Raw genomic sequence first — 72,089 nt, 5'->3', positions numbered from 1 at the left:
CAATCTACCTTGCTGTTGCTGCTGCTGCTTCTTCTTTTTCAGTCAGGGTGGGGGAGGTGGGAGCGAGGCAATGTAAACAGCCATCAGTCCTTCTGGAAGTGGGAAGAATTTCATAGAGACAAGGAGACAAAGTTTATGATTTGTTGGAAATACGGGTTTGGCTGCATATCTGTCACTCACCTCTTTAGCACCACTGGCTTTGCAAGTTGTTTTCTTGAGTCAGAAATCACTAAACCTTATCCATTCTCATGATAAGGGGTCTATAAACAGCATATAAATACCATTGTTAAATAAGTGATGGATTCAACAGGGGGAAGGCATGTGAAAGCCAAAAGATCACACAAAATGGATCACTATATATTGAAATAATCAGCCTTGTTTGTATTAATGATTTATTTCATAAATGATAAAAGATACTTGCAGTAGATCAGAAAATCAAAATGTATTTCTAGGCATGCCAAATGAAAGCATTCATGATTTCTTTGCAGCACACCAAGAAGGCAATGTTGGATTATTGAAAGTTATAACCCATTAACCTACCATCTGGTCTGGGTTTTTTGGGGGGTAAGCTAAGACTTTATAGTTTGTGTATGTACCTGTGTGCATCAGTAACATGCAGTGAGATTTATGGTTGGTGAGGCACTGACACAGGAGTTTCAAATTTTTTTAGACTTGTGTACTTCAACTCCCAGAATTCCACAGCCGGGCATGCTCAGTTCCGATTTAAAGCGACAGCATTTGTTTTTCTCCTTTGCAAAAACGTTTTCCTTCATTCTTTTTCTTCTCCCTCCCCCTCCTTCCTCCCTCTCTCCCTCCCTCCCTCCTCTCTCAAACAGACACACAGACACAGAGAAATTGGATCCCTCTCTCACTCACTCACAAACACAAACACAGAAGTTGGATTGGATATATTTTCCAATGGCTTGAAAGCAGCTTCTCTGCCATACCCCCCCCCATTCCCCTGCTGCCTTCCGATCTGAGCCTTTGATTGCAGGTGGAGCCACATTGCTTTTTCAAACTTGTAATCAGTGAAGCTGGGCTTATATACTTTTATCCAGCTCTGTGTGTGTGTGTGTTCGTGTGTGTGTGTTTGAAAAGGCAACGTGGCTCTGCATGCAATCAAACTTTTTGAATTCCTCTCCTTCCCTTCGACCCACACACATACATTTTCCAGCTGTTTCAGAGAGGATTTCAACTCTGCTCTTGCCTGCCATCATGAAAAGAAAAAAAATGTAAAAGGAAAAAGGCAAGAACTGAGGTCAGGCTGGGCTAGTTGCTGCCAGAGCCTCTAAAAAGCCTCTAAAAAGATGCCTTCTACAGGAGGCAGGAGAACAACGTGCCTCATCTACATCAGGAATTTTTCAGCTTTTAACCCTTGCTTAGCTCTGCTCAAGTGATCATAAAGTCAGACTAGATGAGGCACCTCGTTCTCCTGCCACCTCCTGTAGAGGGTGCTTTTTAAGAGGCTTTTTTAAACAGTTAAGCACTAAGCAGAGTCATCCATGGTGACTCTGGCAGCAACTAGCTCAGCCTGATCTCAGCTCTTGCCTTTTTCCTTTTACATTTTTTTTCTTTTCATGATGACAGTGGTGAGGCTCTGTCTCCCCTGCCTCCCCTGACTGCACGTCCCTGGTGTGCATCCATGCCTGTGTGTACAGACACACATACATGTTACTGACTTTATCATCTTATTATAATAATTCTGGCCTTATTGTACAATGGATTATTTGTGGCAGGGGTAAAATAAAAAAAAGAGTGGGGAAATTGTAATGTAGTTATGATGGAAGAAGATGATAGATGTGGTCCCCTCTCCTAAAATGTTATGAGGCAGAAAGAGAATTAAATAAAAAAATTCCTAATCTGTAAATAGACTTTTGAATAAACTGATCTAACACCTAACATTATTATTTCATCTATGGCAAATATATATTTATTAATTGATTGATTTATCGGAAAATTTGTCGCTTTCAAGAAGTATGCAAAAAGAATAAAGAAAATGAGAATAGGTATTAGAACAGTAAGACCTTGAGTTGTGCACAACTAATTGCTGCAATTTATTAAAGAAACAAAACAGAAGAGATCTTTCCTGGCTTTAGCCATATCCAAGGGGATTAATTTGTCACTCTTCAAAAACAACTCATTGGAGGAATAACCTCTGATTCTTTATTCTCACATTAATTAGGAGTAATACGAACACTAGATACACTTGGCTTTTAAAAATTAAGAGCAATAAATCTAAAATAATCTCAAGAGGGGAGAAAACAGCAAAGATATAAATGAAATATATGTATTTACACATATCAGCATAAACAAGCATGGATGTGTACATACAGCCATATATATATATATATATATATATATATATATATATATATATATATATATATATATATATATATATATATATATATATATATATATATAATGATTATGTAATAGTGGTTGTTAATAATTGATATGTGTGTTTATGTGTGGGTATGCACAAAAATGTATGTAGGTATGTATATGACATCTGACCATTACTAATTTTAAAAATTCTAATACTTGGAGAGAGGAGAAAGATTTTGATCAGTATTCTTCAACCAAATCTTTCTATTTTCCAGTGGTCATATTTACCAGCAATTTAGGGATATATGTATACCAAATATATACTTATACCAAAGGATGGATGGATAGCTGGATGGATGGATGGATGGATAGATGGATGGATGGATGGATGGATGGATGGCTGGATGGATATATATTCAGTTCGACTCCTTATCAGCCAAGCCAGGGTGAAAGGTATCTATTTAGAGTTACAACCCCCAGTATGCTGAACTCTGTGGCTTAGTGGTTAACACATCTGCCTAAGATGCAATACAGCACAGGTTCGAATCCCAGTAAGGGTATGGCTAGCTGATGAGAGCTAAATAGCTTGAAATAGATCTATACTATCTCCCTTTATTTATCAGCACAAATACAACACTATATACACACACACACACTTCCAAAATGCCTACTAAAATTGCTGAATTCTATTCATTTGTTAGAAAATTCTGGGTTGGAAGTAAATTTAGGCTTGGTTAGCTAAATTAGGCACTGAAGGTTAGTTAAATTAGATGAAGATGGTTGGTTCTTTTTGAACATTTGCAGGATTCTCCCTAATGAGTTCATTTTCATTCATATATATATATATATATATATATATATATATATATATATGTATATGTATATGTATATGTATATGTATATGTATATGTATATGTATACGTATACGTATACATATGTATATGTATATGTATACGTATACGTATACGTATACATATACATATACATATATATATATATATATATATCTCCCTTAAAACACACACACACACACACACAGATATATATATCCCTTAAAACACAGTGATAAAATAATGCTAATCTTAATCCAGTGCAAATAACTGTATGATTATTATAGCACCTGTATAGAAATGCCACTACGGAGGAATAGTTTTCATCAGCCTCCCTTTGAAATTTATTAATTTATGATAAACATTTTAAATCAAGCCAAAATGAGCCTAAATCACTTCAGGAAATGGTTGTAATATATCTTTATCATCCGTTGGAGTTGGTTGTGGGAGAGGGCTGAATATAAATATAATAAACCTTATATGTGGCCACTGTCGAATAATTTTATTCTTGTGCGGTTCTTTCTCATTGTATTATTTTAAAATCTAGGACTGTTGCAGCTGAATGAATGCTTTGATCAGTGCCTGCTGGGGAGATTCTGGGAATTGAAGTCCATACATCGTAAAGTTGCCAAAATTGAGGAAAACTGGCCTTGATTTTAGGAAGGTATCTTATACAAACTCGGACCATTAGTTTATTTTGTTCAAAATATTGTGGCAATTACTCTCCAAGATTAGAGACAGAAGCTATTCCCTTTCTCTGGCTCAGTGATTATTTCATACTTGATCACATATTCTCTGAGCAACATTCTATACTATGTCCTTGGAAATGGAGGGCTAGTTTAAATGTGAAAATGTGATTTTAAAGCAGCACATGACATACATCACAAATTAACAGGGTTTGATCCAATCTGTGATTATGAGGTTATACTGCAGTCAAGAGAGAACTCCCCGGTAAAATCTAAATAATCTGGAAGCATATCTCAGGTATTATTCTTTGTGCTCCCAGATCAATTTATAAACAGGGGAAACGGCTGGTCTGAGATGCTTCTTTCACTGGTGCCACTCTGTTAGTAGCAGGAGAAAAGTTTTCCTTTTATCAAAGCTGAGTTAGCTAGGAGGAGCCCAAGGAGACTTTCCTTAGGCCTAAAGAACTACCTTAGACATTATATTCTTAAAAATATAAGAATACAGATTCGTGATATTTCCAGAACCACATGACTTTAGTTTGAATAGTCTTTGAGGCCTGAACTGATCACCTTGGATATCCTGATTATTTCTAGCCCCTTCAACTATTTGTAATACTTACCTTACCAGGAACTTTCCATACAGAATTCATAGTTTTCTTTCTGTTGCATCTTCATCCATTTCAGATCTTGATGATCCCAGAATTGTTAGCGCATTCAAAATATCACAAGAAGAAACAGATTGTGGAATGCCCATTTTGGATCATACAGGTTGAGGAAGACATGATATCGGCATGATGAGAGCTCCCCCTCGTGTTTGACAATAAAATGGTGCTACTGGAAACTGCAATTTTATCCTATAATCAGGGCAGCATTGTGAATAACTTTGTCTATGATAAGGGATCCCAGATTTCGTTGAAGGCAGGCTTTTTATGTAGATTACAGAAATACCCAATGAAATTTTAGAGGTCTGTGTTTGCTGGGATTAGCTGCTCTGAAAGCACTCACTTTAAATATTGGCTGCAGAGTTTTTTCTTACTGCCATGTAAGTAATTTTTAATGGCTGATTGTATTTTAGTAAAATACAGTTTAGAAGTTTACTCCTGCTTAAGGTTTACATGCTTCTTTTTTTATTAATCTCACATTCTTTGCCTACTGATTTATTTATCACATTTGCACAGCTACTAACCCACAAGAGAAGGACTCTGGGAGGCATAGAACACTTAATTAGAAAAGGAAAACAATAAATACGTGTAAAAACAATTGTCAAAAATATTTAAAAAGCTAGTTTGAAAGGCACACAAACAAGAGAGGATGTTAACCATAGCAAAGGAGCTATCATAAAATGGAGGGACTTGCAAAATATTCAGAGAGATGAGCTAATCTGGACTGAGATGATTTCACAAAATTGGCACTATAGCAGAGAAGGTCCACCTCCTGGGATCCCAGCAATTGCAATTCCTAACACTTTCTGTCAAGTCTGATGGGACAGGCAGATGTAAGAAGGAGAGATGGTTCCTCAGATAACCCACCACCCCATGCCATGAAAGGCTTTGTAGGTCAAAACCAGCAGTGAGCAAAAATGTCATAATAGACTACGGAATATGAAGGCCTCTTTCTCTATGTGAAAAAATTAAATTGCTACCTAATGTTTCTTTACATCCTGCTTGCTAAAGGTAATTGCAAAGATGATGGAAATCATGCTTTCCATGCTTGTGACTAAAACCATCTTTTAATTTTACTCTTCAGAATGTAAAGGGAAAAGAATGCATAGCATTTTCAATATGAACACCCCCCCCCTATTTTTAAGGGCAGATGGTATTGTGGCGCCTGGTGGCAACATTAATTTGCCAATTTCGCAATTGGTTGAAGAGAAAATCTCATTTGAGTGGTTAAGTTTAAAAGACTTCCTTACTTCTCTATTGATAAAAGTTCTTTATTTGAAATTATGCCTGGCTTTTCTGAGAAATTTAAAATAAAATACAATTTCATTTATTCAATAATGAAATGAAGAGAATCTAAAAATGAGATTTAATGTTAATTAAATTTGTACTGCTAAAAGAGATATCAAAAACTGGGCCACTGAGTTTCAAAGGGAAATAGAATTGATCTGATTAACAAACTACTTAACATGGAAACATACAGCTTTTATTTGGGGAGGAGGAGGGAAACAGGTATATTCATTTATAAAAAAGGAAAATGCCTTCAAATTGATACTTTAGAAGAACTTTTCTATCTATCCACTACCTACCCATCCACCCACCTACCTACCTGGCTAGCTAGAAATGAATACTGAAATGCTTCATTTGCGGACTACCGGATCTGATTAAAATATGTTGACTTTCTATTTTTTCCTTCCTTCACTAATAAAGAACTGCATCCAATTTGTATGTTACTCTGATGTAACAGTTTAAACCAGAGAAAACGAGGAGTTTGAAAAATAAAAGAACCTTCCAAAGAAAAATGAAGTGCTATCACTGAAATCTTTATTTATCTGGAAAGAAAGGACTAAAACATTACCTCAGAATTCAAGATTACAACTTCAGTGGGGCATAATGTTAAACCATTCTAGTGGTGAAACATCAGAAGACATAATCCTTTTTCAAAGACCTTTTGTTATTTTAATGTCTGACAAATTATACTTTTAAAGAAAGAGTGAGAGAAACAGAAAGAGGGAGAAGGAAAACACTTACATTTAAGAGGTTTCTTTCACTTCAGAAAAGATATTTCCCTGTTTAAGTTTTAATTCTACTCTACCAATGGTATCTACTAGGCTGGATATGTATTAACATAAAAGTGGAGTTATTTACTTTCAATAGGATTCAATACAAAGTTACCACCAAAGATTTTTTGCATCAAGTTGTTATGGCAACTCCACTTCTGAAAAGCACTTAAAATTTAGCAAAGGCTTTTGTTTTGTCCATGATAATTGATAGTTGGTCCTTAGACTTAAGTTGTTTCTTTAAAAACTGTATCCATAAACATTGTTGATATTTGTCTACGAGAGAAAAAGACATTAAAGTGCACTAGAATTTTGCATTTTTTATTAAAAATAATATGATGGAATTAATGTACATGAGCTACTCTTACATAACATTGGAATATAAACTTCATTTGATTATTTTTGAAATTAAAAATACAATTTATAAAATAAAAGTTGAAGTAGTTTTATCTGAGTGAATCTAAACGCAAGCAAAATGGGCTTGATTTGAAAGTGGTTATTTATGTATAAATCACATTTGGAAGCCAACCATTCAAAGCAACCCTGGGCAGGATGAAGATTAAAAATGTAAAAAAAAAAAAAAAAAAAAAGGATGGGAAGAAAAGTTAAAAAAAAAAGATTGCCAATTAGGAGCAGCAAGAAAACATACCAAAACTAGCATCCAATAAACTGACACTATTTATTAGCCTAATGTCTGCCTAAGATCGAATGTCATCAACCAATGTGATCAAACATAATTTCTGGACAAGCAGGGGTTCATCCAGATTTAGCAGAAGAGGGTGAAAAGTGAGATTAATCTATCATATATATCGAAATGTCTATTCCAGTGTTTCTCAAACTTGGGAAATTTCACATATGTGGACCTCGGCTCCCAGAATTTCCCAGCTAGCATTGACTTCTAAACTAACAATTGAACTACATAGTAACATTACAGAACATTACAAATATTATAAGAATGGACCCACAAAGGTCTTTTTTCAGACACTATTTCATTGAAGAGAGGAGTTAAACAGTTAAACAGTAGTTTACTAGCTCCTCCTTATGTAACTTTTATATAACAATATTGTAGTGGCCATGAAGTCACTTTTCTCCCTATTTAGTGAGTAGAAAATTTCAATGCTAATGTAGGGATGCCAATGGCTTGGGTCTTATTTCCTGCCCTGAGTTTGTCCTTAGAAATTGTTGGCCAAAGTAGCTGCTGAGTGTGAAAGAGAAAAACAGAGGATAAAATATAATAAAACAAAGGTAGTTTGGGCAGAAGTAATATTAAAGAAAGATGGGCCATTAATGCCCAACAAATACAGCAATGACTTTCTTTTAAGCATCACCTTTTATAAGTTCCTTTTATGGAAAGCCCTTTTTAAGTAGTGTTTTAGCAACCACTGAAGATACAATCAGTATTATTCTGAAATTTCACCATTCCAACAATTGATAGTTCATGCAGTTAGAATACTTCAAGGCAACTTTATAACCCTTATGTTGTATGAGGATACAGGTAAGGTTACCTTCTATCACCATTAGAATACATCTGGTATTGTTGGGACACTATCTGTATACTACTAAAGCTATAATTAACGATGTAGCTTGAATTTGTACCCTTGCAGCCTCTCAAATTCCTATTAATTCTTGGACCAGAGAAAGCTACATTAGATATCAGAAAAAGAATATTATGAAGAGATCCTGTATACACTTTTAATTGCTCTTAATAATTTTTACAGCATTTTTCCTGTCTCATATAGATGGGCATTTAACACTAGTATTAAATCTCAGTACTGAAGAGAGGGCTAGTAATATCCTACAAACTTCCTCTCCGAAGTGTCTTGAAGGTAAATTTTTAATATTTACTACTGTAAATGTGTAAATTTTTGTGTGCACTGAACCAGCAATAATGTTGGGAGCAACCCACCCCTGTATTCTTTCAAAGATCATTCTTCCAAAATGCCTACTAAAATTGCTGAATTCTATTCATTTGTTAGAAAATTCTGGGTTGGAAGTAAATTTAGGCTTGGTTAGCTAAATTAAGCACTGAAGGTTAGTTAAATTAGATGCAGATGGTTGGTTCTTTTTGAACATTTGCAGGATTCTCCCTAATGAGTTCATTTTCATTCATATATATATGTATGTATGTGTATGTATGTGTATGTATATATCCCATTGGCAATAATAAACCTCAATGGAGTAGCATCATGTTGATAGCATAACAAATATTTCATTGAAGGGATCAACCAAATCAAGTTAAGGAAACTGTACCACCGTCATTTTCATCAAGGTTTTAGATAGGAGTTAGAGCAGGAATGCACAACTTCTGCCAGCTTGAACGTAATATCAGGTTTTGCACAGGTTAAAGGTCACATTCCAAAACATTTCCAGCAAAATAATCAAGAATAGCTAACGGGCATTGCATACTTTTCTGAAAGTAATTTTTATGACAATAAATAATACACAATCAATTATGTTTATTTTCAGTCTGAGATCAGAAAACAAAATAGATAAATGTACATTGAAGGTAATGACAGTTTTTGGACATGGAATGTTAATGGTGTATTGATGCAGAATGATATGATTCATTTTGAAAAGGTGGAGTTTTAGGCAAGTCTCCTTGTAAACTCTGTTGCATGGTTTCTGAAGTCACTTTTATATCATCAGATAGTTAGGACTGCAGAAAAAACAACAACAACCAATTGCAAACAGCCAGAAAAGAGGGCTGAGAAAGTATCTAGAAAGTATCTGTCACATACTGGACATAAATTGTTTCAATTCCTTGCTCTCCGGATGCTGCTATAGAGAATTGCATTCCAAAACAACTAGACAGAGTTTTCCCCCCTCAAGCCATCACTAAGTACTAAACACTTAATTACCACAGCACTGTCTTATGCCTAAGGATGTAGTAAGGCTGAAGCCCATGTAGTAGGGAGTGGTGGGTTCCAGATCCCATTGCAACTGGTACGGTTGCAACAGGGCCCGGCGTGCACATGAACACGTGCATGCATACTTACCTCTTGTGACCCCTCCGCGACGCTCCAACTGCTCGGTGGAGCGTCGCACAGACGCCGTGCACCTGCGTGTAAGCACTGAAGAGCTCAAATACAGGTAAGGAGCTCGGGCGGATAGGTGGGCCCCCCCGGAGCACCATACCGAAATGGTACCCGGTGCTCCAGGCAGGAACTGTACGCTGGTACTGAGGCATACTGCCTGCAACCCACCACTGTAGTACGGTTGTATTGCTGTTAGTGTCAGCCTCTTCTTTGCTTGCTTGCTATCGGCTGCCATAGCAACAGGGAGGGTGGGGGCTTGTGGTATTTGGGGGGGGAATTACTAGGTACTGGAGGAGTTATCATGAAGGGAGTTTTGTTCTCACCATCTTGTGTGCATGCTGATGGCTCATGTTTGGGCTTGGTCAAGGTGAACCGTCTCTGCATACCAGCTGAATGAGGCACACTTAAAGATGCATCCCACATGACACCTTTGGGAGTTGCAGAATGGACTTTAGATTGGGGTAACTGGGGAGAGGGTCTTGGGCAAACGTTTGATATGTACACGTTTGTACTTTTTGCTTCAGATCTTGCTTCACTTTAGCGGTTTTCATTTCATGTCCAGTAAAAATACCTTTATCTCTACACAAATTTAGTTGGGGCTTTTCTTTCTTGGATACTGAATGAAGCACGCCTGACAGTTAGCCTTATCCTTTTTTTAACCTCTCCTATTGGTATCTTATGACTTATCACTTGGTTGTTTGTATCTTATGATTATTGCATTTTATGATCTATTCTAAAGAATATTCTATTCTATATTCTAGTCCCCTTCTTGAAAGTGCTGGAAGAAGCTTGAGCAGAGTGAAGTAGATCAACAAATTATCTGCCTTTGAAGACATCTTGAAACAAGATTGAAATGAAACATCTCTTCATGCCTTGTTACCAGGGTCGTGCAGTCAGGGGAGGCAGGGCCTCACCACTGTCATCATGAAAAGAAAATGTAAAAGGAAAAAGGCTGAGGTAGTTGCTGCCAGAGTCACAGTGGATGACTCTGCTTAGTGCTTAACTGTTTAAAAAAGCCTCTTAAAAAGTGCCCTCTACAGGAGGAGGCGGGAGAACCACATGCCTCATTTAGTCTATTTTTATGATCACTCGAGCAGAGCTAAGCAAGGGTTAAAAGCCGAAAAATTCCTTATGTAGATGAGGCACGTGGTTCTCTCACCTCCTCCTGTAGAGGGCACTTTTTTAAGAGGCTTTTTTAAACAGTTAAGCAGAGTCATCCATTGGAGATTCTGGCAGCTAACCCAGCCTGACTTCAGCAGCTCTTGCCTTTTTCCTTTTACATTTTTGCATTTTCATCATGGCAGACAAGAACAGAGTTGAAATCCTCTGTGAAACAGCTGGAAAAGGTATGTAGGTCGGAAGGAGGGGGAGGAATTCAAAATTAATGTAATTTGTAAGTAATTGTATTATTGTAAGTAATTTGTGTGTGTGTGTGTTTTACCTGCCTCTGCTGGCGTGCGGGCTGACAGTTTTTTTTAATGTTTTGGAACCATTCCCATAAATAAACGCATTTATTGGGCAGTAGGAAATCCCTCAGCTGGGAAGTGTCTGAGTTGAATTTGGCAACCCAAAACTGTTAAAGCGAGGAGGCTGACCATTCAGCAGGCATGTTTATAATCATTTTCCGTTTCCTGTCTAAGGGGAACCACTTTAAGTGTGGAGTGTCTTCATTAATATAATCTGCCCCTTTCTCCTTCTGATGCTGTTTTGTAGGAGAGGGGAGAAAATGGGTTCTTCCTTGGTGTGGTAGAGCCCTTCGGAAAGCCCTGCCGCTGTGTTCAACATAGATGCGGGACGCCTCTATGTCAGACACAGCAGCAGGGCATCCAAATGCCCCGCTGCTGTGTCCAACATAAGGCGGCTTTTGCACGCTTGCCTCACCAGCCATAAATCTCACCGCACGTCACTGCTTGTTACAGTCCTTGTACTTTTTTCATTTGGACCAACACATTTGTCAAGCAATAAGACATTATTTAAAATAATTTTCCAGTAGTTCATATTTTATCTGTATAATTGTACCTTCTGTAGTTCTAGTACCCATCCACTTTTTCATAGTGGGGCCCTGTTTTTAAATACTTCATTGGATCTAAGGCATGTCAAACTGGTGGCCTGCAGGCCAGATGCATCGCACGCAGGCCACACCCACCTCAGTTCTGCAAAGGCAAAAAATGCCATGATACATCACATGACACGATCAAGTTTGACACCTGTGATCTAAAGCCTGAAAACATCACATAATGTGCACAGCAGACTTCATTTTGGCTTGTCAGTGTCAGTGGTCAAAGGAGATAATTTCCCCTGGACTCAACTAAACCATGCCAATGTGGTAAAATAAATAGGAACATTCTGTGAAAGTACCTGTATTTTAATATAGGTACTTTTAATATGGAGCAGTCAAAGATTAAGAAGAAACTTCAGAATTGTCTACCTGTTTTCCCTTGTGGCAGATAATAACTGTTAATTGATTTGCTTATAAAGTTTATTTAAAGAGATATTAAACTGTATCATTTTTCATGGAGGTGTGAACATTGCTAAGCTTCTTAAATCTTCATCAGATAGGTTCTTTATGATGCTAATATGTGTTAATATGAAATTTAAAAATAGGTTTGTAGTGGTATTACCTATACAATACTAATACTGCAAGAGTTGGAGGTGTGTGCATATCTGATGTGTGTGTATGTTTGTGCATGTATCTAAATACATAGATGGACAGATTCCTTCAAGCATATTTATAACCCTTAGTATATTCTATTGTGTAATCCTCACAACAGTGCATAGTTAATATTTACCATCTTTGTAGGTGGATTTTACTAAATCTATCTTTTGCTAGCAAAATCTTGAGATTTTTGGATGTAGAACATTTTTTAATCATTATTTTTAAGACAAATTTATTTTTGTGGCTGTACTGTGTATGTTATTTAACTCCTAATACAATCCTCTTGCTTTCTGCTGCTTCTTTCAAAATTCCCTTTGATCTTACTGTTATATATTGCCTATAAAATGCACCTTGCATAATAGGACTATTCAATCAGAGATCAATAGACCAAATAAAATATGCTTTTTGTAATCTAAAAAGATGTAATTTTTTTAAATGTATGATCTGTACCTTACAAATGCTATCTTTAAACAAAGGATGGATGGACAGGTTTTTTTAAAAAAAATACATACATCTTCAATGAAACAAGTACAATTGAAGAAATATTTAAGCATTCATAACTTATTATTTTGTTATGTTTTAAGTGACTGTACTTCACATGGAAGTGAATAATAAAATACTCCAATATGAGCCAAACCTAACATACTATAACTGCATGTGAACCAAATATCTATATATTAAGGATTCTTAAAATCATATATTGCTAAATTTATTGAGCAAAATAATACACAACCTAACTAGTTTAGCAGCTGATATTCTACAAATACAACCAAAAAACGCTGTAGATAAGAAAAAAATCAGATTTTTTTTAGATCAACACAAGGGATTTCATTCTGTATCCAGCATGGCAAAATGCTTAATTAGACGCTCTGCAAACTTCACAAGAGTATGAAAGCAATTGTCTTCTTATTATATGAGATTGCCTAACAAATAGGCATGAATTATGATGAACAGTGTTGTATGTCTGAGTTGCTGCAAACTGTGAGACACCAGTACTAAGAATCTAAAGCTCTTTCTCCCTTCCCAACCGTTAGCAGATTTGTTCTTAGCGCAAGTGTTTCTGCTGGAGAAAATATGCCGAGCTCAGATACATTTATATTTCCCCACTACACTGTAATTTAACTAATTCAAATGAAGAACATAATACACTACCACTGAGATGGAAGGACAGAAACATTATTTTATTCAATGTCTAGAGATGAGCAAAAAATAATATGTCATGCCCTTAACAACTTGTCCATAAATAGGTATGACATTATGATGGTACTTAGCTTTAGATTTCATGCAATCATATATTAGTGGCATTTATTCATGAATTATGTTCCTAAATGACAAATTGCAAGGGAAGTATGTACATCCCTCAAACACTACTGACGATCTTAAGGATATGTTTAAGATTTATCTCCAAATGAAGAACACTTTCATATATACGTATGACTTTTGCTGATTAGGTTTTATGTAGTTATATGGAGTCTTTGGTACTAGATAGGACACCAATGACTATTTGAAAGTGCACCCATCTTTTCTTATAGCAAGAACGTCATGATATAGGGCAAACTATGATCCATTAACCAGGAAATGAAGGTGTAAATACTCTTTGAATTAGTTATTTTGCCAGTTTTTCATTTCTCTGACATTTTTTAGTACCTTTTGTACTATATTTGGCAGAATATGAATGTCTAGACAAGGACTGCCATTTTAATTTTTGTGCAGAACTAAGGAAGTATTGCCTTTGTGCATGTGTGTGTATAATTTCCTGATGTGCTGATGTTCTAGTGTTCTAAAAAATCTTATTAGCATGGGGTTTAAAAGCAGTTTTAATACCTGTCACAGATTTCATCAAGTTTTCTTATGTTAGCCTTAACATTTGATTGCAGTTGACATCCCAACTGCTGTCATTCATTGACTGAAACATGATAAAGAATGTTACTGCTGTATACCTTCTGCATGCAACTTCCCTATTGATCAAATGCAGGATTTTTAAAACCAAATTTTAAATTGCAATAAAAGACTTGGTATCCAATAGAATCAAAGATCTAATATCCACTTACGTTGATTTCTAGTTGTAGGAAAACTACATCACAGCGTTACACAACTAGTCAGGATTAATCATGTAGGCCATCTTTCCCATTTGATTGTTTCCCTGCTCAAAATCAGTAATTGTGAAAAGATACATAAAACTATATCCACATGATTTTGGCATCCAAATTCAGAGCACAGTTTAGGAGGACTATATTGTAAAATATTATCTGCTCAGCAACTTAACCGATATCTTCCCATGATAAAGATATAGACAAGGCACTGGCAGACAAAATAATTATTTTAAGATATTGAAGAAAATAAATGGGTTTTAGTCTTATGTACAGGAAATTATTATCACTTCTGTCTATAATTTTAATGAACTGTTTGACAAAACCAGCGGAAAGTAAAGAAACAGAAATTTTTATTTTGACATGGATTGCAATAAATGTTAGTGATGTGCAGAAATATATTTGACTACTCAAATTTAAAGTATTGGCTAAAATGCCTCTTTTATTGTTGACATTCTGGTTACAGCTGAATTAAGGCTTCAGAAATTACTTCCTATCATCACTGAAAAATGTTGGAAAGTGTCACAGAGAAGAAAAAAACCTGAAACTTTGAATGCTGTTTTGCCAGTTCAACCACACAAGTAAAAAAAATTGTTTGGAATGCTGGAAGCCTAGGATTCACACCAGCAATTTATGCTTTATCAATGAAAGGTTCCCATTACTTGTTAAGGAAACTAACATCAAGTCAAATCATGCCAATTTTTATAACTAATAGTATTAAAATATTAGGTATTAAGTATTCAGATAGGCATCCAATGGACTCTAAAAACTGCCATTGTCCTTCACACATATATCAAATATATACAAATAGAGTTGTATGTGTGTATAATTTTATTGATATTAATCAAATTTATATGGAAAATTACTCTGGGTAATATACAGCAAGCCAATAAAACAGTAAATAATTACCTAAAAGCATTAGAAAATAATTATTAAAAGGACATTCAAAACTATAAAAGCAGAACTAAAGTAAGATAACAACAAAGCCACCACACAAGTTCTCCTGTCCTCTGAAGTCCTCAGGCCTGCTGACATTACCAGGTCTTGAGGAAGCTTTGAAAGTTCAGGAATGTTGAGGCCAACCTCAACTGTTGGGAGAGAAGATTCCACAATGTGGGCACCACAAAAGAAAAAGATTGCCACCTAGGTCCCAGCAAATGTAGCTCTTTAGATGATTACATTTATAATGTATCTATTCTGTTGGACCTGGTGAGATAGACAGATGAAATTGGGAAGAGGCAATCCCTCAAATAAACTAATTTCATACCATGTAGGGCTTTAAAGGGAGCCGAGGTGGTGCAGTGGTTAGGGTGCGGCACTGAAGGCCACTACAGCTGACTGTTATCTGCAGTTCAGCGGTTCTAATCTCACCGGCTCAAGGTTAACTCAGCCTGCCATCCTTCCGAGGTAGGTGAAATGAGGACCCAGACTGTGGGGGCGATATGCTGACTCTGTAAACCGCTTAGAGAGGGCTGAAAGCCCTATGAAGCGGTATATAAGTCTAACTGCTATAAAGGTGATAATCTGTAATGGAATGTATGAATGACTTTGGGGAAATAAATGCTATTTAGAAAACAACCAGATTAGAGACATGACCAATCTTTTAATGTTCGGAAAAAGAAACAAGAAATACCTACCCTAAAGGATCAAGCAATTAAAACTAGAAGCATTGTGCATTTAGACTTGCAAGATGGATGTAAGCCTTTCAGGGCAAATTAGACAGAAATACAAATGAACTAATTCTATTTTATTATAAGGCTATATTAATAGACTATTAAGGGGGTGCAATGGCTCAGCAGTTAAAGACGCTGATCTTGTCAGCTGGAAACCTAACTTCCTGGATTCGAGATCCGAGCGCTGTGGGATGGAGTGAGCTCCCATTACTTGCTCCAGCTCTTAACCAGCTAGCAGTTCAAAAGCATGAAAATGAAAGTAGATAAATACTTTGGTGGGAAGGTAACAGTGTTCCGTGTGCCTTGACATACAGTCGTACTGGTCAGAGAGAAGGAGATACGTTTTCAGGTTTCCTGATGAGGACTATTTTTTTAATATGTGGGAGACCATCTCCCTAATTGTCCCTAGGTGATGATGGCAATTCTCTCATGAGTTGCATTTAGCCCTAATATTCTCATCATTAATGGATTCAGTTTTCATGCAAGACATTTGTTAATTAATATTAATACTAATTTTGTTTTCAACTCTTCAGCTTATACCTTTAGTTTTTATTAAAAATATATATATCTTGAATATTTGCTAGAGAAGCAGGATGAGGTATAAACTGACTAAATAAATTCCATCATTAAATTCAATAAGATTTATCTACAATTTTTCTGTCATATTTTTCTTTTCAAAGAAGAAAATAAGGCAACTCATTTGGGAAGCAAGGAAAAATAATCATTATTTCCTCTAGACATACATTTTCCTTAGGCTATATTGTATTGTCAGCTATGAACTAATGAAAATATTCGTTAATGTTTCAAGAAAACTGAAATTGCCCCACTGCATGCATGCTTTGTTAGTTAGTTTGTTGATTTGTTTATTCTGCCATCCATTTCATTGTCCGACTAGGAATGCCAAATCAACACAAAGCTGTTATTTCTTTATTCAAAGTTTGAAAGAGAACAAAAAGCATTGTCCTCATTTTGATTTAGCTTCTAACATTATTCGTCATCATCCTGTAAACAATTCAGAATTACAGGAATGCTTTCTGCACTTACTCTGATGCTCAGCTGAATAAAACAAATTAGGATAAAAAAACTTAGTTCTAAAGTAGAAACAGCCATCTTGTATGTATAGCCATCTTGTTCTTCAGCAATGTTGATGTTTCTGAATTGTCATTACTCTAAGGAAAGGTATATTAAGTACTGCTTTAGGTTAAGTATTTTTCCATTGGCATTCATCATAGAACTTCACTGACAGAGTCTACTGAAATAAAGAAAGGGACGAGACAAGACTGCCCATTATCACCAAAGACTGCCCATTATCACCATTACTTTTTGTCTTAACGTTAGAAGTTTTAAATAGAAAGGTCAGAGAAGGAAAAGAAATAAAAGGAATGAAAATCAAAAAGGAAGAATATAAACTACAAGCATTTGCAGATGACTTGGTCTTCATTCTAGAGGATCCATTAGAAACGGCACCTAAATTGATAGAAAGAATAGAAAAATATGGAAAAGTAGCAGGATTAAAAATAAATAAAGACAAAATGAAGATCTTGACAACAAGACAAAAAGAAGAGTTGGCGGAAACCTTCGAGATGCAAGTTACGAACAAGGTTAAATATTTGGGGATATATTTAACAGCAAGATGCAGCACTCTTAAAGACAATAATGACTATAAACTTAAACAACAGATCGCGATGGAACTGAAAAAAATGGAAAATCTACAACTTTCGATGATAGGGAGAATATCTACAATTAAAATGAATATTCTACCTAGAATTTTATATCTGTTCCAGACGATTCCAATTAGACTAGGGAAGGAATATTTTGATGACTTAAATAAAATAGTGTTGAAGTAGATATGACGGGGGGGAAAGCAAGAATAAAACTAAAATTGTTACAAGATGCAAGAACAAGAGGAGGATTTTGGCCTTCATTTTCGAATGTTTTTTGCCCGAAAAATGTTTTTCGCGGCGAAAAACAACCCAACATGCAAATCGGATGTTCAGGAATAAACTTCCGGGTTGCCCGTTGGGCCATTTTTCGCCCTCCAGAAACTTCCAGTCACTTTCAGGAAAACCTCCTGAGGGTAAAAAAATGGTCCGACGGACACCCCAGAAGTAAAAAAACGGGCCTGCGGGGGGGGGGCATTTTCACCCTCCCCAGGCTCCTAGAAAGCCTCAGGAGCCTGGGGAGGGCAAAAAACAGGTCCACTGTGCCATCACGTGCTGAAAGCGGGGGCGGGGAGGGTCGCACAGGCATGCATGGGGGGGTATCACATGACCTGCACGAGGGGAGGATACATGCTCATCCAATCCCCCTGCACTCCCCCCGCTTTTGGCACACGATTGCAAAAAAGTTAGCATCACTGCCATAAACCTTGAAATTACTATTTATTCATAAAATATTTTAACCCAAGTTCTCAAAAACAATCCGTTATTGTTAGATTAAAAGTTCTTATCTTTGAATATATCATTTTACTTAATAAGAACCAAGAGCCTTGTTTTCTCAGTGGCAGCCCCTGACTTTTCAAGCAATTTTCCACCCAAAAAAACAGTTGGCCCTGTAGGGCTTTAGAAGGCAATTAAGACCTGGGTGTTTGTCCAAGCACTTGGTTCAGAATAAACCAAGCTCCCCCGCTTTGTAGGGGGAGTCCTAGATTCTGGTAGCCATTTAAGGGTTTTATTTTATTTTAGTAGCTTGTACTGTTTTTCTTCTGAATTTTTGTTTATTTAATTAAGAGTCACAAGTTTTAAGATGGGTGGCTACATAAATGTTCTAAGTAAGTAAATAATAAGAGAAATGTAAATGAAATATATTTCAGAAATTAATGGAGAATTTACTTTATGTTTCCAGGAAACAGGAATTTTAACACATTGTAATTTTAATTAAGACAATTTATTCGTATTTAAAATAATTGTATAAAACTGGTATATTTTTAATCTTAATAATTTTTGATAAAACACTTCATAGCTTGAATGCTTGTGCAATGAAAAGACAGAAATGTTTAAAAGGTTGAAGGTATAATGCCTGAAATATAGTAACATATGGAAGGGAAAGCAATTGTTCTATGACTCATTCAGCAGCAGAAACATTACAAAATAAAACAAATAAATTTATAATTTATGCATTATATATTAACAAACCTTTTCCCCTGCTTTACATTTTTTCAGCTTTCCTAGACAGAATTAATTACATGTATCCCATGTTGCTTTTTGTTTCCCATCTTTTCTTCGCTTCAAAACTGTAAAGAAATAAAAGTATATGTCAGTTTTCACTGAAGAACACTTCAGAAATTTTCAATGAAATTTCATTTAGCAGCAATGTCCAAATTATAACTAAGTTTTGAATACTCCATCAAAGAAATAGGAAATATATAAATATTTGAATAATGTGTCAGTTGCACTAAAAACCCTACACAAAATAGATAAACTATTCAAAGAAAAAGCCATGCTTAAAATTAAACAAATATGATTCAATCTGAAGAAGAAAAACATTTAAGTCAAATTATCAACTAGCTGCAAAAAGAGATGCCCACTTACTTACCCCCATGCAAGTTTTTTCTTTTTTCGGGCCTCTTGAGTAACCTCTACATCTTGCTTGGCTTTCACAAAATTTCGGCAAGCAACAGCTTTTGCAATTTTCACACCAAGCTAAGAAAAAAAGAATATACGGGTAAGTCAGTCCACAGAAGTTAGATAAACTAAATTAGACAAAGCAAAAACAGTTTTTAAAAAAGATACTTGGGCAATGTTTGCATGGATCGAATTTGTTCTTTATCTACCATGGAAACTGACTATTTATATTCAGTGGATGGTGTGGTCATTTCTGATTTTGTAAAGTAAATGTGTATTATTTATCTAAAAGATAACATAAAAGCATACAACTGAAGCTAGCAATAGTCATGGTGGGCTGACTGAAATTATACATATTAAGCTACTTTTAGTTCTTCCAGCTGAAAATAAGGCGAAGGGGACCTTATAATACAAATTTATCTGTTAAAATCAAAATGGCCCTTGAGTTTTGTTTATACATATAATGCTTGGGAACTGGGAATGGATAGCTCTGACTGGAATTTTCTGACTTTCTTAAGTTGGATATACTAAAGAGGAGTTCTGGAAGACACAAAAAGGTTGGAATATGAACAATGTATGAAAGGTATAAAGAAAAAACCCAAAGTGACCATCAAATTATGTTTTTAATAAGTATAGATGTAAACAGTAAATTTGTTATTCTTGGTTCATATTTTTCATAGAAACAAACTGTTCAATGAAGAACTTGAGGAAGGATATGCAAAGCCATTAGAGAAGAGCTACATACATGACGGAACATATATGATGGGTTAGGAGAAAAGAGGGAAAAATTCAGTGCATGCTAGCGTAAATATACATATGTATTTTATATAAATATTCACTTATTTGCATATACATATGCAAATGCAGAAAAGCAATCTTATATTCCTCAGGTATAACCCACATCTATAATTTATTTTACAATTAGAAGACAAGTCTGTCTGTCTGTCTATTTCCTGGAAAAATGTGTTATCAAATCAAAGTAAGAGCCTGCTCCAGTGGCCTGATAATTTCTGGCGAGCGACTGCTGGGCACCCCCCCGCCCTCCTCTGCTGCCCCCCCCCCGCTGCCCCCCCCTCGCCACATGAACAATAGACAGTAACGGCGCCTTCTTAACGAGGCCAACCTACAATCTTGGCCTGAGGGAGCTTTGGCCCTCTCTAATTGCTGGCTAAGAGAGCCTCGCCCTCCCCCCCCTGCTGCTGGGTGACGTTTCTTTCTTTTTCGGCTTTGGCATTTCAGCTGCTCCTTGTGAGGGATTGAGATTCACGCCGGGCTAGCCATCGCCCCATGGAGAAGGTGGTCAGCCAGGAACAGTACTGGGAGAGAATGGGAGGCTGTTCACATCTACTGCCATTCCAGCTCGGCTGGGCACCCCCTCCTCCCGCTCCCTTCGGCTTGGCCCCTCCTTTCGGTGAATTCTCCCCCCCACCTGGTTGCTGCTGCTGCAGGGCCTTCTACAGGGCCTTCTGCTGTTCGACATCTGACTCTTTTTTGAGCGCGGCTTCTGGACTGCATTTCCATCTGGCACGGCCACTGCTACCTGATACCACCCTGGACTTCTGGCCTCAGAGAGCGCCACCATTAGATGAGCGGGGGTACTTGCAGTATGCAAGAAAGCCCCCTGCTTCCTTCAACTACTCTGGACTTTCTGGATTTTCCCAGAATCTGTCTGTTGCAGAGCCATCTGCTGAGAACTATTTGGCTCTCCCTGAACTCGCACTTTAACAATTTTTGCGCTACTTTTATTCTTCTTATTTCCTCCTTTTTTTTCTCCCTTTTCCTTCTATCTTTAGTATGTTGAGTATATGGGATTGTATGTAAGTGTGTGAGTGACCCACTTTTATTGTTATTATTGTTGCATTTGTGTATTTTAATAATCACGTGGGGACTGGTTGTGTGAGTGTCTGAGTATGCTTGGCTCGGAGGACCTGCTAGGGAAGGCGGGGGGTACCGGGGTGGTTGGGGGGACTACGGCCACGGGAGTGGGTCGGAGCATAGCGGTCATGACAGGGAGAGGCAGATACGGCGGGGACTTTAGGGCTGGCCATTACCGGGGAAGGAGGGTTCGCTACATCACAGAGATCCCTCCTTCCGGCCCTTTGAGTCCCACTCCAAGACCAGATGGCGCGAGCAGTCAGGACCCTGGTCTCAGGCTGTTGTCGCTAAATGCCAGGTCTGTTGTTCAGAAAGCTCCCCTCGTCCGGGACTTAATTGTCGACGAGAGGGCAGACCTGGCATGTATTACTGAAACCTGGCTGGGCACAGAAGGAGGAGTCCCCCTTGTAGAGCTGTGCCCAGAGGGATTTCAGGTGCTTCATCAGCCGAGAGCCCAGGGAAGGGGTGGCGGTGTGGCTATTGTAATCCGGGAGTCTCTGTTACCTCGTAGGGTCCCTGCTCCGGAGCTTGTCGGGTGTGAGTCCCTGCTGATAAAGTTGGACCTCAAGGGTCAAGTGGGTTTGCTGCTAACGTACCTGCCTCCCAACTGCGTTGCAGCATCCCTCCCCTCGCTCCTCGAGTCAGTAGCCGAGCTGGCAGTTGAGTTCCCCAGGCTTATAGTTCTGGGGGATTTCAATTTGCCATCGCTCGGTGAACGCTCTGATGGGGCGCAGGAGTTCATGGCTTCCATGACAGCCATGGGCTTGACCCAAGTAATTCGGGGCCCAACCCATGCAGCGGGTCACATGCTCGACCTCGTATTCCTCTCGGAGCAGTGGATGTGTGATCTTGGTCTGAGGGGTAATGAGATCATACCCCTGTCGTGGTCAGACCACTGCCTACTGAGGCTTGACTTCCGGAGGCCAAACCCCCACCGTAGGGAGGAGGAACCGACCAGGTGGTTCCGCCCCAGGCGACTTATGGACCCGTTGAGGTTCCAGACGGAGCTTGGGGTTATTCCTGATACTCTCGCCCACAGTTCGGCGGAGACTCTGGCTGCCGCCTGGTATTCGGCGGCGTCGGAGTCTCTTGACCGGATTGCGCCACTACGGCCCCTCCGGGTCAGTGGATCCCGGAGGCCTCCTTGGTTTACCGAGGAGCTCCGGGAGAAGAAACGCCGGAGGAGATGCCTAGAGCACCTGTGGAGGTCCGATAAGTCCGAGTCGAACCGAGCACTTTTAACTATCTGCACCAAGGACTATGTCCGAGCACTAAGAACTGCAAAAAGATCATACGTCTCTGCCTTGGTTGCGTCCGCCGAGTCACGCCCAGCCGCCCTGTTTAGGATAACCCGCTCCCTCCTCAATAGGAGGGATGCGGGAGACCCCTTGCAGGGTAGAGCTGAGGACTATGCTCAATTCTTGGCGGACAAAGTAGCTCGGCTTCGATCGGACTTGGACTCCACCGCAGTAGATCCAGCCGAGACACAGGAGGACCACTTGCCACACCATCTCTGGGTTGAGTTCCAGGATGTTGCCTCTGGGGATGTGGACAAGGCCATTCGAGCTGTAAGTGCCTCCACTTGTATTCTGGACCCGTGTCCCTCCTGGCTGGTTGCCAACAGCAGGGAGGTGACACATGGCTGGATCCAGGCGGTTGTGACCGCCTCCCTTCGGGAGGGGCACTTCCCCGCCGTACTTAAAACGGCGGTGGTGAGACCCCTCCTGAAGAAACCATCTTTAGATCCAGCCATTCTAAACAACTTTCGTCCTGTCTCCAACCTCCCCTTTATCGGGAAGGTTGTTGAGAAGGTGGTGGCCTTCCAGCTTCAACGGGCCTTGGAGGAAGCTAGTTATCTTGACCCCTTCCAGTCCGGCTTCAGACCTGGTTACAGCACAGAAACCGCTTTGGTCGCATTGACCGATGATCTCTGGAGGGCCAGAGATGGAGGCTATGCGTCCATCCTGGTTCTCCTTGACCTCTCAGCGGCTTTCGATACCATCGACCATGGTATCCTTCTGCGACGTCTGCGGGAGGTGGGAGTGGGAGGCACTGTTTTACGGTGGTTCTCCTCCTACCTCTCGGACAGGTCGCAGTCGGTGTTGGTCGGGGGGCAGAGATCGTCTCTGAGGCCCCTAACATGTGGGGTGCCGCAGGGTTCGGTCTTATCCCCCCTACTATTTAACATATACATGAAACCGCTGGGTGAGATCATTCGGAGGCACGGGATAAAATACCACCAATATGCGGACGATACGCAACTGTATCTGTCCGCCCCGTGCCAACTCAATGAAGCGGTGGACGTGATGAACCAGGGTCTGGAGGCCGTTAGGAACTGGATGAGTGCTAACAAACTGGTACTCAACCCGGACAAGACCGAGTGGCTGTTGTGCTTCCCTCCCAATAATTTGGCTAATACACCAACGCTTAGGCTGGGGGGTCAAATTTTATACCCCTCAGATAGGGTCCGCAACTTAGGAGTCCTCCTGGACCCACAGCTGACTTTTGACCACCAGCTGTCAGCTGTGACCAGGGGGGCATTTGCCCAGGTTCGCCTGGTCCGCCAGTTGCGGCCCTACCTAGACCGGGAGGCTCTCACAACAGTCACTCGAGCCCTTGTGATCTCTAGGCTGGAATACTGCAATGGGCTCTACATGGGGTTGCCCTTGAAGTGCATCCGGCGGCTACAGCTAGTCCAGAATGCAGCCGCGCGAGTGATAGTGGGCGCACCGCGGTTCGCCCACGTTACACCCGTCCTCCGCGAGCTGCACTGGCTACCTGTTGGTCTCCGGGTGCGCTTCAGGGTACTGATGACCATCTTTAAAGCACTCCATGGTAGTGGATCTGGGTACTTGAGAGACCGCCTTCTGCCGATTACCTCCCTAAATCGACCAATTAGATCGCACAGACTGGGCCTCCTCCGAATTCCATCTGCCAGTCAATGCCGACTGGCAACCACACGGAGGAGAGCCTTTTCTGTTGCAGCTCCGACCCTGTGGAACGACCTCCCCGTTGAGATCCGTACCCTCACCACTATCCAGACCTTCCGCGCAGCCCTCAAGATCTGGCTCTCCCAGCAGGCCTGGGGATAGGTTCCCAATTTACCCGCCCGAGTGTTTGATTGCTGAATGAAAGTTGTGTTTTTACTATTTTTTCTTTGTTCACATACTGTTCTGTTTTTGACACTGCACCCCCCTCCCTTGTGGTTGTAAGCCGCCCTGAGTCCCCTCAGGGAAAAGGGCGGCATATAAATCCCAATCCCAATCCCCAATCCCAATAAAGTAATCCCATCCTCCCAAAGATCTTGTGCAACTGCCCTGAGGGATTTCCTCACCTATCCAATGTATCTTTCACTGAAGAGCAAATCCTGGTGGAGTTTTATTTCATTAGCGCTCTACACAGAGAACCCCAGAAGCAAATATGCCAACATTTGGGAGGACATGACCATATGATCACTTTGCTTATGTTGCCAATCTCCCTATGAAAACAACACACTGTTTTCCTATATATTTCTTAATACTACATAAAAATAGTTATTTCATCCTGGAACTTCACTGTTTCACTAAATCTCATTATCTCAAATTTTCATAATTAATATTGAAGATTCTACAGCTCCTATACTATAGACTTGCAGTTTAATGAATACAGATGGTGCTTGACTTATGACTACAATTGAGCCTAAAATTTATGCGGCTAAATGAAATGTTTAAGTGAATTTTGCCCCATTTTACGACCTTTCTTGCTACAGTTGTTAAGTGAATCATTACAGTTGTTAAGTTGGTAACATGGTTGTTAAGTGAATATGGCTTCCCCATTGACTATGCTTGTCAGAAGGTTGCAAAAGGAGGTTGCAAAAGGTGAAATATGAGTCAGTTGCCAAGTGTCTGAATTTTGATCAGGGGACCATGGGGATGCTGCAGTGGTCGTAAGTATGAAAAATGGTCAGAAGTCACTTTTTTCAGTGACACTGTAATTTTGAATGGACACTAAATGAACTGTTGTAAGTTGAGGATTACCTATACCCTCAAAGATAAAACTTATTATGAAAGGAATGAATGATTAACTTTAACGGAGTGGATTGAGAGTCTTTTACCAACACTAGAGGGCTACATCAGCTGAGCAATTTTGGTTCAGAGGGAAATGTTTAATATACAGTATCATTAACCTGGATCATTAAACTCATTTTAGACCAGGGAACTCATGTTTGTTATTTCCAACAAATCTAGCATAAGTACCATGAAGTCTAAGGACACAAATGTCAGGTATGCTTTTTCCTGAAGTCTTCAAAACAATAAATGGCTTTCCTTAAATATTATTGCAATAGGTTTTTTTTAATACTTTATGTTGAAGTTTGATGCAGGGGTGGGTTTCAAATTTTTTTTACTACCGGTTTTGTGGGCATGGCTAGATGGGAGACATGTGACTGAGTGGGTGTGGCCAACTTGACATCACTCACGCACTCAGTCACATGACCACAATGGTGGCAAAAAAAATTGGGACTCCGATGGAAGGAAGAGGGGGAGGAAAAGAGGGGAAAAACTCCCAAAAATTGACAGCTGGAGGATTTAGGCTGTGGAAAATCCATAAGTTTCCTAGAAGGAATTGAAGCATTCAACTTTGCAGCCTGGAAGCCATGCCTGTGTTTATAAATCCGGCAGGTGAAGGGGGGGGGGGAACAACAGGAAAGAAAGAGTGGGAGATAGGAAAAATGCAGGCAGAGGCACTGGACTGTGCAAGCAGGGCGGGCGGGGGGGAGGAAAGTTCACCCAATCCTGGCTCGGGACAAGGGGGGGGGGAGAGAAGGAAATGACTACAACACTCAAAAACACCCTCAGGTGCAGCGGGAGCTGTGGAAATCGCTGAGTCCGGAAATCAAAGTTCCCCATCCCACCAGTAGAGAAGCACTTCTCGGTTGAGAAGCACTGTTGGTGTCTGCAGGCTCTCACTTTGCTTGCTGGCATGACCCTGACGATCGACTGCCTCCAGGTCACGTTCCACACTCCACAGCTAATGAGCGGCCGCTCCCGAGCATGCCGCTGATTGTGCCACCGCCTGTAAAAAGCTGATGATCGGCTGGTGTGGGCAGCGGGGAGCCATCCACCAGCAAGACAGACCCCTTCATGCTTATTCCTTCACCACCTCCACCTCTGGCGAGCCCTGCAATGGGACTCAACACCGCATTCCACACACACGCTTGTGCCCTGCAGTCGCTCGTGGCGCCCCCTCCCTACCCTGGGTTCTTCCTTTTGTGTTCCATTTTTGTGCCTTTGTGTGGAGGGAAGCAGGCCCCGCACAACATCCTGGCTGTGCGCTCTGGTCCACCCGAAGGCACGAAAATGAAATGCAAAAGGAGGAAACCGGGCACTTGTGCCCTGCAGTTGTGTGTGGTGCGCCCCCCACTCCAGGTTCCTCCTTTTATGTTCAGTTTTCGTGCCTTCTGGTGGAGCAGAGCGCAGATCCACCCAAAGACACAAGTGGAGCACAAGGGCGCCTCTTCAAGTTTCTTGCTCCGGAAATTGGGATGCTGTCCTCTCCTGCTGCCACTGACCTCTCCAACATGCTGTCCCCATCCCCACCATGACTGCAATGGCAGCGGCTTCAGGACATGCTGGCTGGTGGGCAGGGGGGCTAGGCTAGCGCAAATGCTTACCTGCGTAGGCAGGAGGCGGCAATTCTGTAGATGCACGTGGCAAAGGCAAGGCGAGCATCGGCGTGGGCCGGTTCAGGGGCCAGCCGTAACTACCAGTTCAGCAGCCTATGCCAAATTACCACTGCCAAACCGGAAGCAACCCACCTCTGGGTTTCTGGTTTTCAGCAAGACCAACGTAAAATGTGGTTATGTGATTTTGGGATGCTGCCAACTTTGCTGCCAAGCACCTTGAGTGCAGTGAGTATGTCTGTGAGGAGGAGGGGTGGCCATTGGGAGTTTTGAATCTGGACTTTAACAAAAATCATGTCCACTGAGTTTTATGGCCCTTATTCTTAGATAAAAGTTCAATATACTAACATAAATTACACATATAGTAATGGTATCAACTATTAACCCAAATATTCAGAACTTAATATACCTGGCACATGTTATATTTAAAATGTCATATCCATATTCCCATATTTCTGCCATTAGACTGTCTGAAAAGATTTAATAATATTTAATAGCCTAATTGTGATATAGACCCAAGCATTTACATGAGGCCCTACAGGTGCAGCTCTTCTGTCTTTCAATATTACCAATAGGGCTTATATAAATTCTTTGCGTTGCTATCGTTTGTTTTGGTTTCTTAGGAATAAAATAATTCAGTGTAATTACCAAAGCATAGATTCAAAAGGGCTTACATAGTTAAGAGAAGGAAAAAAGATCCTTATAATTTAATAACTAAAAGTGATATTCCTGTTGCAGTAAACAACATTACAGAATATCAAAAGTAACTTTTAAAAGACAAATGCAAATTAATTGCAGAGAAAGTGCATAAAATAAATCACTATGACTATACTTTAGTGAAATGAACATTTTATGCTTCCATATACACTCATGCATGTTTCACTTCCCATTTTAACAGGGCCCGCCAAATCTTGGTCAATAGGTTTTATATTTTTTTTAAAGGTCATCAGATAATGTAGCAAGCTGCAATGGTATAAGAAGCAATAAAACATGAATAAAAATACATACAACACTTTCTTATGTAGTCAAAGTATCAGCATTTTCCATATAGAACATCCAATATTTTGCTGCATTTTAATTAAGGTGTCTAAACATTATCACAAAGAACTGCAAATTGGTCAGAGCATGCAGTAAAGAAAATTAAGCTCTAAAGGCTTTTTATCACCACATTTCAGGAACCAAGGGTGTAAAATGTTCTAATTTGGGATATATTAAAAGCCATAAAAGGTCTTTCAAAAAGATTAATGGTACTTTGCTTGGATTTAAGATAAGGGCTTTAGCTGGTTGGAAAAGCAGGGCCCTGGCTAGACCCTTGAGGCATTCATCTTTACAGCCACTTGGAAGATTTGTAAAAGCGTCTGCATAACCTCAAGCAAATGCATTGCGACATTTTTTTTTAAAAAAAAATCCTGTCAATTTTATAGGTTTAATATGTGGAAGTTGTATTGGGAGTAATGTTGATATAGTGATTCATCTTCATTACCATTTTTAAGAGGCAAACTTTTTTAATCAAGTAAGTTTTCTATGAGGCAAAAAGCATTCATTCATATTGAAGTTCAAAGATAATCATTTCAGAAATCTTGCTCCAGCAGCTTAAAGAGCAGAGCACATATTTCCCATCCATTATTTTTCACAAAGAAAAGCTAAATAGCTATCAAGAATACCTGGTGACAATTTTTAAAATCTTCATTTTCTGCCAAACAGTTTGAAGGTTTTTTTTTTTTTAAAAAAGAGCCAATTATCATACTAAAGTTGTTTTGTGTCTATGTGTGGAATAACAGGTTTCTATATAAAATATTCATACTATTCACTTTTGTTCTTTAATTAAATGAAAACAGATGTTTTCTAAAGTAAAGCGGAACCATTACTGAAGTACTTAAAGTGCTAAAGTCTTTAATTTTTATATCAGTTTGGTCTACAATTCCTGATTGTCTTTACTCAAGCTCAACATTAATGTCAAGCAAGTTACCTAGGAGACGAAAGAGATCAAAGAGACAAAACCCCCTCAAATGTCTGATTAATCAAGCCTGCAAACAGCTTATTTCTTTTAGCCTGCATGCAAGTATGAAAATGAGATTCAGGGAGCCGTACATTGTGCAGATTTGTTCATTCTTATCAGAACAAAGCCAGCGGCAGCTTATTTCATGGATCATTGGCACTGTCATCAGTGCTACACAGAACGGGTGACAGCTCCTCATTTTAAGGCTTGAACAAAATTAGCAAAAAGTCGGCACAAATTAGCCTCTCATCTTTTTAGTAATATGACATTATTCATTTACTTTTTATCCAATTTTTAATTTTTTCCTTGTCAGCTATCCCTCTCTAGTGTTCCTTGAACAGCATCATAAAGCCCCCTTCTTCTTTTTTTAAAAAAAGCTATGAAACAGATGAAGTTCAAATGTAAATAAAGTTAAGGCATAGAGAAAATACATTATCTCATTTAGCTGCAAAGATACTTAACTGAAACTTTCAGAAAACATAATAAAATTATTGATATGTTTGGTGAAAATGTTTAAAGATGAAACATTCATGAGCTGTATGGGCTTTGAGAGCCCCTAGAAATGCTCTTCTAGAATTACCATTGGTAATTACAAAGGTCATGCCAACCAAATTAGGACACTGGAAGTATGGAAGCTAACTATTACAATAAAGTAAAAGCCATGAAACTCATTCCTTTTGTAAATTTGTGTAACAGAGTTGCCTTATTGGAAAGATGGGTGGTACATAAATTTAATAAATAATTTATATTTATTATGTAATAAGTAATAGCAAATAAATAATAATCCTGGCTTATTTCTAGGGGTAACACAATGCTATTTTGCTTAGGCTGGTCTTTAGTTGACTCATAACTTTTTAAAATTGTGGCTGGCCTTATAAATATTTCCTTATAAATATTTGTATTTTACCTTTTGGTTACCTCCTTGGGCCCTAGTGGTATCAAATTCAAAAAAAGCAACAGACAAACAGTGAAACAGCCAGGCAGTTAGAGATAAAGATTTATTTCAAAGACCTATTGTAATATACACACTCTAGGATAAGAATAATTCGATGGAACATTCAAAGCTAAATTCAAAAATGTCATATAAGATCTGTTCTATAAAAGACTAAACCCAAAGGGGTTTTAGCAGAACATCTCTATTCTAACAGATCCCGAAGCATCCTGTGGTCTATCAGAGAAACCAAACAGCCTTTTAATACTGTATTACAGTTTCTCATCAAATATGAATCTAGTTAGTTCAGATTCAGCCTTTGGCAATGATTTTCCCCTTTTATGTTATGGAATGTTATCCACTACTGATGTATATTAAATATATAAAGCAAACAAGAATCTCAGTTGATTTCGAAGAGAAAATGATAATCTCCCACTTGTTTGTTCAACTTCAAAATACTCCAATCTCTTTGTTGTGTGCTACTGCTATTTATTGTATCAAAATACATTCTTCTGCTGGATATTTATATTAAAATATAACAACACAATACTGTTCGCATATTTTAACTTTTCTTTTTATTAAAATATTTTAATGCAAGTAAATTCTTCCATTCATAAAAAATAAAAAAAATTAACCATAAGCTGTTAGATGTTTTACAGTTCCCTTGTAAGAAAGGCTGCTTTTAAAAAAAGAACTGTAGTACTGTTTTCAGCAATTTCTTTATCTCTGTTCTTCTAAGTAAGAAAGCTTATTAACAAGCTTTGAACTTAAAATCACATTTACAATAATGTGCCATCAACAGTTTTATAAGCTAATTAGAAAAAAAGATTAATTAATGACTGGCTGCTAATAAAATGGCAATCATGAAGAAAGAAACCAAGGGTGCTAAGCTTCAACTACCACCAATTAAGAGCTAATTACAAACAAATTATATATGTGTTTTGCTGTGGGCTTTAATTTACTAAAATGGTTTTAATTAAAAGAGAAAACATGCTGATTAATTGAACTGCAGAAAAAATCTACAGTATAAACTGCTTTGTCTCTTTAATTAGACTTGTAACATTTGAATTTTTTAAAGGTTTGTTAAAAAAAGATATACATAATTAAGAGGGCACATACATACAATCATAGGTGATAACCCCTGTCATATAGTAAAGTTTAAGGCAAAACACCCTGATAAAGAGAAAACAATTTGATTAAGAAGACAGAATAATTAACAATCCAGTGCAGTATTTGTCCATAATTCTTTTCATAGTATAATAAATAATTTGAAAGCTATATATTCCTAATTCATTTTTAAAATATTTGAAGTTAAAATATTAATATACATTTTCATGCTTTTTAACAATGACTCTTTTCTTAAAAATAATAACTCTATATTTCTCTATATTATACAAACTATTTCTTTCATGGATTATTTTTGCTAAAATTGTATATAAATTTAAATAATTTTTCTATATTAAATTATGTGCCACAAAATGTGGCACAAAAAGTGTTTCTACATAAACACTTCAGATAGACAGTATAATGTATAGGAGTGGAACTCATTAGAATTACCACATTGTGCCACATTAAACATTGCAATAGAATCTGATTATTGATTCTTTTAAAATGGGAGACAGTTTAAATTTTCATAGGATACTTAACATAAATGACTATCAAGTATACACTTATATCAACAAGGTATGTAAAAGTCAACAGAAAGAATGTAAAAATTAGGAATTCTGATAGAATACACAAATCAATTTGAATTATCTCAAACAAAAATAAAGAGCATATTCAAAAAATAATTGTAATTTTGAAATCATTCATACCAAATGTCAGAAAACCCTGGGATGACATTTAGAACAGTTTTGATAGTATTATTTGTATTTAGAGAACAACAACTAAAATAATTTGGGATTCAATTCTATACTCATTTACTTAAGAGTAACCCCTGATATACTCAATATAATTTACTTCTGAGAAGACATGTGAAGAATTAACCTATCAAGTTTCTCGACAGGCAATCAAATATTTTTTCTTCTTTTCAAGATACAGTATTTATTTTTAACCAAAACACAAAAAGCAAAAATATAGCAAACCTTACTTATATTTATGTCATCACACAAGCAATTTTTTTCATCTAAGACATCTGCAAGACTGATTTCATTGTTTATATCCCTTGATTTTTTAAGGCATCCATATAGCAGCAACTAATAACTGGGGTGTATAAGGATTGAATGAGTTATCTGGTTTAAGGAAGCCTCAATCATACCATTCCACTGAAGGAGATGCACAAACTAAAGTGGGTAGCTGCTTTAAAGCAACAAACTGAATTGACTGGCTCTAAAGCTTTTTAGAGATTCCACAGCTTTTTCTGCTGCTTTTAGAATTTTTGCAAACAACACAGAATATTACAACCTCAGTTCCATACCTTGGGGGATATTTGTGATAGGCTCTCTATCATTATTATGAGCAACCAGCAAATAAGATTTACCACTGCATTAAACTCTAAGGTTATTAGAGCTCTTTTGGAGTTAGCAAGGCTAACATACTTTGGGCTTCATTCACTTTTTCACCTCTCAGCTTCTTTAATGTGGCTAGGCATAAGCCCTAACTTTGCTCTCTCTTTTACTAATGGAATGTTACATTTCCATGCTCTTCCTGCAAATACAATTAGGACCTTAATTCAGTTTTCAGCATTCTAAATATTGGCTCAAGGCTGATCTTACTTTTAAATTCTACGTGATACAAGTCTTGATAATGAATGAATGGTCGGCAGATTAACATGGCTCAAATTTACTGCTTTAAAAGTAGAAATGAGATAGCAAGACTACAGATATACTTTCTCTGTTTGAGTCCCTTTCTTTGTTACATTGTGTCATTCTACTTCTGCTGCTTCTCCAAATAGAAATACTTGCAGCAAGCCACAACTCTGGCACAATCAATTACAGATGGCGATGAGGTCATTTCCATGAAAGCCAAACTTGCTAACAAGATACACAAACCCTTCCTGACTCCCCAAGAAATTCAATGATCACCTTCATGACCCCTATAAATCTTCCTTCCTGGAAGAGATCCAGCTTTGCCAATGTGCCCTGCCCAGCTTGGAACAAGGCCAAGGCCAGTGAAAGTGGATCATTCCCAGGAGGGACCATCTTTTCAACCAGCTAAGCCAGCACTTCTGGCAGAGCTTGCCATTCATCTATGCCACGTTTTCCACTTCAGAAAATCATGTGATCATGAATTCTATGTCGTGCAAAAAAAAAGCAAATAAAATATGTATCATTACTGAACTGAGATAAATAAGAGCAAGTAATCACCATCAATAGAAATGTTAAAAAACCCTATTGACAAAAAGGTTCTTACAAAACAAAATGCCCACTAATTTAAGATCAAATTGTTCAATTGGACAAATGTGCCACCCTTACCAACAACAGGTGGGAAAATAGTGAACATTGAAGCAATCAAGATGCCCTATGGAAATAATATCAAGAGTTTGGATGAAGAAGATCGCTATAAATACCTTCACGTTGAGAACATCAAGCACACTCAAGTCAAGAAGCTTAGTAATGAAAATGGGTGTGGAATGTAGCAAATACACCAGATACTTGAAGAAGAAGAAAAGGACATTGGAAGAATATTTGAAGAAGATGCACTGAAGCTAGTACATCATGAAGGCTTACCAAATACCAAAGAGACAAAAATGGCCTAAAAGAAAGACCAGATGAAGAATAGAGAAGAGACACGGCAAAGGAAAATATTACATGGCCACTAAATAAAAAAAAACCTGCACACAAATTAGATAACAAGAAGATCTGCCAATGGCTAAGAGCAGGAAAGTTGAAGCAAAAAACAGTGAGGATAATTCTGGCTGCACAAAAGCAAGCCTGAAGAACAAATGCATACAAAGCCAGAATGGAGAAGACATCAACAGTCAGTAAATATCATTTGTGCAAAGAAGCTGAAGAAAGAGATGGACTAGCAGATTAGCTGCTGCAATACAATTGCACAGACTGATTACAAGCAGCAACATAACAAAGAAATAATAGTGGTGCATTGGGATATCACCAAGAAATACTACTTGTCCCAAGCAAGAAATAAAAAACTTTATAATAATGAAGTTGTTATTATTTATAACAATGTGACATTACAGCTGCCAGTTCTTTAACTAGTGTTGATTTTCAGATACATCAAGTCCTTCCCAACAACTTAGGATGTGTAATGTAGTAGTGGATATATATGTGCAGTCTCTGTAATGTAGCATTTTGCAATTGACAGATGGATATTTTGTCAATGTGCTGATCTTCTGAGTGCTGTCAATGATCTTTTAAGATGGTACCCAGTCTCTTGATAACCACTGGAATAACCACAGATTTATTTGATTTTTATCCTGCCTTTATTATTTTATTACTCTAGTTATTATAAGTAATTCAAGGTTGCAAATATTTGCAATGCTTCTTCCTACTTCTATTTTACCCACACCAACCCTTAAGGTGGATTGGGCTATAGAAGGTCCAACTGACTTTCATAGTTAATGCCTGACTAGCTTTCTAGGATACCTCTTTAACAACACACCAAAGGCCATAATCTTATTATTATGGTTAGCTGCATAGTCAACCAGGTATTTAGACTGAATATGGCATTTTATCTACCCATGGAATCCTTCTCAAGCAGACATTGTTTGATGGTGTTAAAAATACTGTCACAAGATCTAGGTTGTTCCATGTAAATCTGCCTTTTGCCATGGCAACAGGCTGATGGTGATTTTGTCAATTCCAATGATATTCAAGTGGTGCTCCAGAGCTTTTGGGATTGTACCCAAAGCATCTACTGCTATATCTTTATTTTCTTTTGCTTTAATTCTAATTTTTGTCTTTTATTCTGCTATAACTTGGTACTGCAATATCCACTTCATGGACATTTTTATTTTTCTTATTGAAAATTATTGTTTGGGATGTTATGTGGCAAGTCTGTTTGAATTCTAAAGTCCCAGAATAATTGTGCTTCTTCATTTTCTACTTCTATTACTCCCACCAGGTCTGGCTTGTGGGCAGATGGTACTTCTTTAAAATATTAATAACAGATCACTATTTCTTTGTGTTCATTCTTTGTTTCATTGTGACGGCAACACAACTTTTCTTCCAGTAGTTCACCGTTACTGGTCCTTCGACAACCAACAGTCCTGAATTTGTTCCTAGATATCCAGGAACAGCAGAGTCCTTATTGGCCCAACTAACCTGGTATAAATTACTTCTTACCATATTACTTATGGGAGAGACATTCTCTGTTTGGCTCCTCTAATGAGACCTGTCCAATAAAACTGAATCTCTAGCCCTCATTTTCCCCAGAATACAAATGCCCCACAACCACCTCAAGATACTGCCTACTGAGGGCTAATATTCACAATAATATGAAGTCATAGCTGCTTCTTTAATTGAAGTTGGCTTTAAGATATTTCAAGTTCTTTCCAAGAACCTAGGATGCCACAATGTATTGATGCAATATACAAGCAGATCGAAGCAATGTGGCATCTTGCAATTGATAGATGGAAATTTTGTCAATGGGTAGATTTTCTACGATTTATGGGCATGGCACTGATAACCACTGGGACTACCATGGCCAGTTTAACATCATAGTAATTTAATTTCAATTTTCAGATCTTGATATCTTGATACCAATTTTTAGATCTTTTCCTAAATCTGTGTCTTCTATTCTACTATCCCTGGAATTGTCAACAATTTTGAACCATACCTACTATATCTGGTATGTTATGACATTACTTGAAGGGATTAAATATTAACATTGTTAAAAGGGAAAGAATATGTTTGTCTATTTGATCAAAGTTAAACCAGATATTATTACTTAATAGGCTTTTGTTGACCAGGCTGAATGACAAACTTTTAAAAATACGCCTATTGATAACAGATGGGATATGGAATAAAGTGATTGTTTCTTATATTTTAAGAGAAATGTTGTTTAAATTGTTTATAGATGTAGGAAGAAAGTTACTTCTTTATTTCTTTTTTGTTATAGTCCTTTTTTCTTTTCCTTTTCTTTACTCTTTCATTTTATTTTAGGAACTTTTTACTTTTTCTTTCTACTTTATTTTTTTTTAATTGAAAAATTTACAAGTACTTACCTCCCTCCCCCACCCTCCCCACCCAAACCCACCCCCCCCCAAGCTCCCCCCCCCGACTTCCCAGAACAAATACAGGGTGTAAATCTTTAACAAACATATTCTAAAATAAACTTAAAGAAAGTTAGTATCATCTTTCATTTGAGCTTTAACTCCTCTTTTGTTAGGCTAACTCTAAACAGATTATATCATTCCTCGCTTTTTCAGTCATAAACTATCTGGAATTTCTTAGTCCCGTATTTATTTTGAATATAGTCAATCCATCTTATCCACTCCAGTTTATATTTATCATCTGAGTGGTCCTTAAAATATGCTGATATTTTAGCCATCTCTGCTAAGTTTGTTACTTTTAATGTCCATTCTTGAATAGTAGGCAAGTCTTCCTTCTTCCAGTATTGCGCCACCAACAGTCTTGCTGCCGTTATTAAGTACAAAATCAAATTAGTCTCTATAATAGTACAATCAGTAGTTATACCTAACAGGAATAACTTAGGGGTAAACTTTATCCTCTTTTTAAGAATATTTTGCATAATCCACCTTATTTTTATCCAAAATGCTTTAACCTTTTTACAAGTCCACCATATATGGTAATATGTAGCATCAACACAATCACATCTCCAGCATTTAGGTTGTAAATTTGGATACATGCAAGCCAGTTTTTTAGGATCTAAATGCCATCTATAAAACATCTTATAAAAGTTCTCTCTCAGATTTTGAGCTTGCGTGAATTTTACATTTCTTACCCATATCTTTCCCCATGTATCCAGCATTATTGGTTCTTCAAAATTTTGTGCCCACTTTATCATGCAATCTTTGACTAGTTCTGTTTCCGAATCCATTTCTATTAATACATTATATAACCTTTTTATATGCACTTGATTTTGATCTCTAATTTGTTTTAGTAAATTATTCTCATTTTGCGTAATACCAATTTTGTATTTATTATTTGTAGTTTGTATTAGTAAGGTGGCACAGTGGTTAGAGTGCAGTACTGCAGCCACTTCAGTTGACTGCTAAGCTGCAGTTCGGTGGTTCAAATCTCACCGGCTCAAGGTTGACTCAGCCTTCCATCCTTCCGAGGTGGGTAAAATGAGGACCCAGACTGTGGGGGCGATATGCTGACTCTGTAAACTGCTTAGAGAGGGCTGAAAGCCCTATGAAGCGGTATATAAGTCTAACTGCTATTGCTATTGCTATTTTTTCTGTATAATGTAGCACGTAATAAAAAATTTTGAAAAAATATATTAAAAGCACAATAGACTATGAAAACAGGTAAATCGGCAAACATTGTTATACAATAGGTTCCCCAAAAGCTTTTGAAGAAGATAGTCACCAAACAGTTGACCATTACAATATCTCAAAATCTTACAAAGATACCCAGAAAATGAAAATATCAACAAATATATTTATCACATTATTTTGTAAGCATTATTTATTGACAATTCACAGAAATATAACAAAATGTACCACCCATATAATAGTAATTTAGTGAAAAACATGTTTTTTACATAGAATATCCTAAACTAGTCTATCAATATTCACCTTAGGAAGAAATTAAAATAAAATATTTATCATAACTCCTGATGCCTCAATGAAAAGTTCACACTTGTTAAAAAAAAAAGCACCTCAAACTCTTCAGAATATTCTTTTTTATATTCTAACACTATTATATCAAATTAATAATAACAGTCCAACAGTGCAGCATAGTAAAATAAAGTTACTCATGTTTCAATCTGCTGTTTCTATTCGGATTATGTATATTATTTACAATTTCTTCAATTCCCAGGCAATCTGATTCCATAAAAATTGGTTCTCACTGTGACATAATGATAGTACAGTGACAGCTGTATTTTGGCATTGCTTAGCTCTTCAGGGCATGTTTCATAGCTTCTCTTAGCCATTTCTTTATTTTGGCCTCATTTCCCCTTTAAATACTCATGCTGCTCTATCTGTTTCACAGGCTTATAAATGTTATACATCAAAATTTGTTTCACTTATTACGGAAGGAAACATTTTAAAGCATTCTGGAATCCATGCCTCAAAGCAAAGGCTTTATCAGCAGGTTCCCGTTACTGCTTTTTTAAGAAAGGAAAATATCAGTGATCAAAACTGTACTTGATCTCTACAGAATACTTACCCACTAAACATTCATTCATCAAATTCAAAAGAAAACAACTATATCAAGAAATTTATATATTTATTTTAAGTTGAACGTACATAAAAGCAGTAGTGATACTTAGTAACTTTATTTTTTAGGTTGGAATTTGGTCACCTAAAGAATATGAAATAAAAAAGAATAGAAATCTGCAAACAGTCTTATCAAATATTCAGGCTACTGATTACATTTCTGGGAATTCAGAATTTCAAAGATAGTAAAGGAAGCATTCTTGTTAAATGACTGTATCTCAAATAGGGGATTGACAACCTTGTTTAGAGTTCTCAGTAGAGAACAATTAATAACCATACTTGCTGTCTATTCATCCCATCCATAAAAGAAAATAATAAATGTGTCTCAAATGTTAATTATACAAAAAGTCATAAAAAAATAAGGGCTGTTATTCTTCAGTTAACAAAAGCAATTAGGGCTACAACTGCCATTAGTAAGTGAAACAATCATAAAGCATGATGTCATGTCACCCCTTCATTTAGTGATGGCAATGCGTCCCAGAAGCCATTATTATGCAAGGACCCCACACCACAAAACTCTTTTACTTTCTACCTTGGCACTATATTTTACTGGTTTATACAATATTTCAATTAAGATTGCAAAATTAGTTTACTTAATAAACTCATTTAAAATACAGTTAATGAAAAATATATATTTGATGAACTATAAATAAAATATAATATAGTTTACCATTTAAATATAAGAACAAAATCTATTACAGTTATGGTAATTTATTTATAGGCTATGACATCAGATTGTAAAGAGGATTTCTTAATTTAGAATTAAAACAGGCTGGCCTCATTCTTTTGTATTATTATGGAACACATACAATATTCCTAAAATGATGTACTAAAAAACCCGTTGTCCAATTTATACTGCACAATATATATTGCCATTTCCCAATTTTATACCAGTGATCCAGAGATGGGTTGCTCCTGGTTTTACTACCAGTTCGCTTTGCTTGTGCGTTTGCAAGACGCGTGCTATGCACACGTGCAGTTCAATGTAAATTGTTCTTCGTACATGCGCAGAACAATTTACAGTGAACTGCGCACACATGCGCACTACGGCAACAGCAGTAGGACTGAGAAACTTGTTCGGGAGTGTGGCCAGCTGGGTCGCTGCCGATTCTGCGACCCAAGCCAAAATACAAGTTCGGCCGAACCAGGAACAACCCACCACTGCTGCGGTCCCCATAATACTGAAGCATATTCACATCTAGCATGAAGTAGTGTCTAGAAGAGGATCAGTAGAGCAACTTGGCCATCTGGCCTTTAGAACTGTTAGATCCAAGTATTCATTTAAAACTTGTCTATTGCATTCTGGCACAATTTAGTTATTCCAGGCTCGTGTATCACAAATTTCAATGGAAGCAATTAAGAAATAGAATATATCCACAGGATTTCCCAAATAACTCCCGCAATTCCCAAAAATAGTAACTTAAAAACCGTTCCATAAAACAATTGCAAATTATGTCTAACAATATTTATTACCATATTGAAACTATAACAAAATTATAACTTACCTCTCGAGTAGCTAATCTATCACTTAATTCCTCAGCTTGGGCAATATTACCGTCAGCTACACATTTGTCTATACTGATTTCAAGGCCAGACTAGAAAACATACCAAAAAGAGAGAGAAAAATGAATGGTTCTCCTAGAATACTAACTGAACATTATAAAAATGTATTAAATAATCTATCAATTCCAAAATAATATGAACTTCACATCTGTAAATTTCATATATAGCAAATCAAATGCAAAAGATAAAGAAAGAAAGTAGATTAGGAAGCTATGACTGAGTAGGGCCCAAACTCTGCTAACTTAGACGACACATCCATATAGTTTTCTTGTCAAAAAAACCTGAAGTAGCTTGCAATTGGAATATTCTTTTTGGGATATTCTTGCCAACTTTACAGCTTACTGAGTAGTCTTGGAATGTCTTCCATCCAAGTTGGAAGAAGGTCTGACCATAAGTGGGTTTTAATTTCTAATTTGAATTGCCCGCCGTATTGATAGTTACAGAACTCTTGTATAACAACAAACTTTTGTATTATTTTCACTTTACTTCTTAAATAAATTCAGCATTTAAAAATGTCAACTAGTTTAGGCATATCATAATAATATTTCATTTCAATACCTGATATATACATTTCTTTCCTGAACAAAATATGGCAAATCTGGATCAACTGCATGAAAAATCCAAATTACCACTGTATTTTTGCAATTCTTAGTTTTTATATTAATCAAGAAAATGATTTCCAAAATGCCACCTCTCATTTATTTTACTATTGAACTCAAACCTATTACTTGTCAGATGTAGGAAAAGGACACACTTATAATTTCTAAAATCAAACATTAAGAATAAGCTTTAAAAAACAGCAGCAAATCCTAAATTATCTTAGCTTTTACAGATGATCAGGTGGTCCTTGACTGATAACTGCAAGTAAGTTGTATTAAATTTTATGACCTTTTTTGCCATGGATGTTAAGCAATCACTGTAGTTATTAAAAGAATCACATCGTCAAGTGAATCTGGTTTCTTCCATTGACTTTGCTTGTTGGAAGCCAGCTGGGAAGGTTGCAAATGATGATCACATGACCCAGGAATACTGCAACTGTCATAAATACATGCCAGCTGCCAAGTCTCTGAATTGTGATCATGTGTTTGTGGGAATGCCACAATGGTTGTAAGTGCGAGGAACAATTGTACACCACTTTTTTTCAGTAGAGTTGTAACTCTGAACGATTGCTAAACAAACATAAATGCAAATCAAGTAGTGCCTTAACAAAATGTCAGATTTTTATCCCTAAAACTCTAGTTTAGCTTTACTGAATTTGTAATATAGATGAATAACAGGCAAAAAAGAATAGAACACTGAATATAAGTTTATTAGAAGAATAATTATGTTTTCCAATTAAATTTAAGTAACCAATATAAGCCTTACCATATTAAGTGGTACCTGAGTAATCTTGTCTTTCTTTTTTGTTAACCATTCTTTTCTTTTACTTGGGTCTTTCTTAAACCATGAGTTTAAAAGTGGGGATTTTTCTTTTTTCTTACTGATCCATTAAATGAGTCTCGTTTCAATTGATGTGTGAAAATGAAAGCTTTAAATGAATATGTACATTTTATACTGACATCTATCACTGACCATGGAACACCAGAAGATTGTACTCTCATTCTTAGTCCAAAACAAAAGCACAAGATCAACCTGGTCAAGGACCTTATTTCCCCCATTCTTGCTTTACTTTGGCCACACCAGCACATGAATACACAGCTAAAAGCTGTTTGATTATTTTCATCTAATTTCCATGTATTTTGGTGTGCTGAAAACAAATAAAATATTGAAAAAATTCCTAGACGTCATGATTTGCCACAACATGCAAAATTGTCTTCAAAGTTATCATTTTTTAAAATTTTTTGGTGTTTTTTTATATATAGCAATAGCAATAGCAATAGCAGTTAGACTTATATACCGCTTCATAGGGCTTTCAGCCCTCTCTAAGCGGTTTACAGAGTCAGCATATTGCCCCCAACAACAATCCGGGTCCTCATTTTACCCACCTCGGAAGGATGGAAGGCTGAGTCAACCCTGAGCCGGTGAGATTTGAACAGCCGAACTGCAGAACTGCAGTCAGCTGAAGTAGCCTGCAGTGCTGCATTTTAACCAAATTTAAAGTCCAAATTACTATTAATTAATTCACATAAGTGCATTTAAGATATAAAATGGCAAAAAAAACCTTAAAGGGTTTGTCCGAGTTATGTAAAAAAAATATAGCAATGTAAATCTGATGGTCAGCAATATATACATAAGCTAAGCAAGTTTTAAGTCTGTGCTTCTAATGGTTGAAGGGGTTAATCTTTCCTGAAGAATCCAGTGGAAGGGAGACACAGGGCAGATAGCAGCATCTCGGTCAGTGCAGGAGGCGTGGCCAGCACTGTGACGTCTCGTGTACAGACACAGAGCTGCTCTCTCCTGCATGCCACACTTGTGCACAAATCATCTTCAGGTTCTTGGTTCTGGGCTGTTCACACTTTTTCATCGCAATTCATGTTAGCTCGTCATTCTTCAACTGTTATGTTATGGCTCCGCGAAAGTGTATTAATTCGCCAGACAGTTTCTGTTTCATCTGTGGTGAATATACAGTGTTGAAGCAACAGCAGAATATTACAGACTTTGTGAAAAAAAAATATTTCGCATACTTTGGACTAAAAATTGGAGATCAAGATAAAGTTTGGAACGCCTCATAAAGTGTGCAAACGGTGTGTTGAGGACCTCCAAAACTGGTTCAAGGGTAAGAAAAAATCTTTCCGTTATGGGATTCCTATGGTATGGCGAGAGCAAAAGAACCATAGTGATGACTGTTACTTTTGTTCATGTGATGTAAAAGGGTTTAATTCCAAATGGAAGCATTCCATTTCATACCCCAATCTTCACTCAACAATTTGTCCCATCCCCCCATGGCACAGATATACCAGTACCCAAGCCCCTTGCTACCTTGGAAGAGATACCTAGCTCCGATGAAGGTGAAGTCATACCTGAACCAGATGACGAATCAAGTTCTGACTTTGACGATGATACAAGACCAAAATTGTTTTCTCAGGAGGAGATGAATGATTTGGTAAGACACTTGAATCTTTCCAAAGATGCAGCTGAGTTACTCGGATCAAGGCTGAAAAGCAGGAATTTATTGTTGCCAGGAGTGTCATCTTCATGGTTCAGACATCATGAAAAGGAATTCGTCTCTTACTTCACCCAGGAGGACAAGTTGGTTTATTGCATCGATGTCGAAGGTCTGATAGGTCAATTTAAAATCCAATATGATTCAGAGCAATGGCGTCTTTTTATAGATTCTTCAAAAAGAAGTCTCAAAGCAGTTTTACTCCACAACGGTTTTTATGCTTCCATACCTGTATGTCATTCCGTACACTTGAAGGAAACCTACGAGAACTTGGAATTGGTTCTTTGCAAATTTAAATATGAAGACCATGGTTGGCAAGTATGTAGGGACTTGAAGGTCTTGTGCATGCTGCTCGGGCAACAAGCTGAGTATACCAAATACCCTTGTTTTCTGTATCTATGGGACAGTTGAGACCGACAAAATCACTGGACCAAGAAGAGTTGGCAGCTGAGGGTGCTAACAGTCAGTGAAAAAAATGTCATCCGAGAAACTTTGGTACCTTCTCATAAAGTTCTTCTACCACCTCTCCACATAAAATTGGGATTGATGAAGTAATTCATAAAATCACTTCCAAGAGATGGAGAATGCTTCAAATACTTGGTCACCAAGTTTCCATGCCTGTCGGAGGCAAAATTGAATTGAAGGAAGGTGTGTTTGTCGGACCAGACATTAGAAGGCTTATAGTTGTTCAAGAGTTTGTCAATACCATGACAGATCCTCAAAAAGAAGGGTGGATTGCATTTAAAGAAGTCATACAGAAATTTGTAGGCAATAACAAAGATCCTCACTACAAAAAAGATCGTTGGAAGAATGCTGAAATCATTTCAAGCTTTAGGTTGCCTGATGAGTTTGAAAATGCATTTCCTCCAGTCCCACATTGACTACTTTCCTGAAAATTTGGGAGCTGTAAGTGAGGAACAAGGTGAACAATTCCATCAAGACATTAAAGAGATGGAAAGGAGATACCAGGGAAAATGGATCATTACAATGATGGCAGACTACTGCTGGATGCTTCAGAGAGACATTCCAGATGCTACTAATAAGCATAAATGCACCAAGAGGAGCCTCACAAGGAAGAAGAATCGAGTTTAGTGTGTGTACGTGAGCTCATTTCAGTTCAAAAAAGGATTTTCATGAAAATATTGTAATAAAACTTTAATTTTATAAGTCTATTTCCATTTATTTTGAGGTATTGCCTTATTTAGCAGAGTTACCTAAATTGTTAGGAAACGTGATATCCTATGACAGAATGGAGGTCATTTTCGGATTCAGCACACCAAAAAACATAAAGATTATATGGAATAACCAAAACAACTCTCGAAAAATTTGTTTTTGCAGACCTGTGAATTGATGGCTGCTGGGTTACATGGATTCTGTGTGTCTCTGTGTAGGAATACATATGTATAACATTCGACCTTACCTCATTTATACATTGGTACTTTTTATATAGTTTGCTGTTAATTTTAATATTTTAATTCTTAATACCTATTGTTTTACTATATATTAAACCTTCTAATTTTTAATTCTGATATTGTAAGTTGCTCAGGATCTCTTGATAGTGAGATGGGCAACATATAAATTTAATAAATAATAAATATATTTGACTGCAGTGCAGTGAAATGAATTGCAAATGAAATGTAAGCTTAAAATCATTTTTTTTAAAAATCTAGCAATTACCTTTTGAGTAGTTTCTTTGCTTTCCAGTGGTTTAAACCTATCATTGATTCCAAAATATTGAGTGAGCTCTTTGAAGTGCTTTTCTTTTATAGACTCTTGGCTACAAAGAAAGGAAAAAAGAACAAAGGGATGGGCAAGATCCTATCACAAGAAAATAGTCACATATATAAATATATAATATATTAATACAAAATATTAAAACTAATAATTTTATGTTTGGCTTATGTATGTATTTTACAGAAACTGTATATTTTTCTATTTTGTGACTGTAACATAATTCAATTTTATTTACATTTGTACATTTGATATAGAATATACCTATTTTATGAAAATAAAACTGTCCATATCTATTCTTTAGCAGACAGGCAGAATTACTACTTTTTCAAGTAAAATTTCTTGAAAGGATCACTTCTGTACAAAAATCCATTACTGAATCACTCACAGAGAGTAAGAAGGAGCTGAACATTTCAAATATGTACAAATAAATTTTAAATAATCATGTCATAGTTTGAAATACCTTTCAGTTATTTCTTCACTGCTTTTCATTTTACCTAAAAAAAATAAAACTCTACAATTTAGTATGAAAAATTTCTCATAAACTAATACAAATGTTTTAGGACTTAATTCTGATGCACTAATAAACATGATGAAATTAGTGATGTTTGAGATATAATTAACAGTGAAAAACCAAATTTTAAAATTTAATCCCAGCTTAGACAGTTTACTTCCACAGTACTAAACACAAATATGTACTGATACCTATGTTTAGAGGGAATTAAAGCTTATATGCTCTGAAGAATAGTATGTTATGCTGTATGTGGATATTAAGCTAGTGGTGGAAGGACCACCTTTAGCTATTATAGAAATCTGAGAAATTTCTCAGATGGCTGAAGTTTTCAAGACAGTGAGTGATACAACCAGAAGTAGGTTTTGTTTCATTTTGAAGGTTGGGATTGGATGGCAGAATCAGTTTCATTATACATTGCCTTTGCACCTACTGCCAAATAATGTGTAGAAAAGTTATTTCTGGTGCTTTAGTTAATCGAGCCTCCTCATAAGATTTACTTGGCCAAATAAATTTAAATAAAAGATAGTCAAAAGAATACTTCATAACTGGGGAAAGGTGTGTGTGAATGAGGTAAACCCTTTAAAGGCAAAGGTACTATCAGGGAACTGGTCATTAACCGCTGAAGATATATATTTTCAGTCATAATCACTTATTACAACTTTCCTACGTAAGCACTGTATAGATATTACCAAAGATAGTATTATTACAAAACAGAATAATTACAGAGACAAATCAGCCTGATAAATTTCTAGTACAAAGTTTCAGACTAATTTGCATACAATATAAACATATGATTACCCAAACTGCACAGTCCACTGTAGCCCAGAACACTGAGCTCAAGTGATCTACCAATCTCAGCCTCTAGAATAACTAGATTACTAGATTGACAGCACTGCATATAAATAAATCAAATATTAAATCGAAAATAACGGAGAAAGTCATTTTTAAAATTCTATATGGTCTAACTATTAAAACACAGAAAAGAATGTCTAAGATGTAATTAACGTGAAATTTAGAAAATTGCAGTGTAGACACTGACATTTGTTCTCTTTCAGCATACTTCCACAATATAACATATTACAAGATATCCATCTGTAATACAACATGCAAAAATTATTACATAAATGAACAAAAATGTATAAATCTATTAAATGCATGTGAATATTTTCTGTGATAAATGACTTCTCTTGCCTTATCAAAAAGAGTTTAGAAAAAGTTCTCACAAATTCCATCATGCTTTGTTCTACTGCAAGTAGGCTGTGGTTTAGAAAAAATGCCAAAGCCCAAGAACCTGGAATTAGGTAAATATTTATATGAACAAAAATACAGGAAATATAAATGTACAGTAAATCTACTAGATAACAACCAAATAACATAAAATCAATAAGGTGATTATAACATTACCTAATCCTAACACAAAATTATTTGGGAATTTTATTGTAGTGTTCTATATATTTTAACAACTAGAAACAAACCACCTTTTTGAGAACGTTTTCTCTTTCGTCTCCTATCTCTTTGACATTTTTCTTGATTTTTCATGTCAAGGTTTTTCTTTTTCAGATTTTGAAATTTCTGTTGAAAGAGAAAATTGATTTCTTTTTACTTTTGTTTAATTATAGTAAATTGGGTAGCATAAAACAATAAATTATTTTAATTGCTCCACAACACCAAAAAAGTATAACACATAACACAACAGTCAATGAAGATGATAACAATATACACTGAACATGTGCAATTCAACTCTCATATATTCAAAGATTATCTTAATATTACTAAATGATATTTTTCACTTTCTTTTGTAGGATCATTCTTTACATTGACTTGAAACACTAAATAAAAGCTAAGATCTGAAAAGTTTAATATAAGCAAACATGGCCAATGGGATTCAATTTTCTCCTTTAAAAAGCATAACATCACTGAGCATTATTATGATTGTGCAACAATTCAGAACACATGGGAATGTGAATGCAGTAGTTGTCTATAATAATTAGGACAGCCACATCTGTTTTTAGAGTTATGAACCCTACTGAACATACCATAAAACTTGCCACTTTTGAACTTTTTCTATGTGTAATTAGTGTCTTTCACACTATCCTAAGAAGCTGAGTTTCGGAAGTTAAGGTAGTTCTAAAATAGCTACATCTTTTTCAAATTCATGTGGAAGCCAAAATAAAAAGGAATATTTTAATGAATAGGAGAAATGTTACTCTGATGATATCTGAAGCATTTCTTTAAAATCATTCTTAAAATATGCAAGCCCTAATAAACAATTATGAAATATATTTAATAAAGATAGTAAGTAATCATTCATGAGCAAGTTAAGAATTCCATAACATAACTACAGAGATACACACACAAGGACAAAAGACAAAATCAATTTTGAAAACCCTAAAAAAGATTTTGAAAAAATATTCCAGTATATAAGCATGCCTACATGTTTGGTGAAAGGATATTCATCACAACTTCTTCCTATCTTACTTTAAGACAGAAGTTTGTCAAACAATGTTATTAAACTATTTCTTCTCTATAATTGAAAAGTTTTAAAAGATTGTATTTCACCCAAAACAGAATTAATTTACTCTTGCCAGAAGGATTACATCCCTAGATATCACAACAGGAATAACTAACCTAATATTTCAGTTTCAATTAAATGCAGAGTTGTAAACAAACCTACATTCCACATATCTAAGGAAACTCCAGGAAGGCATGCCAGACATTCCTGTTCTTCTGTAGAAGGAAGTTGGTTTTCAGCCATATTTTTTCCCTCATGATCACAAGTCTGTTTGTCCAGGAATTTCTTTTCTTCTTGTTTTTCATTTAAGATACTCTCAGTAAGAGACACTGTTTCTTCGTCATCTGAACTTATGGCAACATCAGCTTCATTCACACCAGGAGGTAGCAGACCACTCCACATCTCTACAAATGAAAAGATCAAATACTCGCTACTATCATAAAGGCATCTTCAGCAAAATTATTAAAAATATCTTTAGGGCATCTTTACCAGTGTAAAATGAGAGCAAGAAAATTTGATCCATTATAGTTTTTTATTCATTATTGGAAAATAGGTTTTTGTTAGTTATTGGAAATTGAATATGAAAATAAATTAGCCGTATAAGGACTGAGAAAATACAGAATTACAAAAATAACAGTGCTTCATTTAAATAGCTGAAAAAGACATTAATGTCCACTAATGGTTCCTACAATTTATTTTTAGAATACACTATATTGCCAAAAGAATTCGCTCACCCATCCACATAATCAGAAGCAGTTGTGAGCGAATACTTTTGGCAATATAATGTATGTATGTGCTCAAGTAATTTAAGTGATAATAGTATATAAGTATTTGTTTGTACTATTGTTTTAGCAAATATTTTGAATATTATACATTTTTTTAAAAAGAGGAGGTACAAGAAAGTGCACACTCAGATGCATTTGAAATCACTGAATAAATGTAAACCACATTCGCTATGATTATTTAACAAGATTACACACAGTGCAATACAAAATTTATCCAAGCTCAACCTTGTGAATAAACTGTTACTCTATAATAGAAAGAAAAAAGATAAAAAATACAATAAAAATATGAAATATAAATAAGAAAAAAGCAACATGGCTTATATATTTAAAATTAGAAGTAACTGAAAAGGTAAATTAATTGAATGCTAACTATTTGCTGATATTTTCAAAAGTCTTTAGCAGTTCCTTGGAAGAAGATAACTAATTTCCAGTTCAATAGCACTACCTCTAAAAAAGCTATCTCCTACTTCCTAAAGGAGAAAATTTTCAAGTTATGAAGAACAAAATTTTATTTTCATCTTCATAACTTGAAAAATTTCTCCTTTAAGAACAAAATTTTATTTTGATCTTCAAATGTACTGTAAAGCATTTGGTATAATACAGAAATGTTTTTATACATAAATAGGTTTTAAGGTGGGCTATGGTCTTTACATTTATAAAAGTTGGCAATTGCATCTTTTCCCTAGATGGATTTATAATTGACCAATTTTCAAACAAAAGATATTCTGTAATTGTTATGAATGTCATTCTTCAATTTATGTGTACATAAATGTATATATGTGGTACAAAAATATGGAAGATGACAAAAAATTCAGAAAGGAAAATATCATCATAATACCTTATATTGTTCTATGAACATAGAAAGCTATTTTAAGACTGAATTTCTTTCAGTTATAATTCTGAATGGTATGGCACTCTTCCTGAAAAATATCTGGGGATATTCTTCTGCAAAGTTCTAATTCTTTGGGCAGATACAGAATATGGCCGGGTAGGCCTATATCGAGCTTCAGCAGATGTTCCAGTTGTAGCCATGTCTTGATTAAGAGACCACTGATAGTAGCCATGCCTTATCACCACCAAGCTAGACTATCTCAAAGGGCTCAATATAGCAAAACCTTTGAAAACTACTCAAAAACATTTGGTGCAAAATACTGGTAGATGATGGCCTACCAGTATCATGTTATACCAATACTGTAGAAATTGCATTGGTTGCTGGTAGTTTATGAGGTTAATGTGTTGGTTCAGACCATTAAAGCTCAATTTGGTTTGGTACCTGGGTTCCATCAGGACCATCTTCTCCAGAAAAAACCATGCTATCCATTGTATTCATCTCAGTTATCTGATGAAATTGAAGGGAATATTTTTCAGTTATGGAAGTCACTTTGTAAAATGGCTTTTTTTCAGACTACACTGGTAGAGATTTTAATCCAAATTGTAAAATAACAATTCATTCTACATGGCGTTGAATATTTAAGGTTACTTATGCTGATGGTGCTTACAGATGAGGTATTATATTGTTTTTACAATTTTTATTTTATTTTATGAATTATCAGTTTTATTTTATTGCCCTATTTTTTTATTGTGGACCATTATGAACTGTTAAAATTGGTGCTATGTAAATACAACAAATAAACAAATACCATGCCCCACTCTCTAAAATTTTGTGTATTTTCTTTTGAATTACTTATCCATTCCTTATTTTTTCGGCAATGTTTTTCTGTTTGCTTATTTCTACATTTTGGTTTTCTTATTAGTCTTTCAAAAACAGATGTGTTTTATTTTAAAAAACTCAAATTCTGGTAATTTTTAATAAAATAAGATTAGGGTGCAGTCTAGATAGATAGATTAGAGATCTCTAGGTAAGAGGCTTGATAATCACCTGTCAGAGATGTTTTAGTGGATCCTGCACTGAGGAGGTAGTACTAGATGAGCTCCAAAATCCTTTCCTATTCTGTTCCATAATATGAAACACATTTTACTCTTGATGTCTACTACTTCTGAATGGAATTTTTAATTGTTAGCATTGCTCACATGTGTAGCATTACTAAGAATAAACTTAAACCCAACTGGTTTCTACTAAACATGATAAATGTATATCAAATTATTGCTGAACCTTGATAGCCCCTAACTTTGAGTATACTTACAACAGTGAAACAATACAAAACTATCACCTTTGTCATTTTATGTTTTCTTATTCACCACTTATTTATATTATTGTCAAGAGTTTCTGATAGGTACACAACTTGAATATACACTTATTGATGCTTCATTGAAAAAAAATCAACTTTACCAGTTTAGAATTTCAAGATGTTTTTAAATCCTATAAAGGATAACTACAGATTACAATAGATTACAAAACCACATTATCCTATGAGGATTTCAGCAGCAAAGCACGCCTGAATATAAAGATGCCTATCCTGCTTCACACAAGAACATTATCTTTTTTGCCTCAAATCTCATTATAAGGGCAAACCGAGATATAAATCCAGCATTATTACACCTAGGTATCAAGCAGGTGCAGGATCCTGTTTCTCGTATGGAATAAGTACAGCTAAAACTCCTTTTCCTCCATCAACCAATCACTCTGCAACATTAATTTCATGGGATTACACCTTAATGTTTTCAAAGCAGAAAAGTGTTTACCACCATTCCTTTTTTATTCCCAAACCACTCTGTCATTCATTGCAACAGGTGTTGGTCCAAAATTATAAAATAGTCATGGTCAAGTGAACATTTCTTCCATTACACACTTTGTTTATAAGTTATTTCTACTACTGACCAATCTTACACTATGATTGATACACAGAAAGAGAGTTTCGTATATTGCAGCAAACCTTATGGTGTTCAATGGTTTAGCGCCTGGATTGCACCTCCTTCTAGATTTAACCTATGCAGTTTATGGTTATCCCACTCTTTTAAATCCCTCACTAACCTATCTACGCAAAATGTTCTGCAATCAGTATGAAATGCTAAGGAGACCCGAGGCTGTGGGAGATGATGTCTATCTGGTTCTATCAAGTTTCCTTTTACACAACAGCAGCGCAACCATCGCCTCAGCTAAACGCAATTACCCCCCCCTCCCCAAATTACCGTTGGCGGCTTTTGCTCGACCCCCCCCCCCACTGGTGGCCTTTGAACGGCCCCCAACACATTCACCAATCAATAAAAGCAAAGGAAAACCAGGGGGGAAAGAAAAAGGGAGGACAAAGCTCGAGGATTCTCGTCACAAAGCACGCTTCAGACTTGGAAAAGGAACGCCATCAGCCTCTTAAGGCGCTGCCTTCAGAACAAGTCGCCGTCGGCCGGGGGTCATCTTTTCCGTATTGCGCACCCGCGTCTTGCCACCACACGGCTTGGATCCAAAACCTGTGCAAAGCCGCCGCTTGCCTTAACCAAACCGCCCAGGCAACTTACTCTCCTGGTTCCCTAAAACCATAGAGTTGTCGTGCGCCCCCCCCCCGCCCCGCAAAAAAAAAAAAATCACTGAAATTCCCAGTCTGACTTACCGCCGTATCTTGTTTACATTGCCGCCATCTTGGAAGGTCTCCCACAGGCGGCCTTGACGGCACGAGCTCCGCCTCTCCCCCGACTCGCATTGGCCAGCCTTTAGGCGCGGGCGTCTCCATAGCAACCGGGCCTTCTTCGTTTTTTCTCGGCCCGAAAAGGCTCCTGTGGAAGATTTCCGAGTTTTTCTCGCAGGCGTTTCGCGGAAGCAAAAAGTAGAAGGGGGAAATTTAGAGAAGCTTAAGAAGGTTGAAACCTTTTCTTGGCTGAACTGTTTTGAAAATGGTCTCGGTATCACTTCTGACACACGCACACTCACTCACATACCGTACATTACCTTAAAATAGCATTCAGAGAGTACCCACGAATTTAAGGCTTTGCCCTAGCTAAAGAAATTCTGAATTTCTTTTAATTATGTGCCATCAAATCGTTTTGGCCTCCTGGAGGTAACTTTAGATTTTCTTCATGACCAATGATTGTCCATAACCTGGTCTTTCAGGTCTTCCAACATGGCACCCATTGCCATTCTATCTGGGTCTATCCACTATCTTCTTCTGTTTCCTTATACCAGTGTTTCTCAACCTTGGCAACTTGGCAACTTGAAGATGTCCGGACTTCAACTCCCAGAATTCCCCAGCCAGCATTCGCTGGCTGGGGAATTCTGGGAGTTGAAGTCCGGACATCTTCCAAGTTGTTAAGGTTGAGAAACACTGCCTTATACCAGTGTTTTTCAACCTTTTTGTGCAAAGGCACACTTTTTTCATGAAAAAAAATCACGAGGCACACCACCATTAGAAAATGTTAAAAAATTTTAACTCTGTGTCTATATTGACTATATATAAAGTGTTTTTCCCACGGCACACCTTACACTATGTCACGGCACACTAGTGTGCCGCGGCACAGTGGTTGAAAAACACTGCCTTATACGCTTCCAAGTATTAGAGCCTTTCCAAAGAGCTGCGTCTTTGCATAATGTGTCCAAAGTGGAGTAATTTGAGCTTGGTCGTTTGTGTCTTGAGTGAGAATTCTGCGTTGATTTGTTTGATGAGCCATTGGTTTGTTTTCTTGGATGTCCAAGGCATTGTCAGAAGTCGTCTTCAACACCAAACTTGAAAGATGTCAGTACTGTTCCTAGCCTGCTTCTTCAAACCTTCAACTTTCACTTTTGTGGAGTATCACATGGAATACCAAAGCTTGCATGATTCTGATCTTTATAGAGAGACACATCACGGCATTTTTTTAAAAAAAAAATTATGCCATGGCAGCCCTACCTAGCAATCACTAAATAAGGCATCTATGGAATCTATTCCCCTGTATTAAACCTAACCTTGAAAATGTTTAAGTTTGTGTAATGAAGAGAGCTGTGTCAGGCACTTAAAAGATAATACTTTCACAAATGTAAGGGGGAATAGATAGGCATGTAGTAGAAAAACTTTCTGAGAGAAAAATGGCTATTTATTGATTTCTTTTGATTTAATAATCATTAGCTAATACAAAAACAAGCAGACAGCAAGTTATTTCTGCCAAGAGCTAACTCCCAAGGGAGAAACTTTGTACTTAGCCGAGGTGGCGCAGTGGTTAGAGTGCAGTACTGCAGGCCACTTCAGCTGACTGCTAACTGCAGTGCAAATCTCACTGGCTCAGGGTTGACTCAGCCTTCCATCCTTCCGAGGTGGGTAAAATGAGGACCCAGGCTGTAGGGGCAATATGCTGACTCTGTAAACCGCTTAGAGAGGGCTGAAAGCCCTATGAAGCGGTATATAAGTCTAACTGCTATTGCTATTGCTACTTACAGGCTGATTTCTAAAAATAATAATACTATAAGAATTAAATCTGTATTGGTCTGGGTTTTTTCTTTGTAAATTAGCTTGAACTAGTGGTTAAGGCACCAGGCTAGAAAGCAGGAGAGGGTGAGTTCTAGTGCTGCCTTAGGCATGAAAGCTCGCTGGGTCAGAGGTGGATTTGCTCCTGATTTGGCCCACATCGGGCGACCCGGCAGTGGCAGCAGTAGGAGGCTCCACCCACCCGTCAGAAGCTTCTGTGCATGCGTGAATTGGTAGTTAAAAAAAATGGAAACCCATCGCTGTGCTGGGTGACTTTGGACCAGTCAGTCTCAGTTCATAACATCAGACAACAAGTTAGTCAGTAAAATCTTAATGCAACCAACGAATCAACAATTAGTTGATCAAAAAAAAAATAGTCGACCCTAATCTTACAGAAAAAAATGTTAGGAAGAAAGAAAAGTTTGGGGCTTTCTCTACTCCTAACCTAGTAGAATAGTTTTCATTTCCTTGTTTTCCAATTAGAAAGTTCCCTTAGCTGTCAGAATAAAGCAATAGCAAGAGTGTATCTATATAAATTATTTAAAATATATAAAAACAAGATAAAGGCATCTAGTTGCCAGGAAATGGATAGTTGTTTGTTTATCTTTCTGTTTAGGTACCAATATAATACAATTGACTTAAGGGGAAAGAAGCTTCAAGATCCTGGACTTTAAGATTTTTAGATCTAATTTGGATGGCACTACCTCAGATAGACTTAGTCCACAACTTGGGGTTCTCTTCGACTTATGACTCAAAGATCAGGTGGCAATAGTGGCTAGGAGACAACTTCTGCATCAGGAGTCCCTGCATTCAGTCATCAAGCCCTGGTCATTCCATATTTGGACTACTGCAATGCACTCTTCATGAGACTACCCTTGAGAATTTGGAAGCTTCAGCTGGTGCATAGTGCAGCAGCATCAGCAGTCTTTGAGGCCCCGATAGTGGTCCATGTTACACCTCTGTTCCGAGAACTGCACTGGTTTGCTTCTGGTGCAATACAAGGTGTTAATATTTCCTTTAAAAGCCCTGTGTGTGTCCAGGTTACCTGACGAATCATCCTATGGGGCAGGTCCACCCCATTTGTGCCAACAAAGGAAGCATGATGCAGATGCTGTCAGTCAAGGAATTTTGGCAGCAGGATCCAGAAGAAGAGACTTAGCCTTTTGGAACCTATTTCCCTCTGAAGTGAGGTTGGCTCACACCTTCCTAACTTTCTGTAGGCGCCCGAAGTTGGTTTGAGCCCAATGGGGAAATTTTACACTGAAGGTGGTTAATCGACTAAAAGCAGTTCCCACATTCCCCACCCCATATATTCTCCTTCCTTTGCCCATCTTCAATTGTAACTTTTATTTTATTGAAATTTTCATGTGATTTTGTATATTTATTCATACATTTATGTTTTCATTTTAATATTTCAATCTGCCCAGACTTGCCTTGTAGTGAAATGGGCATCAAACAAATTTAATAATAATAATAATAATAATAATAATAATAATAATAATAATGAACTTGAGGAAATTCAGACAAATTGCAAAACCAAAAAAACAATATCACAAGCGGAAATAACTGATATTCAAGACACAACTAAAGACATTATAGTAGAACTCCCAGAAGAAGCTCTCGGGGAGGAAATAACACCACCACCACTAGAACCAGTTATCACTGAACCAACTGATGAACTAACTCAAAAACAAAAAGAATTGAAGGATAAGATCATGGAGCATTTTCTGCTTAATGAGGAAAGGCAAAGTTTACCATCACTAAAAACTGTGCCTAAGAAAACTTTGGCCCCTATCATGAAAATGGTTAATGCAGTGTTTTCAACAATTGAATCAGGATCCATCTTGGAAACGAACCAGTTAATGTACAGCGCAGCTGTAATAGTCACTAATGAACTAGGCATTAAAATCAAAGTACCTAGTCACAAAAAAGAAAAAGCATCAAAGCCAAAGTGGAAAATCCGATTAGAACAAAAAGTCAAAAAATTAAGGGCAGATGCTAGTAACTTAAAGAACATGCATGAGCAACGGCTTAAAAACAACAAAACCATAGATCGGCTAATCAGAAGATATAGATTGGATACAAGAAACATCAATGAAGCTGTAGAGATTGTAAAACAGCAGATAACAGCAACAGCTAGAAAAATTGAAAGATATGAGGCACTAATCATCCAAAATAAACAAAATCAGCAATTTCAATCAGACCAACGGTGTTTTTATTAAAGTCTTAATGTGAATGGTGACACCAAAAGTGAAAAACCAGAAAAGCAGGCCACAGTTGAATTCTGGAAAGAATTGTGGGAAAATGCAAAGGACTACAATAAGAAAGCAAAGTGGATACATGACTTTGAGAAAAGCATTGGCAACAAACAAATGCAAGTATTAGAAATAACAACTAAGATGGTCAAAAATCGAGTAAAAAAGGTAAAGAATTGGACATCACCTGGAAAGGACCAATTACATGGTTTCTGGCTCAAATATCTGACCAGTTTACATGCAATATTGGCCAGGCAACTGAATGAAATTTTACAAAAGGGCCAAATTGATGAATGGTTGACAACTGGAAAAACATACTTGATTCAGAAAGATGCAACTAAAGGAACAACACCTGAAAACTACAGACCAATAACATGCTTGCCAACAACCTTCAAATTACTCACAGGCATTATTGCAGATAACATGATGGATTATTTGGAAACAAACAACATCTTGCCAGTAGAGCAAAAAGGCAACAAAAGAAGGAGCAGGGGCACAAAAGATCAGCTCCTAATTGATAAAATGATATTAGAAAATTGTAAGAAAAGAAAAACGAACTTGAATATGGTCTGGATTGATTACAAAAAGGCATTTGACTCACTGCCACATAGTTGGATCATAAAATGCTTAGAAAAAACTGGCATTAGCAAAAATATTACATCCTTTACTGGAAAGGCGATGAAACAATGGAGAACTGAGTTGGCAGTAGGGAATGAGATCTATGGAATGGTTAATATCAAGCAAGGAATTTTCCAGTGTGATTCACTTTCACCTCTTCTCTTCGTCATCACAATGATCCCACTATCAGTAATCTTAAAAAAAATGAAATTAGGCTACCAAACAGCCAAAGAAGCTGAAAAAATTTCGCATTTACTATATATGGATGATTTGAAACTCTATGGAAAGTCAGAAATAGAAATCCAATCATTGACAAATACAGTCCGAGTATTCAGCACCGATATTTCAATGCAGTTTGGCATGGAAAAATGTGCCACTGTATCCATAAAAAGGGGCAAAATCACTTCATGTGAGGGAATTGAAATGCCCAATCGCCAACTAATTAAATGCAATGAAAATGAAGCCTACAAATACTTAGGCATTCTGCAGTTAGATAACATCAAGCATGGAGAAATAAAAACTATTGTCAGGCGAGAGTACACCAACAGAGTTAGGAAAATTTTGAAATCTAAATGGCATGGTGGAAATACAGTCAAGGCCATAAATACCTGGGCAATACCAGTTATAAGATACACAGCTGGTATAGTTAACTGGACACAAGGTGATTTGGACATTTTGGACCGAAAAATCAGGAAACTAATGACAATGCACTACAGTTTACATCCACATGGTGATACTGATAGACTCTACCTGCCCCGAAAATCAGGTGGCAGAGGATTATTACAAGTGAAGCAAACAGTTGAAGAAGAAAAACATGCACTGGCTGATTATTTAAAAGAAAGTCAAGAAGATCTATTAATTGAAGTAAAGAACAAAAAACTACTGAAGGCCCAACAGACGAAACAAGAATACAGAAAAGATGTGATAAAATCAAGAATGGAGAGTTGGCAGAACAAAGCACTGCATGGCCAATTTCTGGAAAAAATAAAATATAAAGTGGACAGTGAAAACTTGGTTATGGTTAACAACAGGTACATTAAAGAAAGAAACAGAGTCACTAATCCTGGCTGCGCAAGAACAAGCTATCCGCACAAATGCCATTAAGGCCAAAATCGAAAAATCCTCTGATGATGCCAAATGCAGACTTTGCAAAGAAGCTGATGAAACTGTTGATCACATACTCAGCTGCTATAAAAAAAATCGCGCAGACTGATTATAAATTGCGGCACAATTCAGTAGCACAAATGATCCATTGGAATTTGTGCAAAAATTATAATATTAAAACAGCAACAAACTGGTGGGAACATCAGCCTGAAAAAGTCACCGAAAATCAGATGGTCAAGATCTTGTGGGATTTCCCTGTACAAACGGACAAAATACTGGCGCGTAATACACCAGACATCACACTGGTTGAGAAAAATAAGGTCACAATCATAGACATCGCAATACCAGGTGATAGCAGGGTCGCCGAGAAGGAACATGAAAAAATTGCAAAATACCAGGACTTAAAAGTTGAAATTCAACTGTTATGGCACAAACCAGCAGTGGTAATTCCAGTGGTAATTGGCACACTGGGTGTTATTCCAAAAGCACTGGAATTACATTTAAAACAGTTAAAAATTGACAAAATCACCATCAGTCAAATGCAAAAAGCCGCACTGCTTGGATCTGCACGCATATTACGAAAATACGTTACGAAGTCCTAGGACCCTGGGTGGGGCCCGACTACCAATGCCAAATCCAGCGAAACAACTGGCCGCTGTGATACAATTGTATAATAATAATAATAAGCCACTTCCTGCCCCCCCCCTTCCTGATCCTGCCTTCCTACCACCAAACAGGAAGGTAGACCACTTTCCTGCCGTGGCTTGGCCTGGATAGCTATCTGGTGCAGTTCCTATGGTTATTGGATTATTGTCTTTGGATCAATAGTGGCTTAGCCACCAAGAACCAACCCAGGCACCTACCATTTCTAATGATGAGAAGAACTCAATAAAATTCCACATCAGGACGGTCATCACCTGGGTCAACAAGGACTGCATCAGATGCTATGGCTCCTGGAAATTGGACATAACCAATTTTGTTGTATTTAAGTACAATGACAATAAAGATGATATTTATACTTATCTGACAAAAAAGGGGCTACAGGGCTCAGTTGTTACTACCAGGGAACTAGGACATGCAACTGCAAAGCGACTGGAACCAAAGCTCACAACTTGGACAACTGAAGAAAATCGAGAAATCATCAAATATTACTACCAGGCAGAACCAACAGCCAGGGGATTTCAAAAAAGCCTGATGCAACTGTGGAAGGAAAAACACCTGTAAAGTAACATAACAGAACAAAGATTAATCTGAACTACTTGAAAGAAGAAAAACTAAAGAACAAAAAGCTGAAAAATAGTTTACACAAAAAATACAACCTGGAGCAAAAAACAATAACGGAAATCATGGAAGAACGAAAACAACAGCAAAGAAAATTGAAAGATATGAAGAACGAATAAAACAATATCGTGAAAATGTCCAGTTCAGAAGAAACCAACACCTCTTCTACCAATCCCTTGATGAAAATTGAGTCCAAACTAATGTTCACCCATGTAAAGAAAAAAAAAACTTTGAACTTTTGGAAAAATACTGTGGGAAAACCCAGTGGAACACAACAAAACTGTCTCCTGGATCAAAGATATTCAACAACAAACAACATGAAACAAAATGGAAAATATTATAATAAAAACTGACATGGTTGCAAAGCAAGCAAAGAAGGTCAAAAACTGCAGTGCATCTGGCTTGGACGAACTGCATGGATATTGGCTAAAACCATTGCATGGCCACTCAGTTTGATCAAATGCTTCAAAATGCAACAAGCGAAGAATGGTTAACAGCTGGTCAAACATACTTGATAATGAAAGATCCAAAAAAGAACCAAGCAGCTATCGCCCAATTACTGATCTTCCAACCACATTCAAACTTTCTACAAGAATACTGGCAAATTCAGTATTCAGTCATCTGATGGAAAACAGTTTGTATCTAATAGAACAAACAGACAGAACGTCATTTGGAACACAAAGAAAAAGAAGTAGAAAAAAATCACAAAATATCGCAACCTGGCCATCAAAACTACATTGCTATGGATGAAACATGGTACAGTGATACTCATTGTCATCGGGGCACTTGGTACCATGTCCAAGAATTTTATAAGATACATCAACAAATTGCAGCTTCCTGCAATAACATCAGTAGAACTGCAAAAAAACCTGTGCTGCTTGGAACATCGTATATTTTAAGAAGGTACTTGGTTGATACCTGGGACGCTGGCAGCAACCTGTATCAACCATTAGTTTCAGTCAATGGCATTTGTGATGCAATTTTGAATGTTCAGTTGGTTGAGTTTCATGTTTAATGAAAAAAGATGGCCATATTTATTAATACATATTGGGAAATGACTTGCATCTCAATAGGTAATATTTTTTCTCTCCTTTATTTCAAAACATGTTAAATCATGAACTATGATTTACAAGTTACAGTCTTTGGAATAATATATCATGCAAAACCCAAACCAAACTAACTATATTGTGGCTTAACATAATGAGTCAAATTACAGAATTGTTTTTCAAAGGAATAATCAAATAAGGAATTATTGATAAAACTATGAAAACCTTGTGTCCCTTGTTATAGAAAGGTACAGGTGTGTTAACTTTTTGTGGATAATGTCATTATATTGAGGAGTAAGAGGAACACGACAGTTGCTAAGCTGCTTCTATTTATTATAAACAATATATGCTGACTTTTGTATATTAATCAGAGGATTTGTATACAAGTTGAATATAAATGTCTTCCTGACTATGAACTCAACACTTTAATCAATCAATCCATAAGAATATGTCAAACTGATATTAGTAATCAGCATGGTTCAATCTGAATTGTCCTTCTGTCTTAAAACCCAAATACTCCCTGTGGATTTGATTGGTTATGAGCATCTCTGTTAAGACTATGGGATTGGGCTGCACACATCCAACAGACTACTAGAGAAAAATAATATTTTAAAAATACCCTTTACCACAATGCAGATTTTGTAGCCGGAAATGTAAATTTAGTCAGTTAGCTTTTATTCTGACAAGGAGCCAGGAGTCCATGGAAATGGTTCTTTTCATTGTTCAGAATAATTATCCGTTGAGTCTTCTTATCCTTACCTTGAAATCTATACCTTCCATTGGTTAAACACTTAAATGTGTATTTTGATATTCTGTTATTAGTCCAGTAATCCCAGAATTATTAATATCCAGATAAAGTCATTTGAGTTGAATATGTCTCTTATGCAACAAGTAATGTTTCATTGATGGAAGATGACTTTTATGCCAGTAAAGATTGTTTTCAAGGAGTGCAGTGCTTTGAATTGCTGGCATCAGATAAGTAGGAATAACTCTGTTCCTATCTAGGAGCATAATTCAAGGGTTGGATTATATGACAAATGGATTAATTGACATAACTGGAATAATTGGTAGTTCTGGATAAAATGTGTAAATTTATATTTCCAATTTATGATTTTCCTTTATTGGGAAACAAATAATTTTTATCATGTCATTGATTTTTCAAGCAATTCCTACCTTATTGACTGTCCACAAGTACCATAGGAACTAAAGTGAATGTTTGCTCACTTCCTTGTGTCTAAGATAATGTAGTTTGTAACAAATGTCCAGTTTTACATCCTGATTAATTTCTGTCTCACTTTCTGTGTGTGTATGTGTTTATCACATCAGAAATCTAGTTCTTGTATGTCAAACATTTGATTTATTTTTTCAAGTTAGTGGAAGCAACTTCCTTTTTTTACTCAAATTCCTATCTTAGAATTCTTCCAAATAGTTATTCATATAAATGAGATGTGTCAGAATGTAAAATAACTAAAAGGATCCGCAATTACACTGTAGGCTATGGAACCATTGTTGCTATTGCTTGAAAAATTAAGGTAATAAATAATAAGATAAAGGTGTTCTGTACATCACGCATCTGTGTCAGCATTAGTTTCAGTCAAACTTCTCTAAATATGGCAGGATCTGCTACTGCAAACACGAAAAAGTCTATGCCACATTGTACACAACAAAATCAATAAGTGGATATATATCTTATTTCAGGCTAGAGGTGGCTTGTGAGCTGCACTTCTAATAAACCTGTCCCACCCAAATACCCTGTAGAAAAATCATAAGACAACAAGCAGAAATTAAATAAAGGATTTCAGGGTTGTGTAACCTGAAAGGCCATAAGGAAAAATAAATATTTCTCCTGTTAACTCTAGGGAGGCGGTGCTCACCTCCGTTTCTTAGGCAAGGGAGCCAGCATTGTCCAAAGACACTGCTTGATCATGTGGCCAGCATGACTATATGCCAAGGAGTACACAACACTGTTACTTTCCCACTAAAATGGGACCTATTTATCTACTTGCATTTATATACTTTTGAACAACTAGGTTGGCAGGAACTGGGACAAGAATGGGGCTCAAACCTTCGCACAGTGCTTGGGTCTTGAACGCAGGCTTTCCAACTGACAAACCCAGCATCTTCAACTGCTGAGCCATCACACACCGCTATGCCACATTGTATATAACACAAATCAATAAGTGCATATATTATTTCAGGGTTGTGTAATCTGAAACACCATATCAGCATACAAAGAGCCACAGCAGGTATTAAGTAGTGTTCCATGGTCTAAAGAGTTAAAATACTGAATGAGGACATTTTTAGTTTTCTCTCTTATCCAAATGAAAATAAACTAATTTTTGCCTAGCTCCTTGTGGAGGAGAGAGAATGGGCTAGAGGTGGCTTGTGAGCTGCACTTTTAATAAACCTGTCCCACCCAAATACCCTGCAGAAAAATCATAGGACAACAAGCAGAAATTAAATAAAGGATTTTAGATGTCAGATATTGTTTCAAGATCACAAACTTTCCCCCCCCTGAAAACATCTATTGATAAAAAGACATGTAATATATTGAACGGTGATACATCGGTTTTGTGCTTCATAACATAACCATAGCATAGTCCTGTAGCAGATGAATTGCTTGCAAAACATCACGGATTCAACTCTTAATTTCCCCAGGCAAAACTAAGAAGGGCAGGGCTAACATACTGACTAAGCCATGATTTAGTTTTGTTTAATTTGGGTTTAGGAGATTAGTTCATATTTTAACATTTGAAGCAATGTTATTTAATAATAAAATTATTTAGTGGTGGCTGGCAAATATGTAGCCCAGGATTATTATTTTATGTTTATACTTATATTTCATAATTCAGATACATATCAGAACTAAGATCCATTACATTTCTTGAGGTTTACTCTCAAGTTAACTGATTATACCATTGCATCATGACTTTGACGTGCACAAATTCTGATTTTCATATACAAAGTCTATATTGTGCAGTGTAGTGGCTGAACAATCAGTATGTCTTCAGAACATCAGTATGTAATCATATCTTTCTAATGCATATAGAATAGAGTATATTCTATATAGCAATAGCAATAGCAATAGCAATAGCAGTTAGACTTAGATACCGCTTCATAGGGCTTTCAGCCCTCTCTAAGCGGTTTACAGAGTCAGCATATTGGCCTCAACAACAATCCGGGTCCTCATTTTACCCATCTCGGAAGGATGGAAGGCTGAGTCAACCCTGAGCCGTGAGATTTGAACAGCAGAACTGCAGAATTGCAGTCAGCTGAAGTAGCCTGCAGTGCTGCATTTAACCACTGCGCCACCTCGGCTCTTTGAATTTTGACCAACCTTCTTTTTTTTTAAATTACAACATATCCCCACTGTTGTATTTCTAGATCACTACTGTCAGTTATACTGTCATAGCAGATGTTAATATGATAAATTTATTAAAGCCATGATATGAAAAACATAAGATATTTGGCAATTGTTCTTGATTTAGATAAACAGAATATCAAGCAACATCTAAGGTAAATTTCTTTAGTCTACAGGATTTTTTAAAATTTCAGTGTAAAAGATTCTAGAAATTCATAAAATGAAGGAACTGAATTTTAGACATTCTAGATTTTTAAAACTTTGGTTCACACTGAAAAACTTAACTCTTGTTTAGACATTTGGTTGGATATTGCTTGGAAACATTACTATTAGAAATAAAGGTTCTTTAAAATTACATCGCATATGTTTGCACAAAAGAAAGCAAATTATATAATCCTAATGTTAAATGTATATTTAAGATAAACTAAACAATCACATATCACTGTATGTTCTTGACAGTGTCTGACAAGAAATGAATCTGAAGTTATTTTCTTTCACAAATATAAGGAAAATATTAATTTTCTTCATTTTAGATAGTGTTTTGGAAATAAGCTGAAATAATCAAGAATGGAAGTTCTTGTTTAAACATACTTTGAAGACTATTGTATTAGTAGATTACAGTCATTGTATTAGGATAGTATCTATGCCATATTCATTTTTGTGAACATAATGGGAAATTCTACAGAGTGATTGTGTTTTAATAAAACACCCCCTGCTGAAAAGGAATACTAATGATTTTAGAAAGAGATGTACAAAGACAAAAATAGCATCTAAATTTTCAGGTTTTATTTTGTATTAATCTTTTGAAATAATAATGTTCAAGATAGCTTTAAAAGGGCTTAATGCTGTTTGGGGCTCTGTATTTTCTGTCAGTTTGAGATACATTTATAATAGGATTCTAATATCTCTTAATCATGTAGTGGGTATCTTAAAGCAAATTGCAGTCAAAATAGTAGAATTTTGTAGAACTAACTCATATTGAGGTAAGAAGACTAGGATTCATTCAAGGTTTATAATGACCTTGAGATCAACTATTGTGTTGGAGAGTACATAAACTGCCTGGAAATATTTAAGAAAAATTGGTATATAAATGTACTAAATAAATCACTGCTCTTGTACATCAATGCTGCCATTATGAAAATGATCAGAGTGTTGCATCAGCTATTATATCAAACTACTGAAAAGGTTTCTTTTTCACTCAAGCCCAATTTTGCAAAAAAAAAGTTTTTGCCTCCATTTATTTAATATCCCAAATTCAGTCCATAATTTGGTATTTGAAGCAGATCAAAGCCCAAGTGCCAGGATATAAGACAAGTCTAGCACTAGGCTTTTAGCAGAGTCCTGAAGCTTATATTTTAGAGGAGAAAATCACTCTACCATAAATACAGTGTTTCCCCAAAATAAAAATTCTAGTTTTTTTTTAAAGCAATGAAATATTCCCAATTGTTCTTTCTGGGGCTATTGTTCATCACCTCCAATTATTTTATCAAAAATACATTCTCACCACATTTTCTTTTCGATTTATCATTTCATTTACAATGAACATACATCTATTTTGCATCCTTATTTATAAACTTCAGATTAAAAGTTTTGTATTCATCTTAATCTTTCAACTTAATTTGGATGGGCCTGGAAAAACGATGACTTCATTTGCTCTGAATTTTAACTGGATTTATATCCCAGTGAAAAATATTCCTAACCATTATAAATACATGCAAAGTTACATGGAGCATGCCACTCGTGTATCAGAAATCAGTGACATTTTGGCTACAGTCTGGAAAGCAAATTAAGACTCTGCTAAGGAAAAAAAAATTTTTTTTCAACCCAATTCTAATTTATTTTGCAAAGCATCAGTTAAGCAATTGAGCTACATTATAAGATGTTTTGCTTTACAGACTTAGTACTGAATATAGCCAAAATACTTTTAAAAAATAAATACACTAATTCTGAGTTATCAGATAGTGACTGAATGACCTAGAAATAAAACCACTCACAAGAGTTGCCCAACTCAGAATGTGGAAGGGGGGGAAATCTGTAATATCTTATTAAATCTACTTTTCTATTTTCAAGCATGGCTATTTCAGTGTTATCAAACTTAATACAAATATTAAAATAGATGATCCTTTGTTATGAGTCACGTATTAAGATCAGGGAGAGGAAGTATAAGGTTAGACAGAAGAGAAAATGTCTTTGGGGATTTTCATAAGTTGGCAGTATTTTTACCAAGCTCACTTTCCCTATGTACTAAAACTGGAGGTCACATGATTTTTGGAATGTGTATCCAAAGATAATACTACCTTTAGAAGACTCTACTTACAGGTAAGTAACTCTTCTTTAAAGGAGGTATCTTTGTGAGGCAGGCTGTTTATGGGAGCAATTTGAATTGAACTTTAAATGAAAAAGGCATATCTCTGTAAGTGGTAATAATTTTAGTCATCTCACTGTAGCTAGGGGTTGTGGAATTCATTAGCACAGATTAACATATAAAGTGGGTGAGATATCGAATAGCAAACGTAAGGTTTAGGGACCTTAATTCATCACTGAATGAACAGCGTGTACAGTATTAGGGACTATGAAATTTTTAATTTACACAAAGTGTCCAAGAATATAGGGAATAAATTTAAACCCCAAACAGATAATGGAGCTGTGCCCTGCCTCACTGGCAAGTTGAATTGTTTTTACACTGAGTGAAGAAAGCTAATTATCCCAAGCACAAGGAGACTGCTAAAAATAATAAGATTATAAAGAATAATTTGCTGATATAATTACAACAAAATTGGGTACACACAATCGTCAGATACATGTATTGCTTGACCTGGGCGAGAAAGTGAAATAAATCCTTCCTCTATAGCCTTCATAAATTTGTTTTTATCATCTCAAAGTGGTGTTTGCATAGGCAACACAATTTGCATGTGTAATGTGGCTGTACAAATTGACAACAAGTAAATTATTCAAGGAAATAGGCTGGTTGTGGGTCTGAACTATCTCCACAAAGCCTATTCATTTTGAAGAATCACTGAGACGTGAAGCCCATGCATCAACCATTTTCTGACAATCCTCAGACTTATTGTCTCCTAAAATGTCATTATGACTATTATTTATGAAGCTAATTCATTTATTAATATATATTTAACTCTGACTTGTCATGCACCTTAGTAGGCTTTCTGCGCTCTGCATATTTTTTGAATAGATGAAAGAGTTTTGCATGCTGTAATGATTACTCTAAGCTGCTATAGATTTATAGAATGCAGCTTTATTATCTACTTGCATTAATACCTTTTTATAACTTTTCCCCCCCTTAGGGCCATGAAATATAAATGGCAAATGACATATCCAAAAGATTGTGTGAGAAGAGATTTTCTTGGAGTTTGCTGAATATTAGAACAAAATGGGTTAGCTAACTGTTTAAAGCTTATCTCATTTTAAGAGGGTATAATAATTATATTAGATTGACTACTCCACAAGTTACATGCATTGTCCATCCATTTCAGGAAAATGGAGAATATTTCCAAAATAGAAACATTTTGTTTATTATTTCCTGTAATCCCCCCCCAAAAAAGAGGAGAGATTAGTTTGATAAGCATGCAGGAACTGAATAGGGAGTGACACTGAACGTCAACTTGCCTTATCATAGTTAAATTGCTTGTAGCATGAAACAGTGTACTTAGAATATTAGTAATTTAACATATTTTTTCCTTCTGAGCAACTTAGGTTATTTTAAGATGTTTGATATTGAAAATATATATTATTAAAATAATTAAAAAACCAAACATTAGACCTTTCTGAAAACAAACCAATTAACTAGAGATGTAGATAGTTGCAGAAGCAGGGATGCCTCTGAGGAGTTTCTTGGGAGGGTCTGTTTACCTTCAAAATTTTCAGACATTTCATTTCAAAGCTTCTTCTGTTATCTTTGTTTCTCTAGTTTCTCCTGACCCGATTTCTATCCAGGTTTGTTCTTCCTTTTGCCCTCAATTATTTCCTTTTGTTCCCATTGTAGCTATGCTTGCTCTTACTTCACCACCACGACCATCCTGGTTGCTGGCAGTTGTTATTTTCCTTCTTTATCTTGGCTGGAAGGAGAGTGGGGAATGTGAGAGAGAATAATTTGTAAGTGAAGGGGGAGAAGACCAGTAGTGTATGCAAATGGGCAATCAATTAATTTTACCAGGAATTATTTTTACAAATAATTTAATTTTAATAATAAGTTATTTAATTACTTTTCCCCTTTCCTTCTTTTTCAGGCCTGTTGCTCCTGGCATGTATGTGAATGTAAGTGAATGTGTGTATCTCTATATATTTCTTCTTTATCACTCTTTTTTTTGTCAGGAAAAGGCAGCTTGTTTGCTTGCTTGTTTGCTTATTTACTTATTTATTTATTTACATTTTATATTTCTCCCCCCCCCCCCATCTACTTCAAAGCGAAGCTTAAAGTCAAGACATTCTTCTTTTTAGTGAGGAAATAACTACCAAATTGAATCTCTGGCTATTATCTTTAAAATGTACATTTCTTTCAGGATGATGTCATCCATTGTAAATACTTTTCTATCACATGATCTTAGAGGTCTTTTGTACCCATGCCAATCAATTTCTGGTTCATCCAGAAGACCAATACTAATGCTGTGTAGATGATGTTGAGGTATTATTGCTGAAGTTGTTTTCCACTGGCAAGAATACTTGCCTCACTCACAAATGTTTTTGTTTTCATTTTTTCTCCCTTCCCTTCCCACTTTGAAGTCAAGATACCATGATGTACTGCTCCAGTTAAACTGCATGGATTTTTGTGTTTCATTACTAGAACAAGAACTGATTGTGGAATATTAAGCGTTGAGAGAAGGGCAACTATATGGACATTCATCAGATTTGGTGGGCTCAGCAGACATACTTTAAAAATCAACATAATAATACTTCTAAAATATGGCCAAAGATTAAAACAGGAGAGAAGAACTCCTGAAGTTATTGAGCTACAGCTTTCAGTATTCGGTATTGATGGCTTTTGGCTGCTGAGAGCTGTTTTTCGTCAACTTCTGAAAAACTATCAGGCCGCCAATGTTAGAGAAAAAGATTTAAGGAAAAAATTTGAGGAAAATTAATTCACTTATTTTGGTTAAAATTATGTTTCACTGATTAAAGTTTAAATATTGCCTGTTTGTCATAGTAGTTCTACAGGGACCTATAGAATATGCAGACTGAATATACTGTAGGCATCAAAGAAACATGTTTTTGACATATATATTTAAATTTTCCAGGGCTTTCTCAGTCTATAATTTCCTTTCTTTTCAGAAGAATATATTGAGATTATTTCATTTTATTTTTACTCTTAAAAAAAAAAACAGAACATGTATTTTCCAAAAAGAGATAGTGATTATCAAGAATATATGCATGTAATTAAACTTTGGTCTATATCATTTAAACGAAAAGGAAATGATGTTACTCTTTGATCCTCAAAAAGAAGCTATGCATTAGTAATTGCAGAGTAAAAGTGAAAGTATTGCACATTTCCTATGAATGCTTTCTGACATGTGTCAAATGAGCTCATTATCAATGTGACTCCTCAGGTAATCACACATTCGGTCGTAGATGTTCAAAGGCCAACTTCTTGAATTGTTCCTACACGGTTGAAATGCTCTGGAAAAGTGGGAACAAGAATTGTAGCTTACAGTACTTTAGCTTTTTTTGAGTTTTTAACATTGATTTAAATTATGGTTCAAATAAAAAAACAACCAGATATTACTCCAGAACACAGGTTTATTGGTTATAAAAAATTTATGTTCCTTTTCTAAAATCAAAACACTTTCCCAATTGAAATTTATCTCTAGCTCCATTATTACAATCTTTTATTCAACTTTCTAAGTCCTTACTTTTATGAAAGTGAATACATTTTTCATTTTGAAGCTTTTAGATAATTAGGATTGCAACACCCCTCAAATGTAAATATATAAAAAACAATAAGAAACTTAAATGTTTCAGAGGATTAAGTTTGTTCATTTGTATTTCAGACTTAAAATAAACTTGCTTAACATGTTGTGTATCTAAACAGATTGTGTATCTAAAATGAACTACTACTACTGCTCTTTAATCTAACCACTGAACCAGGATCCATCACTGTAAGTTCTCCATTATATTATGCTCCATATTACGATTATATACTTCCCCCCCCCTTTTTTACTTGTCTTTGTCTAGATTCACTTGACAAAGAAACCAGCTTCAGCTAAATGAGACCAGCTAAAACATTCTTTAGGAAACTCAGCTTTTTTATTTAAAATTGAAGACTTACATGGGGTAATTTTTTAGATTCCTTACATATTATTCAATATTGGAAATATTTTGCTGGTCTTGTTATGTCTGCTGAATGTTACCCAATGGCACTTTTTAGTTTCATTCCTTAAAACTAAAAACATCTGAATGACTACTGTGAAGAATTCTTGCAACATTTGGCAGATGAAATAACTCAGATTCAAATGGTGTAATTTATTTGGGGGGGGAGGGGATATAACTTCATGATATTTATGATTGTTAGCCACCAGAACTTTCTGAAATGGGAAGTAGACAAATAAAGAAAATAAATAAAAACAAGACATAGGCTGCAAAAAAACCCCAAAATAACCAGCAATTTGTTAAAGTTTTCTCCCAAAGGTGCTTTTTCAAGAGGCAACTGGACTTTCTTGTTTTTCTTGAAGACATTTTGCTTCTCATCCAAGAAACTTCCTCAGATCAGAGCATCTTTGGAGAAAATCATGTATAGAGCAGATACCACTAAAAGCCATCTTGTAAAGCATCTAGAAATAAAGATGAAGGAAATCCTTGTAGGAATTTCCCCTCCCCCCCCAAGACCATCTTTTATATTTTGTCCATTTACACTGGATGGTGGTTTGCTATATTTATGATGGTGACTTTGTGTGGTGAAAAGGCCTGATCATATGCCAATCCCTAGTTTTGCCCCTTAATTGGCTTTTTAAGTACAGTATAAGGTTGGCCCAAAGTATTGATATAGATTACATCTTCAATTAATCAAGAGATACTTTTTTTTCCATAAAAAATATAAGATCAAAAATAATTTCCCTAAGAAATGTAAGATATATCTGCCACATCTCAGTAATTTTCCATCTTAATTGGTGTTTTGTATAATTTTTAATTTTTGTTTAGAAGCAAACTGACTTACAGCATAAAAAAAAGATTTGTATTCTCAGAGTCTGGAGATTTCACAGTGGTGCCCAACAGAGAGTGGCTTTAGTGTAGTGGTTAAGGCACTAGACTAGAAATCAGAAGACCATGAATTCTAACGCTTCCTGGACTTCATACAACAAAGATGAATCCAGAAGAACAGAGAGATGTTCTAGGGGAGAGAGTGCATTCCGGTTTCTGAACCTGAGAACTGTCAATTCTTGTGTGGTGAGAATTAGCATCATTTTACTGAACCCTGACATATTTATCCTGATTTGTTACCTTTCGTTTCTTGCCATTATTTAAAGAGTCTAAATTGAGCTGATTGCTAGTTTTATATGAGATGACATTTATTTCTCAGAGGCCTTACTCAGCTATTCCCAGATGAATGATAGTAAATTAAAATGGCTTTAACCAGCTATAGGGGAAATCTCTGTTTCTGCAGCCAGCAACTTTCTTCTCCTTAAAAAAGCTGCATCTTTTCTGGTATTTCCACAGTAGCTCTGCAATTCAAGAAAATTCACACTATTAACTTTAAGAAAAGGCCTTTCAGGCCTTTTAAAAAGTAGCCAATCAGTAGGAGTGGGTGCTAATGTTAGAGCTAAATCACCCATGTCTATTTGTATCTGAATATTGTACCAAAAATGCAATTAAAAGTAAACATGATGTAGGGCTATAATGGGACGAAGAAAAAGGGTCTTGTTTGTGGTGGCTCCCTCCTTGGAAAATTAAAATTTGCCTCCACTGACACTTTTCTGAAAGACCCTGAAGACACGGTTCTGCAAACAGGCTTGGGGAACCAGGGTAATGTGGAGCCCATCAATTGGTTGATTCTATTGTTGTTGCCAGGGGTATGAGGGTTATTGCGTTTTTTAATTGGAGTTTTATTGCTGTAACCTGCCAAGAGTCACCATGAGTGAGTTGAGTGGCCATATACAATTTCTAATAAATAAATAACAAATAAAATAAAACATCAACTTTAATGTTTTTGAACAACTGACAGCCCATAAACAGCAGTAGTAGTGTTCAAATGAGATATAGCTGGATATTGTACTAAAAAATTAAAGAGAAGATTATTCCTAGTGAGGAAAGCAATGTCAACATAAAGCACGATCAGGAAGGATACGCGTATTTAAATGACAATAAAGATTTCAATTAATGAATACTAATAACTCATATTCCCATAGCAGTTTCAGGTATCTTATCCAGATTACTCAACCAACATATTAAACCTAATATAGATTATTTCTCAGGTTAAAGTGTGTACCATGGTTATGCTTACAATAAAACAAGAAACTCTATTCTCAAATGCTTCAGTAAAACTTTTCATACTGAACAAAATCTACTAGTTATAGTAATTTCAAAAGAAATAC

The 72,089-nt window shown here is 36.4% G+C and overlaps 1 protein-coding gene across 2 annotated transcripts; it reads right to left on the bottom strand.

Moving 5' to 3' along the window:
• Positions 1–19,082: 19,082 nt before the first annotated feature.
• On the bottom strand, positions 19,083–52,145 carry FAM204A (family with sequence similarity 204 member A). 2 transcript variants are annotated; one of them, XM_032225387.1, is made up of 9 exons: positions 52,067–52,137; positions 49,834–49,899; positions 47,938–48,179; positions 46,742–46,835; positions 45,213–45,246; positions 44,696–44,795; positions 39,858–39,947; positions 19,552–19,658; positions 19,083–19,249 (listed from the first exon to the last, which is right to left on the bottom strand). In XM_032225387.1, the coding sequence occupies exons 3-9, from the start codon at positions 48,175–48,177 to the stop codon at positions 19,198–19,200; spliced, it is 717 nt and encodes a 238-aa protein (XP_032081278.1). In that variant the 5' UTR covers positions 48,178–48,179; positions 49,834–49,899; positions 52,067–52,137; the 3' UTR covers positions 19,083–19,197. The 2 variants fall into 2 exon arrangements, with proteins under 2 accessions (XP_032081278.1, XP_032081277.1); XM_032225386.1 differs by lacking the exon at positions 49,834–49,899 and having other exon boundaries at positions 52,067–52,145.
• Between the last annotated feature and the right edge of the window lie 19,944 nt (positions 52,146–72,089).

This window comes from Thamnophis elegans, chromosome 10, assembly GCF_009769535.1.
Source record: "Thamnophis elegans isolate rThaEle1 chromosome 10, rThaEle1.pri, whole genome shotgun sequence".
Taxonomy (NCBI): Eukaryota; Metazoa; Chordata; class Lepidosauria; order Squamata; family Colubridae; genus Thamnophis; species Thamnophis elegans.
The sequence above is the reverse complement of the archived record's forward strand: the minus strand, read 5'-3'. Positions and strand labels throughout refer to the sequence as shown.

Coding starts and splice junctions, on each gene's coding strand:
- FAM204A (XM_032225386.1), bottom strand. CDS start 48,177: ATGTGGAGTGGTCTGCTACCTCCTGGTGTGAATGAAGCTGATGTTGCC. Junction 39,948..44,695: donor GCAAAGAAACTACTCAAAAG/GTAATTGCTAGA, acceptor TATGTTTTCTAG/TCTGGCCTTGAAATCAGTAT. Junction 19,659..39,857: donor ATAGATTAGCTACTCGAGAG/GTAAGTTATAAT, acceptor TTTTTTTCTTAG/CTTGGTGTGAAAATTGCAAA.